Below are 72,089 nucleotides of genomic sequence, written 5' to 3' on the forward strand. Positions count from 1 at the left end.
GGTTTCTGTACTGCAGGAGTTGTGTTTGCAGAGGGTGGTGTAATTTATTTGTACAATATGGAATGACTCTGCCCAGTGTTAACTGTAACCTTAGTAACAGGTTCCATTGTGTAGTGGTTATGTTACTGGACTAGTAATCCAGTGGCTCTGGGCCAATGTTCCCCCTAAGATTTTTTGGGTATGTGGCCACTTTAAGGGGCCACGTAGCCCATTCACAGTAGCGCAAAATCTTACATTGAAAAAGCCGGTCCTGGGCTGCGCAGCTGCACAGCTTAGAGGGAACGTTGCTCTGGGCTAATAATTGCAGTAACCATCTTTCAGATGTGACGTTAAACTGAGGCAATGCCTGTCAGGTGGACATAAAAGATCCTTTGTCCCTTTGACCCACTGCAAGCTTATCTTCAATCAAATAATAGAAACCCCTCATGTGAAACTCAGGACTTCCAGTCCAGAACCCACCACAATGATAAAAAATAACATCAGAGCATTGAACAGATTTATAATTGAAACCGTCATCCCAATTCCCTGTCAGGTGTTTCAAGGTTACTTAAGCTTCATGCTGCATTACCTCATCATCATAGGCAGTCCCTCGGAATCGAGGAGGACTTGCTTCCACTCCCAAAGTGAGTTCTTTGATGGCTGAACAGTCCGATACAAGAGCCACAGATCCTGTTACAGGTGGGACAGACATTCGTTGGGGGAAGGGGTCGGTAGAGCTGGTTTGCCGCACACTCCTTCCGCTGCCTGCGCCTGACCTCTTCATGCTCCTTGCGTCGAGTCTCTAAGAGCCCAACGTCCTCCCGGATGGACTTTTTCCACCTCGGGCGGTCTGCGACCAGGGTCTCCTAGGTGTCAGTGGTGATGTCGCACTTTACCAGGGAGGCTTTGAGGGCGTCCTTATAACTTTTTCACTGTCCTCCTTTGGCCCGTTTACCATGAAGGAGCTCCGCATAAAGCATTTGCTTAGGGAGTCTCGTGTCTGGCATGCATACTATGTGGCCTGCCCAGCGAAGCTGATCGAGTGTGGTCAGTGCTTCAATACTGGGGATGTTAGCCTGGTCGAGGACACAGATGTTGGTGCGCCTGTCCTCCCAGGAGATTTGCAGGATCTTGCGGAGACATCGTTGGTGATATATCTCCAGCGACTTGAGGTGCCTTCTGTACATGCCTCAGACCCATACAGGAGGGCGGGTATTACTACAGCCCTGTAAACCATGAGTTTGGTGGTAAATTTGAGGGCCCGGTCTTCAAACACTCTTTTCCGCAGGCGGCCGAAGGCTGCGCTGGCGCACTGGAGGCGATGCTGAATCTCTGCATCAATGTCTGCCTTTGTTGATAAGAGGCTCCCGAGATATGGGAAATGGTCCACGTTGTCCAGGGCCGCACCGTGGATCTTGATGATTGGAGAGCAGTGCTGTGCGGCGGTGACAGGCTGGTGAAGGACCTTTGTCTTACGGATGTTAAGCGTACGGCCCATGCTTTCATATGCCTCAGTAAATACATTGACTATATCCTGGAGTTCAGTCTCTGAATGTGCACAGACGCAGGCATCGTCCGCATACTGCAGCTCAACGACAGAGGTTGGGATGATCTTGGATCTGGCCTGGAGGCGGCGTAGGTTAAACAGCTTCCCACTGGTTCTGTAGTTTAATTCCACTCCAACGGGGAGCTTGTTGATTGTGAGGTGGAGCATCGCGGCGAGGAAGATTGAGAAGAGGGTAGGAGCGATAACGCAGCCCTGTTTGACCCTGGTCTGGAAGTGGATTGGGACTGTAATGGATCCGTTGGTAAGGATCACGGCCTGCATGTCATCGTGAAAGAGGCGAAGGATGTTGACAAACTTTTGAGGGCATCCGAAACGGAGGAGGACGCTCCATAAACCCTCACAGTTGACTGTGTCAAAGGCTTTTGTAAGATCAAAAAAGGCCATATATAAGGGCTGGCGCTGCACCCTGCATTTCTCCTGCAACTGGCGCGTTGCAAAGATCATGTCTGTTGTGCCCTGTAGGGGACGAAATCCGCATTGTGATTCCGGGAGGAGCTCCTCGGCCGCAGGGAGAAGACAATGGAGGAGAACTCGAGTGACAACTTTCCCAGTGGCTGAAAGTAGGGAGATTCCCCTGTAGTTGTCGCAGTCGGACTTGTCCCCCCTAAACTCCTTGTGTGAGTCACACTTCTGTAATTCACTTTGCTCAGATGGTACTTTATATGGAACCAGGGCCAGGGAGGAGGCAGAATTTCTTTGCTCTGCTATTTTTAGCAAATGTGCAAACATATTCTTTGTCCACAGTACAGGGCTCCTGAAGAGTCAAATGTATTTGGTGCAGCTTTAAAGATATATTTTTTAAACTATGCATCATATCAAATTTTGTCTGATAATGCGCCTGTGGAGTACATTACAACAGTGACTACATTTCAAAAGTACTTCATTGGCTGTCAAGCACCTTAGAACGTCCTGAGGTTGTGAAACGGCTATACGGGGGAAGGGTTGGGGTGGCGGGGGGAGGGGTTGCGGGGACTGAATTACAGCGGCACGTCTGGTCTAATTAGTCCTCCGGCCTCTAAACACACTTCACCTGAAAAGTATACTTGATATTTGACCTCACTTGTGCAATGCGACAGAAGATTGACTAGTAAATATTCACATTTGTTCATTCTGGTCAACACTGATACCATTTCTGACAATTTTGTACAAAATTTACAAGATTGGTGTTTGGTTGCTGTCATTTTCAAGTATGCAAACTTTCATCATAGTGTTTTACATAAATTAATTCTGAAAACAGAAATCCTAAACTTAGCCATAAAGCAAGCCACTATGGCCAGGATTTTAACTCCCCATCGCCCACAGAGAATGGTGGGGGGGATTAGGCCAAGTGGATTTACCGGCTTAAGGCCGCTCCATACCCGTCTGGCACCATATCATCGTCGCCGACTTTACTGTTGGCCTAACCTCCCACTACAGGCAGGCAGGGGCCTACTTTATAGTTAAACGTCGCGGCCGATGATATCATCGGTCACATTAATGTGATTTTAATGTGAAGTCAATGTGAGTGCCACACAGCACAGAACCCAGCAGCTAAAACATGCCAGCCGGTCAGTGGAAGCCACGGTAACTTTTTTAAATGACTTTTGTGAGAACTTCTTGTGGGCCAGGAGGAGCAGAAAATCCCCATCCCCCCACCACCACCAGGCCCTTCTAGGAGATCTTGGGCCTCGTCAGCCCTGGCCTTGGAGCTCTCCAGCATGCTTGTACTGGCTGCCAAAGCCCTTGCCCAGCACTAACTTTATGCCGAAGACCATTCCTTAGGATCCCCAGCTTCCTAAGGCTCCTGAGCCAATTTCCTGCTCTCGCCCGCTGGCCCTGACATCAGTCCTGCTGGGTTTGGGCGGGAGACAGTGCAAATAGAACTTGAGTTATCTGGCCCCATGGGACTAATCTGTAAGGTTTGTGGGCCAGATATTGCCCATGTTGCTTGTTACAAATTCATGTGTTCTTTCTCGGGCTCACTCCAGAACTAGTCTGAGCACCTTACTTTCATGGGAGTTGACTCACAGCCCTGTATCTACTCATCGCATAACCAGAAGCAGAACAATGGTACCCTGCTACTGATATGGACTGGATCATTGTGTCTTTCCCACAAATGCTGCTTCAATCTCTTCAAAGGAGGACTGAGGTACCACTAGGTGAGGTGAGGCTTGATATAAATCATTAAGCTGTTTTATTTCACACTAAGGTGAACATACATAGGAACAGGAGTAGGCTATTCAGCCCCTCGAGTCTGCTCCACCATTCAATGAGATCATGGCTGATCTGTGATCTAACTCCATGTATCTGCCTTTGGCTCATATTCATTGTCCTGTTACAATTGTACAGGGCCTTGGTGAGACCACACCTGGAGTACTGTGAACAGTTTTGGTCTCCTTATCTAAGGAAGGATATACTTGTCTTGGAGGCGGTGCAACAAAGGTTCACAAGATTGATTCCTGGGATGAGAGGGCTGTATTATGATGAGAGATTGTGTAGAATGGGCCTATATACTCTGAATTTTAGAAGTTTGAGAGGTGATCTCATTGAAATGTGCAAGATTCTGAAGGGGATTGACAGGGTAGATGCTGAGAGGTTGTTTCCCCCTGGCTGGTGTGTCTAGATCTAGGGTGGCACAGTCTCAGGATAAGGGGTAGGTCATTTAAGACAGAGATGAGGAATTTCTTCACTCAGAGGGTTGTGAATTTTTGGAATTCTCTGCCCCAGAGGGCTGTGGATGCTGAGTCTCTGAATATATTCAAGGCTGAGATAGATAGATTTTTTGAGTCTAGGGGAATAAAGGGATATGGGGATCCAGTGGGAAAATGGAGTTGAGGTTGATGATCAGCCATGATCTTATTGAATGGCGAAGCAGGCTCGAGGGGTCGCAGGGCCTATTCCTACTTCTATTTCTTATGTCTTATGCCTAATACCTTTGGTTAACAAAAAGCTATCAATCAAAATTTAAAATTAACAATTGACCTCGCATCAGTTGCCGTTTGCAGAAGAGAGTTCAAATTTCTACCACCCTTTGTGAAGTGCTTCCTAATTTCACTCCTGAAAGGTCTGACTCTAATTTTTAGACTATGCCTCTAGTCCGAGAATCCCCAACCAGGGAGTATAGTTTCTTTCTATTTACCCAATCTGTTCCTATTAAGATCTTGAAAACCGATCAGATCACCCCTTAACCTTCTAAATTCTAGGGAATACAACCCTAATTTGTGTAATCTCTCCTCGTAATTTAACCCTTGAAGTCTGGGTATCATGCTGCACTCCCTCCAAGGCCAATATATTCTTCCTAAGGTGTGCTCACTGTACTCCAGGTCTGGTCTAACCAGGCTTTTGTATAGCTGCAGCATAACTTCTACCCCCTTGTATTCTAGTCCTTTAGATATAAAGGCCTGCATCCCATACAGAACGACAGTTATGATCAAATTCACATCGTTCATTCAGTCCAGCTTAAGTTTACATAATGATAGACAATGAGGAACATGCCTGACTCACGCACCCATATCAGTAGGTCATTTTACTTGACTAAAACAAGAAAAAGAAAGAACTTGCATTTACCTATCGCCTTTCACATCTTCAGGACTTCCCAAAACACTATCGAGTCAATGAAATACATTTTAAGTGTAGTCACTACAGTAATGTAGGAAAACATGGCAGCTAATTTGTGTACAGCAAGAGTGCTCTCACTGAGCCACAGCTGGCACCAGAAGTCTTCTACTTGTTACTCCAGCAGTTCTCTTTAGCAAACCCTGACTGCTCACACTGTTTCACCTGCTTTCTGTCCTTCAGAAAAATTGGGGGTTACTTCTTTAACCTCTCCCCTGGAGGCTGGCCAGATGAACTGCTAACCATCCCACCAATGTGTGAGTTTTTGTTAAAAGCCCCAAGATTAAGATAATGACCCCCTACAGTTTCTAATACAAAAGCCAAATACTGCGGATGCTGGAAATCTGAAATAAAAACGGAAAATGCTGGAAAGACTCAGCAGGTCAGGCCAGCATCTGTGGAGAAACAGAGTTACCGTTTCAGTTTGATGACCTTTTGTCAGAACTGGAAAAAGTTAGAGATGTAACAGGTTTTTAAGCAATTGTAGAGGCAGGGAAAGGGGGAGAGGAGGCAAGAACAAAAGGGAAGGTCTGTGCTAGGATAGAAGGCAGAAGAGATTAAGAGAAAGAAGGGATAATGGTGCAAGGCAAATGGAGATGATAGTGGAGCAAGTTAAGAAACAAAAGGTGAGTGTAGATAGGATGGAAATGGCAGAATCATCAATAGCTGCCATGGGAAAGAGAGAAAAACATTGTTTCTAATTGTCCTGGTTAATTGTGACAATGTCTGACTTTGTTACACATTTAGGACCATTTCAATTTCACCAATCGTTCAGTTGCACAACCAAATTTCTAAAAGTGGATCATTTCTATTTCCACAGAACATGCATATGAAGGTGAGGAGGCACCCCGAGTATCAATGAAGGTAATGATTTAAAACCACTACTATATTAAGCATAACAATATAATTTGCCTTGGAACAGCGCAATAATTAGAGGGATGAAAGTGATCCCATTCAGACCAACTTCGTTTGTTCTACAATATTAGATTTAGTCAAATGTTTACTACATGTTGAATAAGTCTTTTGTGATGAATTCAGTAAAGACAAAACCAAATTGATGTGCTTATAAAAAATTATATTGGGTCACTTTGGAAGTCACTACACCTGGCATTGAGCCTCGCCTGATGGGGCAGAACCTTGCTAATGTACCCCTCATATTCAGCATTTCTATGACATTCCCATATCCATTATATTAACAAATCAGTGGCCTCGCCATTGAGATATCGCAAATTCAAAACCCAGTCGTACTGTGTAGTAGCCAAACTCCTGATGTGAACGAAGTGCTCAAACTATTATCTTGGTACAATTGCCAGCCTGACTCAGTTGACAACACTCTTTCCTGTGGGTCAGAAGGTTGCTGTATCAAGCCCCATGCTGAGACTTGAGTGTGTAACCTAATGCTGACACTTCAGTGCAGTGTTGAGGGGATGCTGCATTGTCAGCGGTACTGTCATTTGGATGCAATGTTGAACCAAGGTCAGCTTGTTCAAGTAGATATAATCGATCATATGGCAGTATTTGGAGAAAACCAATGGAGTTCTTTAAAAAGGATCAGGGTTCAGTTTTGTTCAGAAGCCAATCACTCACAAAGCTTTCACTGGTCTTTACACAGCTCAGCCCTCCAAGTGATAAGGGTACCGATTCTCCTGTTTATTGCCAATTACCTATGCCAGGCTCCCTATCAGATCTTGGAGTCAGCAGAAGTTGCCAGCCCTAACAAGTACATCTTCCTTTATAATTTGGATAGTATTTGCGTTAAATACCATTCCCCTTTAAGTTCTAAATGCCTTGTTTATATTACAGAACCACTTATGGAAAACCAATTCTAGAATACCCTAGACAGCTGGTGTTAAATCACCAACCTCAGGTTCCACAGCGGCAGTCAAATGAAAGGTTGCAATTTGCAATTGCGAATCTGTCTGCTGTACTGACCCCGAGGATGAAATGTGCAGTCGCCCAGGAACGTCAGTAGCTGTTTGACTCTGCTGATGCCGTTCTGTTTCCTGCCACCACATGGCTAAGGCCATAACTTGAAGATTGGAAAAGCAATATCACATCCGATGCCAGTCATGCATGCTTGCCCGATGGGCATGTGTGCTTCATGTCAAAAAGGGCTTATTCCTGCCAGAAGCATCCCATCGGTGATGTAAGCTCACCCTGTCTGCCTGCAAGTGCCAATAATTGGTCTTAAGTGCATGCACTTTGTTCTTTGCTTTGTGACTGGGGGAAAAAAATAAATAGGTTGGAATGTTACCATCTGGGAATGCCTCAGTGCAGTTATCATGGCTTCCCCAGAGTCTGTAGACTGGGGAGGAAATAGTAAATAAACAAAAAATAGATTTGGGTCTGAACTGGGGGTGGGGAAAAGGGAAGAGTATTTGTTCCATAGCCTTGCTTTTAAGACAGAAGTAGGCCAGCTGTTGTGAAGTGTGGGTGAGTTATAAAAGGCTTTGGCCTCATTGCTTTAGGGGTGGTTTGGAGTTAATTTGTCATTATGAGATCATAAGTAAGCAATGCAAATTCCATTTATTTTGTACTCCATTGCTGAGCTTGGATGACTACATTGGGTCTTGGTGCGATTGCATTATAATAAATTTGACAACTGACTCCACTCTTAGATTGAATCCATGATGAGATGGAAATCTAATGTTGCATAATGTTTAGCCAGAACTTTAGAGAAAGAGTATATAATTATATAATTTGTGCACAGGGATGAACTAAAGCACACCACTTTAATTTTCTATGAAGGGTCCTTGTTGGAATGATAAATTGGAGAGGTTGAAATCACTTCATGTCTTTCCCAGACTCTCAAAGGGGCACTTTTTACATTGAATTTTTTTTTTGACATCTGTTATTTGGGGATAAGAAGAACCAGAAGGTTCACCAAGCTGTGGCACCCAAGTGAAGCACATCTCCGTCATCTGTTGTGTGTTGGCAAACAAATAAAGAATATTTATCTGTTTTTTCATATAGACGGTGCCCTTTTAAAAACCCAAGCCCGTTTCATTCAGGGTAATTAGTCAAGATCAGATGGTTGATTAATGCCTTGCTCCAATCAATTTTATGCCAATCAGATTGTTCCATTTGCACACAATCACAGTCTCAACACCTACCAGGCTGAGATTCTGCTTCCCCAGTTCAGACCTCGTTGTACTCTTTACTGATATAACTTCCATTGGATAAATGGCACTGTGTTAGTCTGAACCTGTTTTCTGTATATCTAACACAGCTGGCAAGGGAAAGTAACCGATCGCCTGTGGCCAAGGTAAAGAATGCACTTAATTCAAGATTCCGTCTGAACACCACGTGTCCTCTGCTCCAGTCGCCGTGTACATCAGTGTTGTCAGGTATTTGTTTTCCCATATGTTTGCTTTGTGCTCCTTGGTCTGAGTTGATGGAAAAATACTACGGTGTTTTTCTTGCTACCTATTTCCCAGTATTTCTATCTAGGTTTTTTAATTACTCAATTGGGGTGACACTAAGTTGTCCCAGTGTCACCAAACATTTCTGTCTAAAGAGTGGAATTTATTTCTGCCCTTTACTTGTTGGTCAGGTGTTGGTTGATTTGGGGCTTACTGCCAAATGCAGAGACTCCATTCCTTAATGAAGTGCAAAAGCTTGGCCTGATTCCATGTATTTACTGAAACGTAGAAATTTACAGTGCAGGAGGCGGCCATTTCGGCCTATCGTGTCTGCGCCGGCCGACAAAGAACCACACAGCCCTCAGTCAGCAGCCCTGAAGGTTACATATAAATCTATGAACAATGGCGGAAAGGTAAAGAGCACCCAGCCCAAACAGTCTGCCTCACACAACTGTGACACCCCTTGCACTGAAACATTACTATACTCCACCCCAACCGGAGCCGTGTGATTTCATGGGAGAGGCAAAAGCCAGATTAAAAACCCAGGCCAACTGGGGTGGGGGGGAAAATCTGGGAAAATTCCTCTCCAACCTGTCCAGGAGATCACCCTGGCTGTTGATTCCCTGCAGTACTTGCCATCATACTTGCCATTGAAACCAACTCACTTTACCCAATAGCACATTGATGGGCCCAGATTTTCATGGGCTGTAAGGTGGAGTACAGTTAACTCTGGGTGACCCCTGCATCTTCTGGCTGCCCTCCTGTAATATGAAAAGTAACTGATGCAAGAGGTAGAAAAGTTACAGCAGGAAATAGTGCTGGAATTGGGCTTTTTCTTTGGGAAAATGTGACATTCTATAAATAATGAGATTTGACCATTTTACACCCGTTCTATGTAGGACAATTAAATTTGGGTTAAATGAGAATCGGCTAACTCTGCATAGACTAGGGACTGAACATAGTGCTTCTTCCAGTTCTATGTGAGTTGGCCACGCACTGCCGTTGAGGGAGAACTGAGGTGGTGCTCAAAAACAAACATCATTGTATTTTAAGATGCATCTCTTGATACTATTTTTAAAATGCCCTCCGTGCATTACCATTTTCACTGAACTGTTACTTCAAATTCCGGTTCACTCATGACCCAGATAATGAAGTAGGGAACTTTGATTCACGAGTCACACTAAGATTGAAAACAAGTCAATGTGACTCATAGTTGCCTTCTGGTGATTTCTGATCTCTTGCTAGCTCTAGCTGCATTGTCACAGATATTTTAATTGTTCATTTAGTCGGGCGGGACGAGGGTGTTCAAACTGCAACCCTGACCAAGTCCAATTAACTCAGTCCTTGCTTGTTGTGTTCGGTTTGAGTTTTGAGATGTTTGGAAAGGGCTGTTCTTGGTACTGTTGCGTCATTGATGAATAAATCCTCACTTGGCTGAGCAACAGCTGTTGGTATTAGCAACATGAGATATGTGTGATTTAATGAGATTGTGGTTTAAATGTTGTACATGGCCCAGTTAAGGCCTCCAATGCACCTATGTGGCCCATGAAGACAAAAAGCTTGGACACCCTTGTTTTGGGGTTTAATCATTAAAATCGGCTGCCTGTGTCTTTGGTGACAAAACAGAATCTTGTTTGAACTGTTTGATAATATATGAACTGTATTCATAATGGTTTTTGTTCCTCCATAAATCATTGAACTTAACCCAATCCATCATTATTAACCTGCTGATGGGGAAGGATTAGGAAATGTCCAGAATTCCAGATCTATCTCCATCTGGCGTTTACTGACGAAATCTTTTATCAAATTTAAATATATTAAACTGTCAAGTTAGCCTTTGCAGATATATCTATCTCAAATCAGGGCAGGTCCTTGAACAGAAATTAGTGTTTTGATATTCATCACCCGCTGAGATCTCTTAAAGCCCCCCCCCCCCCCTGGTAATTTAAGCAGGGTGAAGTCCGAGCACCTTCATCCTGAACACATTGTGCAATATCAGGGGCAGCCCTCTAAACATCATGATGTCAGTGTTGTTGCAGGCGCAACACTTTCCCTGAGACAGCATTTTGCCTGATTTCTCAGACTGCTGGGTGCACCAAGCTATCAGTGCTATCATTTTGGGTCTAGCCCAGGGAATGTTGAGGGGTCAGTCTACCCAGATTGGATAGCAAATCACTTTTATAGCATTGCTGACCTCTTTAAAAGACTCTCTTGCTCCTGCCAAGGGTCCAGAGAAGAAACTTGGTCATTTATACTGGTAGTGCAGCAGTTGTGTTACTGGACTGTTAAGCCAGAATTTGGATAAAGTTGAATGTTCCAATCCCACCATGGTACTTTGAGAATTTGAATTTTGATTTTATTAAAAAAAAAATTGTTTTTTTTTTAAGTGCAATATCTAAAATAAAAAATTGACATCAGTAAAAGTCACGATGAAGCTGTTGCATTGTTGTTTTTAAAAAAAAAAAAAAAAATAAAATTTCCAACTTGTTCAATTAATTTAATTTCAGGAAGGAAATCTGGTGGCCTTGTCCAGATTGGTCTGTGATTCCAGGCCCACGCCAATGTGTCTGACTTACTTGTCCTCTGAACTGGTCTATTGGGCCATTTCAGTTGTCTCAAAATACTACTCAGGGTAACTAGGGTTGGGCAATAAATACCAGCCTTGCCAGCAACACCACATCTTGAGAATTAATAAGATTTTTTTCTTAAATTGAAAGAATCATAAGTAAAATGTGTTTTTATTTATGTACTGTTCACTCACTTCTACCCACAGTTCCTCTAATTTTGGCCTGGATTTAATTTTTAAATTAATTTCTAGAAAGCTAAGAAGTTTTGTCATACTCCAGGCTTTTAGTTGTGACTTGGTGCCTGAGTCCCAATGAAGCCCATAAGAACATAAGAAATAAGAGTAGGCCATACAGCCCCTTGAGCCTGCTCTGCTATTCAATAAGATCATGGCTGATCTTCTGCATCAACTCCACTTTCCCACCCTATCCCCATATCCCTTAGTGGCCAAAAATCTATTGATCTCTGTCTTGAATATACTCATCAACTAAGCATTCACAGCCCTCTGGGGTAGAGAATTCCAAAGATTCACAACCCTCTGTGAAGAAATTCCTTCTCCCCTTAGTTCTAAATGGCCGACCCTTTATCCTGACACTATGAACCCAAGTTCAAGATTCTCCAGCCAGTGGAAACAGCCTCTGTATCGACCCTGTCGAGCCCTCCAAGAATTTTATATGTTTCAATGAGATCACCTCTCATTCTTCTAAATTCCAGAGCGCACAGGCCCATTCTACTCAATCTCTCCTCACAAGATGGTCCTTTCATCCCAGGAATCAAACTAGTGAACCTTTATTGCACCATTGCACCCCCTCTGAGGCAAGTATATCCTTCCTTGGGTAAGGAGACCAAAACGTTACACAGTACTTGGGTATGGTCTCACCAAAGCCCTGTATAATTATAGCAAGACTTCCTTACTCTTTTACAGCCCCCCGCCCCACCCCCGCAATAAAGGCTAACCTACTATTTGCCTTTCTAATTACTATCCCGAAAATGGCCCATTTATTCCTACTCTGTTTATTGTCTGTTAAGAAATCCTCAATTTCTGCTAATATATTACTCCCAATCCCATGAGCCCTAATATCATGCAACAACCTTCTTGTCTGGCACCTTATCGATTAATCCCATTAATTTCTCCAGTACTTTTATGAACAATTATTTAAGTGCCTCACACTCATTAGACCATTGGTTCTCCACAATTTCTAGTATGTTCTTTGTCTTTTACTGTGACGACAGATACAAAATATTTAATGTCTCTGCCATATCCTATTCCACAATATAAATTCTCCTGTCTTTGCTGCTAAGGGACCCATTTTTACTTTCACTAATCTCTCCCATTTTTACATGGTTGTAAAAGCTCTTGCAATCTGTTTTTATATTTCTTGCTAGTTTATATTCCTTCTATTTTCTCTATCAATTTCTTGGTCATCCTTTGCTGATTTGTAAAACCCTCCTAATCCCCAGGCTTATTGGCAACATTGTAAGCCTCTTTTTAAAAAAAAAAAAAAAAAAATCTAATTGAAGAAAGTCTTGCATTTATATAGCGCCTTTCACGATCACTGGACATCTCAAAGCATATAGCCAATGACGTACTTTTGAAGTATAGTCACTGTTGTAATACTATCCTTAACTTCTAGTTAGCCATGGCTGTACCACTTTTCAAGTGAAGCTTTTATTCCTCAAGCAAATATATATTTGTTGAGAATGATAAATTATTTATTTAAATGTTTGCCATTTTATATCTATTGTCCTATCTTTTAATCTAATTTCCCAATCTGCCTGGCCCTCCTACTTCTGTAATTGGTGTTTAAATTTCACACCTTAGTTTCAGAATTGACCATATCACTCCAACTATGATCACTCTTTCCCAGAGATTCCTTTACTATAATATTGTTAATTAACCCTGTCTCATTACGTAATACTATCTCTAAAATAGCCTGTTCCCTAGTTGGCTCCTCAATATATTCTGGAAAACTATCATGAATGCATTCCATAAGCTCGCCCTCCAAGTTACTTTTGCCAACTTGTTTTTCCAGTCTCTCTGAAGATTAAAGTCCCCCATGGTTATTGCATTGCCCTTGTTACATGCTGCGCTAATTTCCTGATTTATACTCTGTCCAACACTATAATTACTGTTGGAGGGCCTATAAACTACTCCCACCAGTGTTTTCTGCCCCTTGTTATTTCTTAGCTCCACCCATATTGATTCCACATTCTGATTTTTCTGGGCTAAGATCCTTTCTGACTACTGTCCTTTATTTCTTTGTTTATTATCAGGGCTACCTCCTTCCTTTTCCATTTTGCGTATCTCTTTTTTCTAAAAGTTAAATACCCTGGAGCATTTAGTTCCTAAACCTGGTCACTACAACCATGTCTCAGTAATAGCTACTAGATCAAACCCCTTTATCTCTGTCATTAATTCATCTATCTTGTTACAAATGCTTCATACATTCAGATATAGTGCCTTTTAATTTTAACTTTTTAAACTATTTTTCCCTGATGTAGCCTTAGTCGCTACTGCCGGTTAAACTTTCTATCCCTTCCTGACATCTGCATGATTTTACGCAAATCACTGTTCTGCTCTACAGCTTTGACTTTTCTCTTTTTTTTAAAAGATTTATAAATTTACCCTTTCCTGAACCCTCCTCCCCCTTTATTAGTTTAAAGCCTTATCTACCGCCCTATTATTCAATTTGCTAGGACACTGGTCCCAGCCTGGTTTAAGTGGAGTCTGTCCCAACTGAACCGCTCCCTCTTTTCCCCAGTACTGGTACCAGAATGTAGTTGGATTGTGAAAGTGTTTTCTGTACTGATGAGTAACTGACAAAACATCCCTCAATGCCTAAAGGGAGCAGGAGATGACCAAAGCCACAATGAAAGAGGTAGGTTTTGAGGAGGCATTTAATGATGGTGAGAGGTTTGGCATGGTGCAGGATATTGAGATCAGTGGTGGTGAAGGGACTGAAGGTACACAGTAGTTCTGACTCTGAATAACTGAGGGTACAAACTCAGGCCTTCTTGCAGTTGTACCTTTTTTGTAAGGTCATGAAGGAATTTGTAAATATGGATGAGGATTTTGAAATGACTGAGCAGGGAGCCAGTGGAGGATAGTAAGTATTGAGGTGATAAGTGAGTATGGGATAGAATGTGGGCAGTGAGGGCTGAGTGAGTAGCGTGAAGCCACCAGCATTTTTTCTATTTGCTATATTTGAATCCCCAGCTTGGTTTTATTCAAGGACTGTCGTCATCAGGTCTGGCATAGCTCTCCGTATGGTTTACCCCTTCAGCAATAGACTCCTACTTGGTGAGCGTCTGCATCCTTTCTGCAGGATTGGCATTCCCTGTCGCTGGGTGCTAATCTGAAACCTCCAGCCTTTAACAAACTGTTGAATGCTGCTGGAGATCAGATCTCCTCCATAATGTTGACCCTTGTAATAACACATGGCGATCTTAAAAAAAAAAAGAATAGTTTACTATTGTACCATTCCTCATTATTTTTAATATCTAGTCACCTAAACCACCAGCAGAATTCAGCTGAACTTTGTGTCATTTTTTTTTGTGCTAGATGAATATTCCAGGCCAGCAGTGATGGGCCAGACTGCAGTGAGTTCAGGACGACACTCAAACAGTCCAGAAGCCATCAAAGAGATCCTGATCTCTGTGTTGGAAACATATGATGGCATCAAACCACCACCTACAACTAATACAAGGTTTTCTTCATTGACTGTGTTCCAAGATGCTGATCCAAAGAAGATTTGGGAAAGTCATAGCGATGATAATGAAGAACAGCAAGGCGTTGGGATTCCGATGACCACATCCAAGGATAGTTCATGCAGCAGCAGTTTATCATTGACTCTATTACCTGAGCAGTCCTCAAGTCACATTATATCCAACACCTTCAGTAAACTCTTCCTCTCTGTACAGTCTACAGCTGCCAAGTGCAGGAGCTTCACTGATGGGGTTCCACTTATAGTATCTAGGAGCAACAAGTCCTATTATCAACACTCCGAGTCTGATTCAAACATCCATTCAGGTAAAAGATGTGAGTGTGAATTATTACAAATTGGGGGTTGTAGCTAATGAAGAGGACTGCACCAAATCACAGGAAAACATGTACAGTGGTCAGATAAATGGCTAATGAAACTCAATGTTGTGAAAACAAAAACAAAATGCTGTGTGGATGCTGGAATCTGAAATAAAAACACAACGTTGGAAATCTCAGCAGGTCAGGCAGCATCTGTGGAGAGAAAAACAGTTAATGTTTCAGGTCGATGACCTTTTGTCAGAACGTTTTGACAAAGGGTCATCGACCTGAAACGTTAACTCTGTCTTTCTCTCCACAGATGCTGCCTGACCTGAGATTTCCAGCATTTTCTGTTTTCATATCGATGATGCACACTGGAAGAAAGGAATAGGACAGGGTGGGAAGAGGCATAAACCAGTTGGGTCGAATGGCCTTTGATGTAAAACAAAATCATGTGTAGTATTTAATTTTCCAGTGTCTTACTGCATTTTCTTGCTGTAAAAGCAGCATTGCACTGAGGTTTGTGTTCTGTGATATCCTTGATTGTAGGTGGTTATTCCTTTATTGCTTCCCTTTATATGGCCTCCAATGTAACACATTTTCTGAAATGCATTAAAGCATTCCTCATGGTACACGGCCGGCCTTTCCAGTTTACAATGTTGCAGGGACTTCAAATACCCACTCGACCTCCTTGTGGCATTTAATGTTCAATTGGCCACCAAATTTCTTCCGAAGATATGTTGAGGATTGTAAGTGTTAATTCTTTTAATAGAGCACGGTTTATAGCAATGACATTATTTACAAAGGTTGAACAGGTTAATGTAGCAATACATTTTAATAGTTAACAGGCTACTGGGACCAGCTCACCACTTCATTGGGTTGAACATCAATTTGCATTGGTTTTGCTATCGCCTTTGCAGCTCCTTTATGCTAGAACAGTAATAACTAGTGCTTGAATGCTAAAAGGTGGATTTCATCCACCTGATGTTACTGGTCTCCTACCGTTGGGTCATCCGGACACCAGGGGAACAGCAAGTTAATAGCCTACATTTTGCAAGACTTTTATTAAAAAAAAAAAAAAAAAAAAATTTAAAAAAAAATATATATATATTTTTATTAAGCCTGATGCCTTGCCTCCCAAGTGATGCTGAATGAAGCATCTTTCCTAGGTCTGCAGGTAACCTAAGACAAAACCACTTTTTGGGCGGGAGCTGTAGTGGGGAGTGGAAGAATTGTATCACTTGGAACTCTGCCCTAAGTTTTAAATCCCAACTATTGCAAGTGAAGAAGTGGGTGAGTACTGAGGCGTTTCACACTGATCAGCATTTGGACATGGGGAACTAGCAGTTTATGCATAGAGGCTATGAATTTACTAACTGTGTCAGCACCATGGGCCCTTATAAACTGTTATGTTTGGATATCATCTGAAATTGTGAATTATTGCAACTAATTTTATTAGAAATGGTACATTGCATTTTTAAGCTTCTTCTTCTTCTCCTCCTCCTCCTCCTCCTCCTCCTCCTCCTCCTCCTTCTCTTTCTCCCCCCCCCCCCATTTTGTAATTTAATATAAAAATGTCATTGTCTTTCCACAGAGAAAGCACAGTATTGCTTGAGTAACAGACCAGAAAACATTGTATATACAAGTTATCTCTCTAATCCCAGTTTCAGTGCAAGCAGAGCTCAGGAAAGGGTAAGATATTCTACAAAACTGTGGTTTCAATGAATTCCACTTTCATAAAGTTTATCTTTTTTTATTAGCTGTCTCCTTTTACCTTTCAAACCTTCCTCTTTGGTGAAATTGGGCTGGTTTTATGTGGGATTTCTGTGTGCAGATAATCTGACCATATACCACTCAGGTTTATACCCACTGTTGTGTTGGTGAAAGGAATACAAGTAATATGACATTATATAAAATGCTTTTTATTGAAAACAATAGAGTTCACAATTTATTGGTTTGTTAAATTGCAGGTTGTGGTACTGGTAGATGTGTAATATGTAAATTATGCATTTTATCAACACTGGGATCTGTGCTGGGAGTTACTTTTTAAAAATAAATGGTGACGAGGGATGGTGTATTGTGATTACAGGAGAACGTCGATGGGTTACCACAGTGGGCAAATAGCATTGCAAAGAAATGTAAAGAGTGTTTTTTTTTTTGGTGGAGAGCAAATGGTGAAGTATACTCCAAACACAGATGATTAGCTGGTGATCTCTGGGTACAGATAGCTTTTTAAAAAGGTGGATAGAAGAAACCATCATAAGAACATAAGAATTAGGAACAGGAGTAGGCCATCTAGCCCCTCGAGCCTGCTCCGCCATTCAACAAGATCATGGCTGATTCTGGCCGTGGACTCAGCTCCACTTACCCGCCCACTCCCCATAACCCTTAATTCCCTTATTGGTTAAAAATCTATCTATCTGTGACTTGAATAGAGGTGTAATTTCTCCCCATTCAAATAATATTCCCTTTTACTGTTTTTTCCAAGGTGGATGACCTCACATTTTCCGACATTGTATTCCATCTGCCAAACCTTAGCCCATTCGCTTAACCTATCTAAATCTCTTTGCCGCCTCTGTGTCCTCTACACAACCTGCTTCCCCACTAATCTTTGTCATCTGCAAATTTTGTTACACTACACTCTGTCCCCTCTTCCAGGTCATCTATGTATATTGTAAACAGTTGTGGTCCCAGCACCGATCCCTGTGGCACACCACTAACTACCGATTTCCAACCCGAAAAGGACCCATTTATCCCGACTCTCTCTGCTTTCTGTTAGCCAGCCAATTCTCTATCCATGCTAATACATTTCCTCTGACTCCGCGAACCTTTATCTTCTGCAGTAACCTTTTGTGTGGCACCTTATCGCATGCCTTTTGGAAATCTAAATACACCACATCCATCGGTACACCTCTATCCATTCAAATAGTTTCTGGGTTTTGCATAATTGGGGCATTCAATATAAAAGCAAGTGATTTTAATTTGAAGAAGACTTTGATTGGACTGCAGTTTGAGTATTGCATGCGGTTCTAAGCACCCCATTATAAAAAAGATATTCGAGTTAAGAAAAGGGAACATTGAAGATTCAGTAGAATTATACAAGGAGGATTGGGTAAAGTTCGGAAAGTGAGGTATTTTTCATGAACAGATTATTATAGGGGGTATTTACGAAAGGATATACTTGCTTTGGAGGCAGTTTAGAGAAGGTTCACTAGGTTGATTCTGGAGATGAAGGGGTTGACTTATGAGGAAAGGTCGAGTAGGTTGGGCCTCTACTCATTGGAATTCAGAAGAATGAGAGATGATTTTATCAAAACGTATAAGATTATGAGGGGACTTGACAAGGTGGCTGCAGAGAGGATGTTTCCACTGATGGGGGAGACTAGAACGCGAGGGCATGATCTTAGAATAAAGGGCGGCCCATTTAAAACTGAGATGAGGAGGAATTTCTTCTGAGGGTTGTAATCTGTGGCATTCGCTGCCTCATAGCTGTGGAAGCTGGAACATTGCATAAATTTAAGACCAAAATACCGTTTCTTAAACGATAAGGGGTTATGGGGAGTGGGCAGAGAAGTGGATCTGAGTCCATGATCGTATTAATGGCGGAGCAGGCTCGTGGGGGCGTGTGGCCTACTCCTCCTATTTCTTATGTTATGTTCTTATCTAATTGAGTTTTGAGATGGTAAATCAGTAATGAGGGGCATGGATACCGGATTACTGCTAAAGGAACAAAGGGGAAGTAGAATTATTTCAAAGGGGTACGAGAACATGGGAAAAAATGGCTAAGTGTACATTTGTCAGGAAAAACTGAACAAGCTAAGGTTTATTCTTTTAGAAAAGAGGGGACCTGATGGAGGACTCTTAAATTATGATGGGGTAGACCGAAAGAAGATGTTTCCATTTGTGAGGAGTCCAAAACACTGAGTCATAGAAGATGGTTTCTAAGGAATTCAATCAAAACTTCTTTTTAAGTAGTGAGAATGTGGAACTTGCTATCACATGGAGTAGTTGAGGCAAATAGCATAGATGCACTTAAGGGGAAACTAGATAAGCACACGAGAGAAAGGAATAGAAGGATCTGCTGACTGGGGCTGGGGTTTTTTTTATGGAGGGTGGGGTGTTGTACCACCATCAGATGAAAGGCTTGCACATGATTGGTTTCCCCAGTTCCATGCACTACCTTTGTGCCACTTGCTCAGGTTCCCGTAGGCGTTTTGTGGGGAGTGTTGGCTTGAATAAAATGCAAGATGTATTTTTTTTTTCTGCTACAAATGACCGGCAAGCCTGTAGGATCCAGTTTCCATTTTTTGGACCAAGCCAAGTAAGCAAGGGGCAGAGAGTGGGAGGAGGGGTAGGGGACGATGTGGTGAGGAGGAGGAATAGTAAGGCCAGTATGTCCCCAGGATCTGTGTCCAAAAAGGCAGCGATGAGGATGTAACTGGAATATCTGCCTGTTTGATCCGGGTTCTTGGCTGGATAAAATTTATACAAGGTGGTACAACATCTGCTCAGGGCAGGGCTTTCAACCTTCCTTTCTGTACTATTGCCAATCGAGGTTGTGGGTGCAGCAGTTAAAGGTTATAAATGGCTGTTTTAAGAGTTTACTGAAATAGTAATTGAAGTGGGGTTTTTTTTTATATCAAGGAAAAGGCTGCCAGCTTTTTCAAATTTTCTTGGGAAGCATCTCTGAACATAGCATTCAGTGTCTGCAAACTGCTGGATTTTATTGCTTTGGTAATACAAGGATAAACCTACCTTTGAACAGTTTTTTTTTCCCGAGTTCAGTGTCCTGTAGTTTGATACTGATGAGACTACTGGCTGCTGCTCTTCCTCTTCCAGGCCGAGGTGTTGTCAATCCCAGCCACCATTGCCACATATTTTAAATATGACCATTTGCTTCCTGTTTTCGTAGGAAAGCCCCCAAGGGCTGGTGCTGGTCTTCCTCTTGTGATGAGAACCAGCACCTCCTTAACATTGCAGGGTGGGATAATTTAATCTACCATCCCCTGACTTTTGCTGTAACAGGGAGTATCAGCAACTTCACATGGAGCCAAGTACAGAGTAGAAATGTGACTTGGGTTTAGTTCTGAGTTTGGGCACATTGTTGGGAGTGCAGTTGCATTTCTAACCATGCTGCACCTGAGCATTGAGTGCTCCATGCTGGCACATGGTCCCTGAAATGAAAAATTCTTCATTCCCCAGCACTAGCTTTCCAGTTACGTTGGCATTTGTTTTTTATGGAGGGAGAGGATGAAGGGCGTTTTGTATGTATAAAATAAGTATATACCCTGTACACTCAATGTACAGTTACATAAGACCACAATGTATCTTCACACTATATACACTGCCCGTACCACCAGAGGGTGCAACTGGTGGAGACCTAGGGGTCACCTGTACACTGCAGATAACCAGGTATAAAAGGGAGCTTGCCTTACTGTACCCTCATTCAGGAGCTACAATAAATGGACTAAGGTCACAACAGTTCAAGTGCAATGCCTTGCCTCGTGGAGTCACTACTAGAGTGCTTACAGACACAATAAAGGGCACTCCTGATTACGTTCATCATTTTAGGCTCAGCCTCTCATTGATTCTGTAACGTTGTTACACAATACCACAAATCCATACAAGGCACATTCTATGGACTAGGTCACTCCATGACCTGAACCTTTATTCACAGGACCAGGAAATGATGACCCTGCATGGGATCTCCCTTTATATACCTGGATGACCAGGTGAGGAATGTCTCCCACAAGTTCACCCCCTGTGGTCAAGATGTGCATTTCTTATGTACATACAGTATTGCAGCGTTACATAAACGTTACATGACATCACCTCCCCCTCAACATCTTATTGGGATCATAGGTTAAGTCTCTCGGGTGGTCTGCACTCTCTCGTGGAGCGCCGCAGTTGGGGCTCTGGTTGTTGAGCCTTGGTATGTGTGTCTGTCACCTGTGGTGATTCCGGGCTGACCGCAGGGACTGTGCATGCTGCTGAATGTTCTTGTTGCTCGTTCACTGGCAGTGATGTGAATACCGTCTCATGATCTTCCTCAGTGTCATGCTGAACCTTTTTTTAAACTTGGTCCAGATGCTTGCGGCATATCTGCCCATTGTTAAGTTTAACCACTATGAACCTATTCCCCTCTTTGGCTATTACAGTACCCTCAAGCCATTTGGGACCCCAAAGCATGGTTTCAAACAAATACGGGGTCATCAATTTCTATACATCTCCCCCTTGAATTTCGGTCATGGTACTCATTTTGGGACTGGCGCTTGCCCTCAACAATGAGGGACAGCCGTGTTTTGAGTGTTCGTTTCATGAGTAGCTCCGCTGGCGGGATCCCCATGAGTGAGTGCGGTCGGGACCTATAGGCCAGCAAGAGGCGCGATAGGCGGCATTGAAGGGAGGGTCCTTGAATCCGGAGCATGTCTTGTTTTATGATTTGGACCGCATGTTCCGCCTGGCCATTGGAGGCCGGCTTGAACAGTGCTGTCCTGACATGGTTAATGCCATTACCCGACATGAACTCCCGGAATTTGTAGCTTGTGAAACATGGCCCATTATCGTTAACAAGAATGTCCGGCAAGCCGTGGGTCGCAAAGACCGCACGCAGACTCTCCACGGTGGTGGATGTCGTGCACGAATTCAAAATGATGCACTCAATCCATTTCGAGTACTCATCAACAACAATGAGAAACATTTTTCCCATGAACGGCCCCGCGTAGTCTACGTGACCATACCCTGGTGGGCCAGGGCCACGGGCTGAGCGGGGCCTCCCTGGGGGTATTACCTAGCTGGGCACATGTTGTGCACCTACGAACACAGTGTTCCAGGTCTGAATCAATTCCTGGCCACCATACATGTGACCGGGCAATGGCCTTCATCAGCACGATGCCTGGGTGCTCGCTGTGGAGTTCCCTGATGAATGCTTCCCTGCCCCTCTGGGGCATGACTACCCAGCTGCCCCATAGTAGGCAGTCGGCTTGGATGGAGTGCTCATCCATCCGCCTGTGAAACGGTCTGACCACCTCCGGGCATGCTCTGTGTGCGGGCGCCCAATCCCCAGTCAGGACACATTTCTTAATCAAGGATAGGAGGGGATCTCTGTTGGTCCAGATTTTGATCTGGCGGGCTGTGATGGAGCCTGCGCTGTCAAAGGCATCGACAGCCATGACCATCTCAGCACTTTGCGCCGCTGCCCCCTCAGTGGTGGCCAGTGGAAGCCTGCTGAGTGCATCAGTGCAGTTTTTGGTGCCGGGCCGGCGCCGGATGGTGTAGTCATACGCAGCGAGCGTGAGAGTCCATCGCTGTATGCAGGCTGACGCATTGGCATTGACAGCCTTGCTGTCTGACAGCAGGGATGTTAACGGCTTGTGGTCAGTTTCTAATTCGAACCTCCTGCCAAAAAGGTACTGATGCATCTTTTTCACCCCATAGACACATGCGAGTGCTTCCTTCTCAACCATCCCATATCCCCGTTCAGCTTGAGAGAGCAACCTGGAGGCATAAGCCACAGGTTGTAGTTGGCCCTCAGCATTACCCTGCTGCAACACTCACCCAACCCCATAGGACGATGCATCACATGTCAGAAACAATTTCTTACAGGGTCAACAACTTATTTGAACAAAGTAGGTTCCGCAACCGATTTGAAAGCCAGTTCCTGACAGTCCCCCGAAAACCAATCGCAACCCTTACGCAGGAGCACGTGTTGCGGCTCCAACAATGTGCTTAAGTTCGGCAGAAAGTTCCCGAAATAGTTCAACAGTCCCAGAAATGAACGTAACTCCGATGTGTTGCAGAGCCTGGGTGTTCGTCAAATCGCCTCCATTTTGGATTCGGTAGGCCGAAACTCGACCTTTGGGAGCCAAAAACACACACTTGGACTTCGAGTTGCAGGCCTACCTGGTCCAGTCAATGTAGCACTTCCTCCAGGTTGTGGAGGTGTTCCTTGGTGTCATGACCGATGATGAGGATGTCATCCTGAAATACAATCGTTCCGGGAATGGATTTAAGCAGGCTTTCCATGCTTCTTTGAAAAATCGCGGCCGCTGACCGAATGCCAAACAAACACCTGTTGTAAACAAACAGTCCTTTCTGCGTGGTGATGGTGGTCAGTAGTTTAGATTCGTCGGCCAGTTCTTGGGTCATGTAGGCTGAAGTGAGGTCCAACTTGGTGAACAGCTTGCCGCCTGCCAGCATGGCAAAAAGGTCCTCCGCTCTCGGGAGCGGGTATTGGTCTTGTAGGGACACCCGGTTGATAGTGGCCTTGTAGTCGCCACAGATCCAGACTGAGCCATCCGCTTTTAGGACGGGAACGATGGGGCTCGCCCAGTCGCTGAATTCAATGGGCAAGATGATGCCCTCTCTCAGCAACCAGTCCAACTCGCGCTCAATTTTCAATTTTCTCCCGCATCACATACGGCACAGCTCTGGCTTTGTGGTGCACTGGTCTGGTGTCCAGGGTGATGCGTATCACTACTTTGGTACCTTTGAACGTCCCGATGCCAGGTTGAAATAGTGACTCAAATTGCTGTAGGACCTGTGAGCATGAACTTCGCTCCACAGGTGACATGGCGGCACCCCCCCCCCCCCCCCCCCCCCCAGTTCATCTCAGCTAGCCAGCTCCTCCCCAACAGTGCGGGACCATTGCCCGGGACAATCCAGAGTGGCAGCCAGTTCGCCGATCCATTGTGTGTGACCGCCAACATTGCACTGCCTAGCACTGGCATGATTTCTTTGGTGTACATCCGTAATTGCGTCTCAATGCATTCTAGTTTGGGTCAGCTGGCTTTGAATGGCCACAGCTTTTTGAATTGTTGAACACTCATGAGTGACTGGCTGGCCCCCGTGTCCAGCTCTATGCGTACAGGGATGCCATTTAATAGGACTTTCTTCATCATGGGTGGCGTTTTGGTATATGAGCTGTGAATGTTTGCCACATGAACCCGCTGAACTTCAGCGTCCATTGATTTGCCCCAAGCGTCATCCTGCCTCGCAGAACCCTCATCTGGTTCATCCACTTCATATATTAGCCTGGTTACAGGCTTTCTGCACATTCTGGCTAAATGGCCACTGAGGTTACAATTTCTGCAAACTAACTGTTGAAACCTGCAAGTCAAGGCAGCATGTCTGCCCCCACATCTCCATGAACTGAGAGTCCCATTGTTGTGAACAAAAGAGCTGTTACAAGGCATTCCTCGCTGATTGTCCCTTTGACTGCTCTTGAGCACCCTGTCAATGGCCCCATCCCGGGCCGCATTGTCCACTGCAGGGGTGTAAATGTCTGTTCAGCCTGCCATTGTCTCTGTTGGAGACTTACTCTTGGGTCTATTGCTGCCTGGGATGTGTCGAACTGCCCTTGCCTGCCTGCGGGGCACTGTGTCGCGTTTATGATATTGACTCCCTGATCCATCCTGGAGGCAGAATTGCGCATGTATATTATCTTGGTTTCCTCCTCCCCCGCCATAAAAGTCTGAGCTATCAACGCTGCCGCTTTCAAAGTCAAGTCCTTGGTCTTAATTAGCTTTCTGAAAATCCCAGCATGACCGATGCCCTCAATAAAGAAATCCCTTAGCATCTTCCCCCTGCAGGCATCTGTGAACGTGGAGGCTGGCCAAGCGCCGGAGGTCCGCAACGAAATCTGGTATGCTCTGTCCTTCCATGTGTATGCTGCTCGCCAGTTTGAGGTGCTCACCGATTAGTTTTCTGAGCTCTTCAAAGATTTTGTCGGCCGGCTTCTCAGGTGCTAGCAGGTCTTTCATGAGCACGTAAGTCTTCGGTCCACAGCTGGTCAGCAGACGAGCCCTTCGCTTGTCAGCCACTGCGTCTCCCAGCCAGTCCTTCGTGACAAAACTCTCAATGAAATCGTCCCAGTCCTCGCCAACACAGTAGCGTTCATCTGTGCTGCCGGTGGCCATTCTCATGGGTCATTGATTCCCGTTTCTCGTCGCCAATGTAACGTCCTTACACAATACCATAAATCCACACGAGACACATTCTATGGACGAGGTCACCCCATGACCTGAACCTTTATTCACAGGACCAAGAAGTGATGACCCTGCGTGGGACCTCCCTTTTTATATACCTGGATGACCAGGTGAGGAGTGTCTCCCACAAGTTCACCCCCTGTGGTCAAGGTGTGCATTTCTTACATATATACAGTATTGTAGTGTTACATACATGACCGATTCAATAAAGAAGTCACTTTCTGTTTACAGGAGAACACACACCTTGTTGTTGCAGATATGGTAATTGCTGCATTAGAGAATGTGAAATGCAGCATCTTGTATGAACAAGCAGAGCTGAGAGAAGATTGTCGCCTGACAATTATCCAGACCCCAGCAGATGATATGAGCACTTGTATTAAGAAGGAAGCACATTCTGACTCGGTGAACTCTGCGGACAGTGGTTATGGATGTAAGTCTGGAGCTGCCTTATGGTCGTTGCTTTGTGAACGTCATTCGAATAGAAACGGTTGGCTCTTGTTCGACTCCGTCCAATTTTTAAACATTGTAGAAACAAAAAAGGCAAATATTTGAGTCTCAAAAATTGATAAAGAAACTGAACATCACTTGGTTGTAGAATGCAATGACAAAGTCAGAGCAAAATCAACTCCTTGGGAACAGTGACTGGTGCATATCAAATCCTAGCACCTCCATTGCAGAATTAGATTTGAGACCTCTGGTAGAGCAAAGGCCTATTGTATCCTATAGAAATGGATCCTTCTGTAAGCTGGTGAATACTATGAATTTATTTAGCTACTTTTTGCTGGACAATCTCAGCAAAAACTGTGTTTATAAAAGACCCAGAGTAGAGTCCCAGCTCTTGGCCTATCTTGATAACTTTCAAAGTGGGAACGAGTCTTGTGGTCCCCTGCTGCACCCTTTTCAATGTTCCCCATCATATGAGGAGACCTAAACTGGACATGGTATCTTAATTGATGTCTGACTAAGGTCTTGTACAGGGTGCTCGCTTGCTCGTATTTTCTCTCTCTCGCGCGTGCGCGCGCCTTTTCCCCCCCTCCACCTCCATAAACTAGTTTATTATTTATTCTGAATCCTCACAGCTTTGAGTTTAATTAAAATCCTTTTAATGTGTGACTTTGTCAAAAGCCTTTTGGGACTCCCTTCATGTTAGGGGGCTTACTACAGTCCACTTGGGTTGTCACTCCTGCATGGTCACCCTTTTAAGGGTTTTATGCTCCTTCCACTGAAGTGTTGTTGAACAACTTCTCTCCATCTATCTCCTTTTAGTTGTTCCCTCACTTATTGAATTTAGCCTTTTTAAAATTATGTACCTGGTCTTGAATATTTCTGATTCCCAGATAATAAACTTTATCATTCTGAGGTGACTGTCCCCTAGGGGTGCTACAACTTGCGTTTACTAAATCATTTATGAAAGACCAGATGGAGATGAGCATTGCTTCTTGTGGCTTCCTTGACTCACTTAATCAAGAAGCTGTCAAGCATTACATGTTCTAACTTCAACTTGGGATATCCCAGTTTATATTGGGTTGCTGTGAAATCCCCTTAAAATAACTTTCCTGTTTTTGCATAACTTTTTTATTGCATTATTGAGAAAAATGTTCACTTTCCTATGTCGTCTCCGCTCTCTCTCCCCCACCCCTGTGATCGCTTTGACTTTATTTTAGTATTCGCGTCTACTCTGAATAGTTTGTATTGTAGCTTTCTACCTCCCAATGTTCCCTGATCTACATGGCTCCAATAATTTGTTGTATACGCTTTATCTAAACACACTATGCTCCCGAATTATGTATTAATTTCCATTTGCATGATTAACCATGCTCCTGAGATTCCCTCATGACGCAAGGTCTGGCATCTTTTATTTCTAATGCTTCCAGCACACACTCTTTAGATTTGCCTCCTCTCCCTATTCCTAGTTTCTGGTACATTATGTCTAGCTATTTTTGCCATACTGACCTGTTGACTGCATTCTCCCCTGCTACCTGTCTTGTCTGGGATCCTGTTTTCTCCTTGCCCCTTTTCTTTCTCTGTGCCACCCCCCCCCCCCACCCCCCACCCCCCACTCCCCACCACCTTCCCAAGGTCTGTACAGTTGAGAAAATTTTCTATTGTTGTCTGTGTTCCTCAGCAGTCTTTTTGTATCTACTTGGTTTAAGTCTAGCCTGCCTCTCCTGTACCAGTCTTTTTTTATTCTGAAAGGATTCCCAGTTATTTATGAAGGCAGCATTGTTCGGTCAGTAATTCGTTTATCTCCATTTCTGTAGTGTATATAAAAAGTGTCAATTGTAGGGGTAGTGTCAATCAGAATATAAACTGTAGAGTAGGATATGGCTTCAAACTAGTAAAGGGCAACTTTAGGACTGAGATCAAGAAGATCTTCATACAGCAAGTGACCAACACTTGGAATGGACATCAGGCAGAGTGGTAAGATTAAAAACCATGGGTACATTAAGAAATACTGCAATGGGTAATTTGTAGGATCTTAATGGATGAATTAAGATTAGCCAAATAGTTCTCCATTTTAGTGTCTGCTGTGGCTCAGTGGGTAGTGCTCTCGCCTCTGAGTCGTAAGGTTGTGGGCTCAAGTCCCACTCTAGAGAGTTGAGCGCATAAATCTAGGCTGACACTCCAGTGCAGTGCTGAGGGAGTGCTGCACTGTCGGAGGTGCCATCTTTCGGATGAGAAGTTAAACTGAGGCCCCGTCTGTGCGCTCAGGTGGACATGAAAGATCCCATGGCACTATTTTGAAGAAGAGCAGGGGAGTCATCCCCAGTGTCCAGGCCAATATTTATCCCTCAAATCAACAAACAGTTTATCTGGTCATCATCACATTGCTGTTTGTCTGAGCTTGCTGTGTGCAAATTAGCTGCCGCGTTTCCCACATTACGACAGTGACTACACTCCAAAAAATACTTAATTGGCTGTAAAGCACTTTGAAGCGTCCAGTGGTAGTGAAAGGCGCTATATAAATGCAAGTCTTTTTTTTTTCTTTATCTGTAATATCTTATCAGTTTCTGTAAATTCTCCAACCACCTTGACAGCAGAACATTGGCTCCTGAAGTAAAATAACCTTGTGGAGAATTTTGAGAAATGATATGTTATTGGTTGGGTTCTATTGGTCTGTGTTTTTTATTTTACAGGTGGTTCTGTTACCCAGTTGGATGGTTCTTCTGATGCTGGCTCCAAGTCCCTGTATGAAGACAAACAAAATGGTGATAATGCTGCTGTTGGTGCTGATGACGATGATGATTATGATGATTTTGTGATAATAGGTACAGGTGTCAGAATAGAACTAGGTTATAAATCCTTTACCTCAATTTAGTAAAATGGGGGAAGAGGTGTAATTATCAAATTATTATGGGGGGTGGGGGGGGGGGAAGGCGAAAGAGAGGAGCTGTATTTTCATTATCTCTGCATCCTGTTTTAGGAGAATGACTTGTGTGAGCTGCACTTTCAACTACTCTAATTCACTCTGGGGCTGGTCTCTGGAAGCAGTCTGAACTCTATTATATGAAAAGACACGTGGAACAAATGCATGGGACCAGCTTTGTATGCTGACAGCGTAAAAGCATTTACACTCTAAATGTGTAGCTAACTGTAGACTTGTGGGTCTCCCATCGGCTACACTGCATAATGTGAACCAGGTCAGGATTCTGAAACTAACCCTGTTGGATCTACAATGCTATAGGTCTGGCCTCTGATTATTTTATGGCGGGATACCCCTGAGCCTGCAGTTAGCTGACCACTTGTACTATAAAAGCGGCTTAAATATGACTGTCAGCCACCTCCATTTGTCCATAACAATTCAGTAATAGCAATTTGCCAGTGTCTTAAAGATCTGTTTTTACAAATTCGTCTGCACTAGATTTATCTTTTTGCGATCTCTGGAACATTTGTGTTACAAGTAGTGTTATATAAGACATGTACTGTGGATGGGACTGGATGCCAGGCTGTAACTGCTGATTGTGCTCCGAGGGTGAGTTTATTGTGGGAGATCACTGACTTTGGCACTCAGTCCTATAGTGGCATCAGAAATCAATAGAGTAAATCAGTAGACTGCATTTCAAATAAATTTGAGAGTTCCTAGTAAAATACCTCTTGTTTTCAATTCACATTTTGTGCTACAAACTAATGTCAGAGACCCACTCTGTGCATTTGGTTTTTAACAGGACAGTCCATGTTTTAGTATGTGGTGGTGGTTTCAATATTTAATCATTAGTCTCATGTAAGCTTTTGTTGAACAATGTATCCTTCCATGTGAAGAGGAAGGGAAAGAAATGTTGTCTTTTGACATTTACTCATTTCTTGGACTTTTGTTTAAATTACAGAATTTGATGACCTTGTCTTTAGTTCTGATGGTCCCTTGAAGTCAATAGAAAGGTAAAGGATTTCTCTCATTTTGTCACTTCCCTTTTCCTTCTCTGGCAAGTCCCACGTCCATTGTAATAAATGGGAACTGCTACCCTTTTAAACCAGCAGTTCTTGGACAGTGCGTTAATGAGGATTGTAAAATGTTACCTTCAGTTACACTTTAGACTGCACACAGATCCTTTTTTTTTCTCTTTCTCTCTCTTCCCTTCCCACCCCATAAGCTGTTGTGGCTATGTCAAATGACAATTTCAAAACTCAAATTGATATATTTGTGATAGCTAAGTTTATTGGTTCCATATTCCTCAATGTGGTTAAATGGAGGGGCTATGGAAGCAAGGTGGTCAAGACACAGATCTGCCATGATCTAATTGAATGGTGCAACAGGCTCACGGGCCTGAATGCCTTCCTCCTATTTCTTGGATGTATCCATGTACTGAGAGACTACTGGTAAAGGAGATTGTTCTCTTTTGGCAGTTGCTGACTCCTGCTGTGGTACAGTTTCACAGCACCAGAAACTGTCTGGTATCTTAACTTGAGTTGCTGTTCTCCATTTGTGGAGAATTGTTTTGAGTCAGAGTTGGTAGACAGGAAGTGTTGATTGGTGCATTTTCCAGAAATTTGCATTTGAACCAAAGAAAAGTCCAAAATTCTTAAAGGGGTTTTAAAAAAAAAAAAATGTTTCCAGGTCTCCTTGGGGAAAATAAATCTAGGGTACAAATGTTTTTAGATTAAAAGTTATAGAACCTCTGTTCTATTGCAGATCTCAAAAGGTTTCCTGTAAGAGAAGGGGGACCGGACAATATTTGACTTCAGTTTTACCGGCTAGTTGCTCCAGAACAATATTTCCATTCTCCTTCCCTGCAGTAGAGGGAGAACTGGCATTTGTAGAGCAGCTCATCACATTTCAGAAATGCCCCACAAAGAGCTTCACGTACATTTAGTTACTAGGTGAACAAAGCAGCTAACTTGCTTGGCAAGGCTCCATACTTGTCTTGCTTGCTTATTGCACAACCCTGTCTGTTTTTTCTAACAATCATCTTGTTTGCAATGCCATGGCAAATGGAATTTGTGCTTTAAAAACAATCTTTGTCTCAGGCACTGTTTATCTGCTGAATATTTGGCTCGCCGACTATTTAAATCATTCAGGACGACATGGTTGCCTTTGGAGACTGAAGTACATCATCTTGATGCAGTGGAGATGGTGCTGGATAAAGTACGTAGCTAATATGTTGCAATATTTTTCCTTTAACATTCCAATGTGCGTAATCTGAATGAGATTTCTGTTTTTAAAAACCAAGGGAAAAGCCCTTGCATTTATATAGTGCTTTTCATGCAGTCCCAATGCACTTTATGGCCATGAAGTACCTTGAAGTGTAATCACTGTTGTAATGTTGGAAATGCATCAACTAATTTGTGCACAGCAAGGTTCCCTAAATAGCAATGTGATCATGACCAGATAATCTGTTTGTGATGTTGGTTGAGGGATAAATATTGGCCAGAATGTTGGGAGTAAAACTGAGTCCTGGATCTTTTGCGTTGGCTGAGGGGGTACACGGAGCCTCGGTTTAATGTCTTGACCAAGCAATGACACCTCCGACACTGCAGAACTCACTATTGCACTTGAGTGTCAGAATAGATTACGTGCTCAAGTCTCTGCAGCGAGACTAGAACCCACGACCATCTGACTCGAGGCAAGACCACATGCATACACATAGCCTGTTTCCATCTGAATCCTTATTCAAATATTCCCCTCCGACCCCCCAACAGCCTTGTCCCATTCTGCCTGTGCAACCTGCTGTAGCCATGCCTCAGCCAGAATTCGTCTCTCTGGTTTTCTAACCTCTGGTCCTTTTCCCCACAGCCTACTCTCTAGAACCCCCTGCCTAAAACCTTGTCCCTTCTCTCCCTGCAATTAGAAGTCTCCTCAAAACCCATCTTTGAATTGCTTTTGATCATTATTCCTAACTCTTCTGCTTGGTGAATATTTCTCTTGTTAGGCCCTTGTTTTTGTTTTACCACATTAATGGCAATGTACACTTGCAAGTTTCTGCCACCAGCTACACCACCCCCTGTTTTGCAAATTAACTGGCCATGCACTCAACTGCATAGCAATAGAAGGCATGAGGGAATGTGACCCCTCAGAAAAAATGACAATGCTTCATGACTTCCATTGTTAAAATCTATGGCTAATTAGCTAGGAGCAATGGAACTCAGCCAGTCCCTTTCACGCTCTCCTGAAAGTTGCAGTATGTAAGTGAGTTGTCAGATTTGGAATTTGAGTCGAGGATCATTTGAAAAAAGACTTTCATTTCTATAGCACCTTTCACAACCTCAGGACATCACACAGCACTTTACAATCTATGAAGAACTTTTGAAGTGCATTCATAATGTAGGAATCACAGCAACCATTTTGCATACAGCAAAATCCCAGGAATGAGTTTTTTTTTTTAAATTGTTGGTTGAGGTGTAAATAATTGCCAGGAGAACTCTCCTCCCTCTTTGAGAAGCGCAATGGGATCTTTTATGTTGCCCTGAGGAGCCAGACAGGGCTTGTTTTAACATTTCATCTGAAAAGCCGACACCTCAGCACTCACTCAGTACTGTATTGGAGTGGCAACCTAGATAATGTGCTCAAGTCTCTGGAGTTGGACTTGAGCCCACAATCTTCTGACTCTGAAGCATGAGTGCTACCAACCGAGTCACGGTTGACCCTTTTGAGATTAACAAAAAGCAACAAACGCAGATACTGGAAATTGAAATGGAAAATGCTGGTGACACCCAGGTCAGTCAGCATCTGTGGTGAAAAGAGGTGTGGACCCTTGATCAGATTTTGTCTGATCTTCAGTGTATTTCCAGCATTCTGTGATAAACTTCCCAACTCCTCCTTGTGCAGTAGTAGGCTGTTTTAATTAGATTATTGCACAAATGAAGTGACCTAAACCATGTGATTGCTGTGTGCTGGAGTAGTACTTCAAAAGTACTTCATGGACTGTGCTTCGGTACTTCCTGGGTGTTATGTTTTCAATGGCCCAATAGATCCATTTTAAGCTAGTTCCACCATAGTCCATACTTTGCATTTTTTAAAACTTCTGTCCAACATTTGCTCTTTTCAAATTGTTCTTTTCACAATCCTATACTTCATGAAGTGAAGTAGCATATATTGCATGCAGTAGGTTGGCATACATTCTAGTATTGATTTCTGCTCAGATCTCCAACGGTGCTTGCTCCTTATTGCTATGTGGGGTTTGCCAAATCTAGCCAGCAGCCCATGGTGCAGATGGTGATGTATTTTCCATGCTGGGGCTGATTTTTGGTTTAAACTGATGGGGGACCTCAGAATTTGACATTGCTTGGCCCATTGTACCTGGCACTCTTGTAGTTCAGTAAAATAGGACAAGACCATGCAAGTGGCATTAATTTTATGGGCAAAATGAATTTTAAAATGGGGGTGAGAGCTAGGAAGCCTAAATAAGCTGAAACCAAGAGTGATAAATACTGAGCCCAGATTATTGCACAGGGAGAGAGGCTTTTTGTGCACTGCATGAGAGTTGATCTTGCCCCCAAGATACCACCCCTCCTCTTACAAACATAAAATGCTGAAAGTATGTAGCACATCTGTTGGTATGTGTAAAGAGAAAAAAGATGGATTAATGTTGTAGGTGTAGACCATTCTGAAGGGCTACTCTATTGCAAGGAAGATCCCATCTTTTTTACAGAGACATTGATCCATGTTAATGTAATGTTCTTTTTCCCCTCCAGTTTCTCCCTCTGAAGGACACATTGCCTGGTGCTGAAGAGTCAGTGGATCTGACAGCAGACTTCAAGCTAAACTCCCGATTGAGGGGAACTGCAGACTGGGCCCCACCTCGCTTTCAAATTCTGTTCTTCATCCATGCACCACAGAAGTATGTACAGTCGGGTATAGCTTTCAGCATGAGTAATGTGTGAAGTAAAGCAGTTGAGAGTTTTGTCAACTAGGTTAATAAACTTTTTGTAGAAAGAAATTTAACACCTTGCATTTGGTGCCAAATTTAGATTTTTTTTTTTAAATCTTGCAAATTCCATTTTTCAGTAACTGGGGTTAATTTAATTAAAGCTATTAAGTATTCCTGAAGACTGTGGTAATTATTCTTCCAGTAGCTGAAGAACTGCCAAGTGGGCTAAACAGCTTTCTGAAGCGTCACTAATATTAACTGCCGGATTTATCGTTTACTAGTATTTGGCACTAGTTTGCATAGATTGCTAATGAGCAATTTTGTTTGAGACTGAAACTGGAAATGTAAAGTAAGAGTGAAACTCAGTAGAATGATTCCAAGCATTATATCACCGTGCAAATTAGTCTCTCTATATATTATGACTCTGGATGTGGATGATGTTGGCAAGGCTGCATTTGTTGCCCATTCCTGCTTGCTATTTCACAGGGGATTGAATCAACAGCATATTGTGTTCTGGAATCCTGTACAGACCAGACCACAGAAGGAGCTCCAGGTTCCCTTAGCTGAACTACATTAGTGAAGCAGTAATAATTTTATGAATATCCAGCAGTTTTTATGGCAACTCTTGTGCTAGCCCACAAATTGTCATTTATTTAATTCACAACTTATCATGGGATTTGAACTCTCAACCTCCTAGGATTCTAATCCAGTGTCAGGACCAGTAGGCCACTGTATGGGATATCATGCCTTTTCTCTCCACACTTTTAATGCAGGGAAGCTGTTTTCAGTTAATAATGCACTGTGACAGTAACTCTAGAGTGGTGCTCTTGTCATGATCCTGCCCTCTCCATTAAATGAACTTTCCAGGCTCCTATTGTTAATGGCTTACTTTGGTCCAGCACCATGCGTCTTCCTTTCAAAACTGCCTTCATTGCCCAGCTCTTCAAAAAACCCATTGTCTCCAACTACAGCCCTCATCTCCAACCTGTTATGTCTGTAATGCACTTCTGAATTACTGACTCATGGAGTCAATGTGTTGTACTCCAACTGTAGTGACCTTGGTCCTTTATTCGTAACTCCAGAGTGAGGCACAAGCATGGTAGGCAGCCTTTATACTGGGCCCTGCACACCTATGCAGGTGACCCTCCGGTCTCTCACCATAGTGCCCTCTGGTGGACAGCCTCTGTCGCAGGAAACCCAGGTCTCCACCAGTTGCACCCTCTAGTGCTGCCAGCATAGTATATACAGTGTAAAACTTATTGATAGTACATCAGGTAACAAGTTTCCATCTTATGCAACTATACAGTGACTACAGAGTATATCTATAGACTGCATATATAACACAAACCTGTCTTGAATCCTTGAATATGGTGTTGCTCCCCAGTTCCATGATATGCATCTCCCTGTTTGAATCGCAAGTCTGGTTTCTGCTCTGTACACAGCATTGAGGCTGCCTTATTTAGTCACTAATCATTTTTGCTGTAACCATGCCAATTGTCTATTTTAAATTCTTGATCTCACCACAACATTCAACATGGTAGACCATGCCATCCTCCCCTCGTAACATTTCTCCATGGGACTTCCCTTGTGTGGTTCCACTCCCACCTGGAGGGTTATTCGTGAGCATTGCAGGACAGTTCATTGGTAGATTTTGAGGTTGCCTTTGAAAATGGGGAGATGTGGTAAAGTGAAGGGATGATTATTGAAGTGTTGGGGTGTGATGATTGGTGTTTACTTGTGGTGGAACAGAGGTGGGAGAGTCAGAAGTATTTAGTGGATGACGCTTGGGAGGCCATTGAAAATGACATTACAAAAGTTGAACGTAGAGGGGAAAGATGTGAATGAGGATTATGACAGTGATGGGGGCAAGGGTGGTTTTATTGTTGAGGTGGAAGTACTTGGTCATGACTGGGCTTGGAGTAAGGTGAAGCTTTGCTTGGTTTTTGAGCAGGATGTGGGGTTATGTACTCTGGTTCAGGCAGGGCAAGCAATAGAGGGGGTGGGGTGGTAGAAAGAAAGAATTGCTCATGTGACTGGTGTTGAAGTTCCAACCCCATCATATTGGGAGCTATGGGTCAAATTAATTTAATTCATAATGAAGTAAGAAACCTTCTCTCTCAACCTGTTGTTTTTTTAAAAAAATGACAAGTCAATTAGAATCCAATGTTTTGACCTTATTGCCAAGGATAAACATGTCTCTCAAATGAGGCATGAGTGAGTGACTTGCATCATAAAAAATGTAATTTTGCTGCAGGACTCCTGCCTCACTCCACTCCTGTTTCCATTATGCAAGTGACTGCGAACCAGTCCTTTTTAAGTGTGCATTGCTTGGGAACTGCGGCTGGTGCTGCAGGATGGTGGGAATATGCAGCTGTACTCTGACTCTCTAAACCACGCCAAATTATTTTGGATTGGGAGAGTCAGCTCCTCGTGTTATTGATGATGCATCCGTTTCTGCAAATCAGTAGACTTGTACACCCAGATGCAGCAGATATCGTCAAAGGGAAACCAAATTTAACAGCACAAGGCTGAGTCTTAAATGAATTCGGGCTCCCAGAATTTGAATTTGAAGTGCTGTAGTGTGTAATATGCTCTGGAAAAGATGCAAATTAGACACCCTCCACCTCCAGAGATGTTTCAAAATATCATGACTAAGACCTTGATGCCCAAGCCTTTGAATTCAGCTTCTCGAGGAAAGATTTGGTGATGGTAAATTGCCTGATGCAGCTCGTCTTTAAAGGACTGATGACGACCTATCTCAAAATGCAAGTGCCTGCGTGGACTTGCTGTATTTGAACTAACCTGGAACCTGTGTTCCACCTTTCCCTAATCTGTATATAATCGTTGGAATACTTTTTATTAAAAAAAAAATTGCTGCTGTTCCCAGGTAAGGAAAGTGATTTATTTAGATCAAAGCAAGAACCTAAAGTGATTTCTTGATCTCAAAGTAAATGCTTGATTTGATTTTGTTTGCAATTACAGGAGAGAAGCTGTTGTAGCTGCTCAGAATTCTATGTGTGCTGGTTGTGGAACGCCAATCGAATCCAGTAAGTAGCAGAAAGTGCATCTGATCATGTATGGCCCCTTTTGACTATACAGATCCTGAGTTCATTCAGTCACACAAATGTGAGACCAAATAACTTCTGTGCTGTTTATGATTTTATATTTACCTTGTGTGACTCTCTAGGTTTGTTGAGCTTTTCAATATGCAGGCCCAGCACACACACCATCATCATAGGCGGTTCCTCGTATCGAGGATGACTTGCTTCCACGCCAAAAAGGGATGAGTTCACAGGTGTTTCAATGAAGGACCTAATATTCCAGGTCCTGAACTACATGTTAAAGGGTGGAAGATGCCTTCGTGTGGATATTTTTAACATGTGGCTGTTGCACACCAGCCACCATGATATCTACTATAGTCTGCAAGGCTCAAATGGGGGAGGGGGTGTTATGTGGTCTCCTTGTTTCTCCTACCAAATGCACCAACTCAAATTTATCTATATTGAAATTAATTTGCCATTTACATGCCCATTCTACAATTTTGTTAATGTAGTCTTGTATTTTGTCACATCCTCTTTCGTATTAACTATATCCCCTAATTTGGTGTCATCTGCAAATTTTGATATATTTCCGATGTCCAAGTCAATTATGTAAATGGTGAACATCACTGGTCTTGGCACCAATCCCTGTGGAACACCATTTCTCACCTTCCGGCCAGTCTGAGTAACTACCTTTAACCCCTACTGTTTTGTAGCCAGTTTGCTATCCATTCCCCATACTCTACATGCTCTGATCCTAGTATGCTATACTTTGATCCATGTGCCTTGATACACTTGCCAAATAAAATGTCAAGCTCCATTTTGAAAAGTTCAATTAACTCGCTCCCTCAAAAGGTTGTGGATACTAAGTTCCAGATTTCCGCTACCCTTTGTGTGAGATGAAGTGCTTCCTGAATCCAGTTCTAAATGGCCTATCTCTAACTTGATTTTCCCCCATCGGAGGAAATAGTATCTCTGTATCTACCCTATCTAAATCATTTTGAATACCTCGTTCAATCATCCCTCCACCGTCTAAATTCAAAGGAATACAAGATGTTGATGCAACTTGTCCTCATAGTTTAACCCTTTAAGCCCTGGTATCATTCTGGTGAATCTGCTGCACCCCCTCTGTTCCACACTCCCTTTCTGAGGTGCAGTGCCCAGAACTGAACAAAGTTTTCCAGATGGAATCTGACCAAGGCTCTGTATAACTGAAAAAAGTGAGACTTGTATGCAAATAGTGCTTTTCATGATCACTGGATGCCCCAAAGTGCTTTACAGCCAATGAAGTACTTTTTGAAGTGTAGTCACTGTTGCAATGTAGGTAACGCGGCAGACAATTTGCACACAGCAAGCTCTCACAAATAGCAATGTGATAATGACTAGATAATCTGTTTTGGTGATATTGATTGAGGGATAAATATTGGCTGGGACACTAGAAGACCTTTGCTCTTCTAATTCGGCCCTCTTGAGCATCTCTGATTATAATCGCTCAAGCATTGGTGGCCGTGCCTTCTGTTGCCTCGGCCCTAAGTTCTGGAATTCCCTGCCTAAACCTCTCCACCTCTTTCCTCCTTTTTAAGACGCTCTTTAAAACCTACCGCTTTGACCAAGCTTTTAGTCACCTGCCCTAATTTCTCCTTGTGTAGCTCGGTCTCAAATTTTATGTCTCGTAATGCTCCTGTAAAGTGCCTTGGGACGTTTCATTACGTTAAAGGTACTGTAATAAATGCAAGTTGTTGTAATATTTTAGCATTCAACAAATATTTTGGAATGGAACACTTTGTCTGATTTTGATTTTATTTTTTCTGCAGGATACATCAAAAAGCTCCGTTACTGTGAGTACTTGGGGAAGTACTTCTGTGAGTGCTGCCATCACAATGAGGAATCCCCAATCCCTGGCCGAATCCTAATGAGGTGGGATTTCAGCAAACATCCCGTTTGCCATTTCTCCAAACAGCTGTTGGAGAGCATATGGCACGATCCACTATTCAACATATTCTACATCAACAAGTCTCTTTATAGCAAAGTAAAGGAACTGAGAAAGGCCCAGGTACATGTGTGGCTATTTATGTGGGGGTGGAATGATTAGAATCTGTGCATTTGATTTAGTTATTGATGCAAGTTAGAAATGAGTGCTAATAAAGGAAGGGGATCTTAGTTTATTTTTTATTCTTGGGATTATAGGCAAGGCTGGCATTTATTGTTCATCTCTAGTTGCCCTTGAAGGTGGTTAGTAAGCTGTTGTCATGAACTGCTACAGTCCATGTGGTGAAGATGCTTCCATAATGCTGTTGGGTAGGGAGTTCCAGAATTTTGACCCAGAAAAGGTGATGTATGTCCAAGTCAGGATGGTGTGTGGCTTGGACATGATGGTGTTCCCATGCACCTGCTGCCCTTGTCCTTCTAGATGTTGAAGGTGCTGCTGAATCTGTAGATAGCTATTCACATCAGTATGCAATAATAGATTTTTTTTTCTTCCTCCCCCCCCCCACACACAGGAACTTCAAGAGCAGTTGATTCACATCAAGAAACTTCTAAGAACCTGCAGATTGGCTGAAAGGTACCATTTTACCCCCTCCCCCATATAAAATATTACACCTAGATAGTTGGGTAATTACACCACTTGTCTAAATGACTGGTTAGATTGAATTGGACAAGTAGTAATCTGTCTGAAGTGATCTTAAAAATGGAAGTGTATAGGGTTCCTCCTAGTTTATTGGCTGTAACATACCTGTACAGGTTACTGGGCATGGTCATAAATAGCAGCTATTTCATTCCTGCAAGCTCATAACATGAGAAATAGGAGCAGGAGTAGCCATACAGCCCCTCCAGCCTGCTCTACCATTTATATACAGTTTTGGCTGATTCGATCATGGAACCTGGTCCACTTCCCTGTCTGCTTCCCATAACCCCTTATTCCCTTATCGGTTAAGAAAGTGTCTATCTCTGCCTTAAATGTATTCAATGTCCCAGCTTCCACAGCTGAGGCAGTGAACTCCACAGATTTACAACCCTCTGAAGAAATTTCTCCATCTCAGTTTTAAATGGGTGGTCCCTTATTCTAAGATTATGCCCCCGAGTTCTCGTCTCCCATCAGTGGAAACATTCTCTCTGCATCCACCTTGTCAAGTTCCCTCATAATCTTTTATGTTTTGATAAGATCACCTTTCAATCTTCTGAATGCCAATGAGAAGAGGCCCAACCTACTCTACCTTTCCTCATAGGTCAACCCCCTCACCTCCCGAATCAACCTAGTGAACCTTCTCTGAACTGCCTCCAAAGCAAGAATATAATTTTGTAAATATGGAAACCAAAACTGCATGCAGTATTCCAGGTGTGGCCTCGCCAATACCCTGTATAACTGTAGCAAGACTTCCCTGCTTTTATACTCCATCCCCTTTGCACTAAAGGCCAAGATTCCATGGCCTTCCTGATCACCTTGCTGTACCTGCATGCTAACCTTCTGTGTTTCATGCTCAAGTACCCCAGGTCCTGCTGTACTGCAGCACTTTGCAATCTTTCTCCATTTTAAATAATCACTTGCTCTTTGATTTTTTTTCTGCCAAAGTGCATGACCTCATCTGCCAAATTTTTGCCCACTAACTTAGCCTGTCTGTCCTTTTGCAAATGTTTTTGTCCTCCTCCCACATTGCTTTTCCTCCCATCTTTGTATCATCAGCAAACTTGGCTACGTTACACTCGGTCCCTTCCAAGTCATTAATATTGATTGTAAATAGTTGGGGTCCCAGCACTGATCCCTGTGGCACCCCACTAGTTACTGATTGCCAACCTGAGAATGATCTATTTCTCCCGACTGTTTTCTGTCAGTTAGCCAATCCTCTATCCATGCTAATATATTACCCCCAATCCCGTGAACTTTTATTTTGTGCAGTAACCTTTGATGTGGCACCTTGTCAAATGCCTTCTGCAAGTCCAAATAGACCACATCCACTGGTTCTCCTTTATCCACCCTGTCCGTTACATCCTCAAAGAATTCCAGCATCAATTGTTGTTTGCTGTACGCATGCTAGAAAATGTAAATTCACTTTCTTTTAAACAAGTGATTGTCAAATGCGCATGCGTATGTGCTGATGATGTATGCCTACTCGCACAGTAATAGATGAGCCCAATCTTGATTCTTTGGGTGGCCAGTGCACCGAATCCCTTTTTGTATGTTGATTTTCAAACTTGGAGGGGGCCCCCCTGCAAACACTGGCACACTTCAAGTACAAGTTTTGCTGTGAAAGGCTGTTACTGTTTTTTTTTATTATCCATCTAAAATTATTACGCAAAATAGGATTTTCATTGAGTTTCATGAAGGCGAGTCTGCTGACTGTTTTCAATCATACAGTAAGAACCCATGCTACCATGTTTCTGAACCTTCACAATACAAATTTTGGGATCCCACTGCAGTACTTTCAATCATGTTTTAAGTTGGATGAGTTTTGAGCTATTTGATTCTGAATTTTCCCAATTCACACTGGCTAGCTTAACCCTCATGTCTTAATTTTTCACTATTTCTCATCTCCCTTCCTCTCGAAGCTATCAACTCCTTGCTGAGTATAGTTTCACAGGAGCTTGCCACCCTCAACCAACAACCTAAGGCATTCATACTCTCTCTCTCACACTCTCTCTCTCTCTCTCTCGCGCTCTCTCTTTCCCCAGCACACCCTCCCCCAACAAAAAAGCTGTGGCTAGGTCAATTGAAAATTTCAAAATAGAGATTGAATTTTTTTTTAAAGTAAAGGTTGTAGAACCAAGGTGATGGATGGAGTTGAGCTTCAGATCAACCATGATCTCATTGAATTGGCAGAACAGATTTGAGGGGCTGAATAGCCTAATTCTGTTCCTATGTCTTTTCTCTTACCCGCCCCCCCCCACCCCCACCCTGCATAATGCCACTAAAAACTAAAGTCTGAACTGTTCACTGAGCAATGGTTTTCAAAGTGCAGTCAACCATGAATGCCAGTAATGCAAATTCAAGCAGAATATTTTCAAAAGGCTGTGATGAAAATAAATTGCCATTCTAAAATCACCTCATTTGTATAGTGGAGTGGTCTTTAGTGGGCAGTATTGCATAATTTATTTCCCAGACACACTGGGGCCAAAATTAGAGGAGCTTAACTAGGGGTAATGGCCTTTTTCCCCCAGGGGCAGTAGTGCCCCAGACAAAACTGTCCGAGCTTTTGGGGGCGTTTTGCTGGCAGCGCTGTGCCCTGTGGTTAGCGCACCGGGTCAGTGCGCAACAGATGTCATCGACGTGCGCACAGACCCCTATGCGGAATGCGGGGGAAATTACCCTGCAGGCTGCAAGGCTGGAGCGGGCCGATGTCCGCACCAGCTTTGTGGTGCGCTGACGTCCGCCCGGGTCGCTCCTTAAAAGGGAGGCTATGTGCTCCCCGGACTGTCATTTTATTGTGTCAGCTGACTCTTTGGTCAGCCTGACAATGGTGGCCCTCTCCTCAACAGGACCACCAGCATGCAGCCTGGCACTCCCTTTTGGATGCTGGGCTACTGGCCGGTGAGCGCATCCCTGGTAGCCCAGTGGCGGCCACCAAAGATCCTGCATAGTGCGCAGCGGCCCTCCCCTTTAACTAAGGGGAGGGGCATTGTAGCAAGTCGGCGCTACGCGGAGCTTCCACGTGGTGCTGAACTCTGCACCGGGCCCACTCCCTGGGAGAACCCCTCCTGAGGTGGAGCGCCTGGGATAGTGCTATGCCTCATTTGAGGGCTCAAAGCCCAATTGTGTGCCGGGGGCAGGACCTCCAGTCTGGGCGGTAAGAGTCATGGGCCTGGAAGGTTACTGCCCCCAAACATGGCGTGGGGCAGTTTCGGTCCCACTGAGCCTCTGTTTATCCTCTACCATTGTCAGAATGACTTGCTGTTGCTTGTTCTAATGAAGATGCTGCATTCGATATGTCCAATTCTAATTTTGGTCTGTCTGTTTAAATTTGGCAGTGCAATGATAGAATTCTGGCAGATACATGCCCATCTGACGGAGGAGCTACACCTTTACTCACTGAATGATCTGATGATGGTGAAACGAGGCCTGCTGGTTCCGGGCCTGAAAGATACTCTGAGAAATGTCCTTGCTCATGTGGAAAGTTGTGAGGTAAAGCCGGCTGAAGTCTAGGCGGATGAGCTATTTATAGTCTTGCTGTCAACCCCTTGGCTAGGTGATAGCACCCTGCCTCTGGAGTGGGGTTTGAACTCATGACCTTCTGACTCCCAAATCTGAACACCATCTAGGCTGACACTACAGTGCAGTACTGAAACGATCGTGCACAATTGGGGAGTACTGTCTTTCAGATGAGGGGTTAAATCAAAGCTCCTAGACAGACATCCTTTGGCACTATTTGAAGAAGAGCAGAGTAATTCTCTAGACAATATTCCTCCTTCAACCAACATAACTTTAAAAAAAAAAAACATTATCTGGTCACTTATCTCATTGCTGTTCGTGGGACCTTGCATTGCACAAATTGGTTGCTGTGCTTGACTACAAAACAGCGACTGCACTTCAAATGTAATTCATTGGCTGTGAAGTGCATTGGCATGTCCTGAGATCGTGGCAGGTGTTTTATAAATGCAAGTTCGTTCTTCTGTTCGGAAAGGAACTCAAACTTTTGCTAGGGAAATGAGTGCCACAATTTGGATTTGTATAGTGTTCCTCATGTAAAAGAACATTTCAGCACTTCATATTCACTTTGAAAATACTGAACTTTAGTTTCGAGTCCAAAATGGTAACTTAAGGTTCCCATCCGCAATCTCAAACCTTTTAAATGATGCAACATCATCACTATTCAGGAGTGATGCAGAATATGACTTGCCTTTATTACTCATTTTAATTGAAAATAGCAACTTTTCAAACTTGTGTAACATTCTTTTTGTGGAATAGAATACAGATCCAAATAAAGACTTGGGTAATTTGCTCATGCCTCCAGCGTTCATGGCTCTTGAGCAGAACCATTAAATGTATTTGTCATTCAATGATTCAAGTTCATGTGTCGATGGAATAGATTAGACATTGTTAACATGAAGATGCTGCTTGTTTTAAATGTTTCATTTTTTTTTTCCATAGTTGTGTATGGCCAAGGGCTTCATCTGTGAGTTTTGCAGGAGTAGAGATATTCTCTTTCCCTTTCAGACCGATCAATGCAAGCGATGTTGTGGTGAGTACAATTCTTTCAGGTGGCTGTTTTTCAGGGCATCTAGCATCAATATAAAACACTTAAACATTAGTAAGACAAAGGTCCTACACCAGCCTGTTCTCGCCGCACAGTACTGCTCCCCAAACATCAAGATCCACGGCATGGCCCTGGACAACGTGGACCACTTCCCCTATCTCGGGAGCCTCCTATCAACAAGAGCAGGCATTGATGATGAGATCCAACACTGCCTTCGGCCGCCTGAGGAAAAGAGTGTTTGAAGATCAGTCCCTCAAAACTGTCACCAAGCTCATGGTCTACAGGACCATAGTAATACCCACCCTCCTGTATGGTTCAGACATGGACCATGTACAGTACACACCAAGTCGCTGGAAAAATACCACCAGCGATGTCTGCGCAAGATCCTGCAAATCTCCTGGGAGGACAGATGCACAAACACTAGTGTCCTCGTCCAGGCCAACATCCCCAGCATTGAAGCACTGACCATACTTGATCAGCTCCACTGGGCAGGCCACATAGTTCGCATGCCAGACACGAGACTCCCAAAGCAAGTGCTCTACTCTGAACTCATCCATGGCAAACGAGCCAAAGATGGGCAGAGGAAACGTTACAAGGACACCCTCAAAGCCTCCCTGATAAAGTGCGACATCCCCACTGACACCTAAGAGTCCTTGGCCATAGACTGCCCTAAGTGGAGGAAGTGCATTCGGGAAGGCGCTGAGCTCCTTGAGTATCGTCGCCGAGAGCATGTAGAAATCAAGCGGAAGGAGCGTGCAGCAAACCAGGCTCCCTACCCACCTCTTCCCTCAACGACTATCTGTCCCACCTGTGACAGAAACTCTGATTTTCGTATTAGACTGTTCAGCCACCTAAGAACTCGTGCTAAGAGTGGAAGCAAGTCCTCCTCGATCCTGAGGGACTGCCGATGATGATGATGATAAAACACTGTATGCAGTGTCCAGATCCTGAGTAAAGTTTCATCGTATGTGTCTGATCCAATGTCCTAGGGGGAGTGTTTGCTAGTGCTGTTGGGGAGGAGTTAAACTAATTTGGCAGGGGGATGGGAACCAATGCAGGAAGACAGAGGGAAACAAAAAGGAGACAAAAGCAAAAGACAGAAAGGAGATGAGTAAAAGTGGAGGGCAGAGAAACCCAAAGCAAAAAACAAAAAGGGCCACTGAATATAAAGGGGCAGCAGGAGGGGTCAAAACTAAAAATCATGGTTTAAAAATTAGGATTAAAATACTCTACCTAAACGCATGCAGCATTCGAAATAAAGTAAATGTGTTGACGGCACAAATCATTACAAATGGGTATGATTTGGTGGCCATTACAGAAACATGGTTGCAAGGTGACCAAGACTGGGAATTAAACATACAGGGGTATCTGACGATTCGGAAAGATAGACAAGAAGGGAAAGGAGGTGGGGTAGCTCTATTAATAAAGGATGATATCAGGGCAGTTGTGAGACGATATTGGCTCGAATGAACAAAATATTGAATCATTGTGGGTGGAGATTAGAGATAGTAAGGGGAAAAAGTCACTGGTGGGCGTAGTTTATAGGCCCCCAAATAATAACTTCACAGTGGGGCAGCCAATAATCAAGGGAATAATGGAGGCATGTGAAAAAGGAACGGCAGTAGTCATGGGGGATTTTAACCTACATATCGATTGGTCAAATCAAATCGCACGGGATAGCCTGGAGGAGGAATTCATAGAATGCATATGGGATTGTTTCTTAGAACAGTATGTTACAGAACCTACAAGGGAGCAAGCTATCTTAGATCTGGTCCTGTGTAATGAGACAAGAAAAATAAACGATCTCCTAGTAAAAGATCCTCTTGGAATGAGTTATCATAGTATGGTTGAATTTGTAATACAGATTGAGGGTGAGAAAGTTGTGTCAAACGAGCGTACTATGCTTAAACAAAGGGGACTACAGTGGGATGAGGGCAGAGTTGGCTAAAGTAGACTGGAAACACAGACTAAACGGTGGCACAATTGAGGACCAGTGGAGGACTTTGAAGGAGCTCTTTCATAGTGCGCAACAAAAATATATTCCAGTGAAAAAGGGTGGTAAGAAAGGGATAACCAGCCGTGGATAACCAAGGAAATAATAGAGAGTATCAAATTAAAGACCAATGCGTATAAGGTGGCCAAGGTTAGTGGGAAACTAGAAGATTGGGAAAATTTTAAACAACAGCAAAGAATGACTAAAAAAAGCAATAAAGAAAGGAAAGATAGATTATGAAGGTAAACTTGCGCAAAACATCAAAACAGATAGTAAAAGCTTTTACACATATATAAAACGGAAAAGAGTGACTAAAGTAAATGTTGGTCCCTTAGAAGATGAGAAGGGGGATTTAATAATGGGAAATGTAGAAAGGGCTGAGACCTTAAACAATTATTTTGCTTCGGTCTTCACAGTGGAAGACACAAAAACCATGCCAAAAATTGCTGGTCACAGGAATGTGGGAAGGGAGGATCTTGAGACAATCACTATCACTAGGGGGGTAGTGCTGGACAGGCTAATGGGACTCAAGGTAGACAAGTCCCCTGGTCCTGATGAAATGCATCCCAGGGTATTAAAAGAGATGGCGGAAGTTATAGCAGATGCATTCGTTATAATCTACCAAAATTCTCTGGACTCTGGGGAGGTACCAGCGGATTGGAAAGCAGCTAATGTAACGCCTCTGTTTTTTTAAAAAAAAAGGGGGCAGACAAAAGGCAGCTAACTATAGGCCGGTTAGTTTAACATCTGTAGTGGGGAAAATGCTTGAAGCTATCATTAAGGAAGAAATAGTGGGACATCTAGATAGGAATAGTGCAATCAAGCAGATGCAGCATGGATTCATGAAGGGGAAATCATGTTTAACTCATTTGCTGGAATTCTTTGAGGATATAACGAGTATGGTGGATAGAGGTGTATCGATGGATGTGGTGTATTTAGATTTCCAAAAGGCATTTGATAAGGTGCCACACAAAAGGTTACTGCAGAAGATAGAGGTACGTGGAGTCAGAGGAAATGTATTAGCATGGATAGAGAATTGGCTGGCGAACAGAAAGCAGAGAGTCGGAATAAATGGGTCCTTTTTGGGTTGGAAATTGGTGGTTAGTGGTGTGTCACAGGGATCGGTGCTGGGACCACAACTTTTTACATTATAGATAGATGACCTGGAAGACGGGACAGAGTGCAGTGTAACAAAATTTGCAGATGACACAAAGATTAGTGGGAAAGCGGGTTGTGTAGAGGACACAGAGGTTGCAAAGAGATTTAGATAGGTTAAACGAATGGGCTAAGGTTTGGCAGATGGAATACAATGTCGGAAAATGTGAGGTCATCCACCTTGGGGGGGAAAAAAAAACAGTAAAAGGGAATATTATTTGAATGGGGAGAGATTACAACATGCTGTGGTGCAGAGCGACCTGGGGGTCCTTGTGCATGAATCCCAAAAAGTTAGATTGCAGGTGCAGCAGGTAATCAGGAAGGCGAATGGAATGTTGGCCTTCATTGCGAGAGGGATGGAGTACAAAAGCAGGGAGGTCCTGCTGCAACTGTATAGGGTATTAGTGAGGCCGCACCTGGAGTACTGCGTGCAGTTTGGTCACCTTACTTAAGGAAGGATATACTGGCTTTGGAGGGGGTACAGAGACGATTCACTAGGCTGATTCTGGAGATGAGGGGGTTACCTTATGATAGATTGAGTAGACTGGGTCTTTACTTGGAGTTCAGAAGGATGAGGGGTGATCTTATAGAAACATTTAAAATAATGAAAGGGATAGACAAGATAGAGGCAGAGAGGTTGTTTCCACTGGTAGGGGCGACTAGAACTAGGGGGCACAGCCTCAAAATACGGGGGAGCCAATTTAAAACAGAGTTGAGAAGGAATTTCTTCTCCCAGAGGGTTGTGAATCTCTGGAATTCTCTGCCCAAGGAAGCAGTTGAGGCTAGCTCATTGAATGTATTCAAGTCACAGATAGATTTTTAACCAATAAGGGAATTAAGGGTTACGGGGAGCGGGCGGGTAAGTGGAGCTGAGTCCACGGCCAGATCAGCCATGATCTTGAATGTCGGAGCAGGCTCGAGGGGCTAGATGGCCGCCTCCTGTTCCTAATTCTTATGTTCTTATGATCCATCTACAAGCATCCCTACCCCCTTCCCCAGTCATTGCATCTTGAATGATTCCAGATCTTTTGCCTCCCAACTGTTGGTCACTCTCCATGAAGACAAACCTACTTTTAATAGTTTAAACTTGGCCCCTTGTCCTACTCCCACTGTTTAAAAGTAGTAGTCTGGATTAACTTTTTCCTCACCATTTACTATCTTGTATAAGGTAACCTCAGAAGCCTCTTTCCCATCTCTTCAAATAATTTGCTGAACCTGCGGATCGGTCTCATGGCTCTTCTCTATACTGCCTCCAGTGCTTGAATGTCTTGTCTCTCATAACCAGAATTGGGCACAATATTCAAGGTGTAGTCTGACCAGAGCACTGTACAGTTTGATTGCCTTCATCTGACTTCAAGTTGGGAGTGAATTATTGATCTCAGTGCTTCCTTATTGATACAAGGCTCAGGTGATGCCAAAAACCAGCTCCCCATATATTGTGTGGAGGTTATCCTGACTCAAAGCCCTTTCTAACATGCCACTGAGCATCTTTCAATGCTGCTATACAACCTTTGTTCCTTTAACTCTTCACATCGCTGAAGAAGCTTTTCTCATTACTATCTCTTTTTCCATGAACCTTTCAGCTAATTTAAATAGTCTTGGTTTTCTTTAACTGTTCCTCCCAAAACCTTTCCAATTCTCTCTCCTCATCAAATCCATCTTTAAAACTAGCCTTTGCTTAAGCTTTTGGTTAACTCCTCCTTTGGCTTTGCATCCATTTTTTTTAAAGGCTCCTCTGTGAAGCACTTTGCCATAATTTCTACATAAAGATACTATAGATTTGCAAGATGCTGTTGCTGTAATGTACATATAATTTAGAGCAAACTGTAATTCTACTTTCTCTTCCCAATCCCCTCCATTTTAATGGATTATTACATTTTTGAGTCTCTTAAATATTTGTACTTTTAATTGACAGATGAACTAACTTCTTCTTTCACCAGTATGCAAAGCGTGCTTTCATAAAGAGTGTTACAAAACAGAATCGTGTCCAAAGTGTGCAAGGATTCATGCACGGAAGGAGCTGCTCCTGGCTTTCCAACAGCCAATAGGCTAAGCAACGCTGCAACAAGTTGGATGTCGAGGTGGAAATCCGATTTCAGTTTAAAAACCACAAATGTAATGCCAGTTTCCATTTTTTTTAAATTAACAAAGTGACGACGTCTGGAACGCCGCCAGTTTTTTTTGGAACTGTCTAGCAATGAAAGCAAAACTCAGGTGGTGTAGCTTCACATAGTGATACCATAGTAACCATTCTTATAACAGATTTTCAGTTCTAGGCGAAGGATACTTTGCTATCAACTGAAAATGTAAACTGGATCGCATTAGTATAAACCATGAAGATTTTTTCAAAGTCTGAGGAATTTATCCTTCTAACTTTTGTAAAGTTAGGACTTAAACGGCAAGGTTTTATTTTTTTACTATGTGCAGAAGCCTTAGGACCTACATTTAATAAAAAAATAAAAAAAAATTGAGTATTGTAATAGGAATGTATTTTATGCAGTGACATGAAGCAGATAAGTATTTAAATTCTAGTTTAGGTATTCTGCCCTGCTTTTGCACATGTCATGTTTTGTTTTGGTGGAGAAATTGTCAAAAATAGCACTGGAATGTTCGGCCATCATTGTCTTCCCCAACAGAGAACGTTTATATATTTAAAAAAAAAGTAAAGTATCACGAGCCAATTTCTCACTGCTTGGATGTCCTTAAAATTATTGTTTGTTGCAGGATGCTAAATGTGTTGGCATGGTGCCAACATGGCTGGCTTTTTTCCCTGCTGCATTAATATTTTCCTGTTATCTCCAGTATGGAGGTCCTGGGCCACCACTGGTAGATTGTCAGGGTTAAGAGGCACCAGCTAACACCATTTGCATCATTATAGCACTTCGATTCTTCTGCACTAACATTAAAAGGAATTGGGTATCATTTATATAGAGTCTCTTTATTTGTCAACTGTTGATAATCTAACTTGCTTATGTAAGTGAGGTGTAAGGCATGATGATTTTTTTTACATAATTTATTTTCTCATTATAATTTTGGAATATTTAATGAAAATGTTAGTTCAAACATACTCCTTCATCCTAAACAGGCCATGTACTCCAAAAGAGAGAGTGATCTAACTTTTGTGAAAATATTGGTTAAGAGACAGCTGTTGCTATTCTATTTTCAAGTTTGCACTCAACTGGACAAACTTGCCATTAGATGTGTTTTCTTTTCCTGTGTAGGCTATAGAAATATTGACCGAGTGAAGGAGCTGTAGTTCCAAACCCCTATACTTGCAAATGTGTGTAGGATTCTTCACTCTTGTTTACATAAAAAAAAAATGTAAATTCAAACTTTTAAAAACATTTAAAAATGTATTTTAAGGAAGCCCAATATGTAAATGAGTTATAAAATGCAGCATATTCAAAGACTTGTCCACTTTTATTAAAAAAAAATTCTTGCAGACACAACAGAGCTAATGGATTTGACAATTGCGTGGGCCTGACTGAAGCATTTGAGGCTTGTGTTTCTCACCGTTAAAGGGCAACGGTCTGTCTTTTTGTGAAGTTGTGTTTGGTACGCTTTCTTTTTGGTATTGGGAGGAGGAAGAGTTATGCAGCATGATGTGAGGCTGCGTTTCACATTGTTGTGGGGGGGGGGGGAGAAATACCACCTTTCTTGGAAGATGGTGATCCTTTTTTTAAAAGGGAATGTTAAAGTGGAGAAATTTCAATGTAAAACCTTTTGTCTCCATCTGCCAAGTTTTGTGTTTTTAAACAAAGTAACCTTGAAATTCTGTTGTCAATTTTAACTACAAACATTTATGAAATTGCTTTGTCCACCACTTTAATAGGCATATTGATCTGTCTAAAATGCGTTGATTCCTAATTTAAAATGGCAGAATAGAGGAATTTTATTTGACCGTATTAAATGTTTGTAAACTAATATTCCCACAGCATGATTTCAAGGGATTGTCTACTTTATGGTCATGTTTGGTACATCTGTTTAATACAAAAAAATTATCTAGTTTGCATGATCATTATATTTGTCATTGTGTTGTGTGACTCAATGACTCTTGTCTTTACCAGAGTCGATTGTGATGGCCCCACTGCCACAGATGGTGCTGTAAAAGCAAAATAATCTGAGTTGTGCTGCTTTATTTTTTCAATTTCTTGTGATGTAATCTATCTGTGTGTTCTACTTGGATTTCTCCCCATCCATTTGCAAAACTTGGTTATGCCCAGATAACACAATGCAATTACTGTGCTTCATTAAATACTTCAAACTTTTGAGAAGATCTGTTTAAATATTATCTGTAATTCTATATACATTTCCCTTAAAGACTTGCATCAGATTTTGATGCCGTGCATGACTACTTCAAAATGTGACCTGATTTTGCAACAAATTTTTTTCATGTATGAAACTCAACCATTTTCAGAAACTGATCTTCCCCATATTTAAATCCAAAGTAGTAGACAATTTGACACCAGCACATGTGGTGTCAGCAATCGACTAACTATTTTCTTAACTGAGGAAAGGGGAAGGCCAAAGTCGATCCATGGCGGTAGATTTTTTTAAAAATCACCAATGTAGATGAATAGCCAGTTTTATGTATTCTTTTTTCTTGTGAAGTGGAATATCTGAGTGACTCCTCCATAATTGATGCTTAGTCCAACCATCATTTCAGTCATTATATCATGTTATCAAATTGTTAATTTGATCACGTGACTTGCATAGATTTTCATAGATACAACAGCACTTTAAAATACTTAATTTGCTCAAGTCCAGAGACTGTGTGCAGGTACTTCCTACATCAGGTATCTTGCCACAAAAGGCTGCCTTGGATGTGATCTGGGCTGTGCCTGGCTGACTGTTCTAGTGAGTAAGGATTGGCATCTTTTTCAGTCTTGGGTGCTGTTTACAGTGCAAAATTGAAGCCCATAAACTTTTTTTTTCTCCCAATGGCATTCCTGCACTAGGAACAGCATTCAAAAGTTGGACAACTCGCTATAACAGCAGTTTTCTGTGAATGGATGAATCTGACTTTGGAGGATGAAGTTGCAGCATTTTTAATTTCATTGTACATTATATTTGGCTCTAATGTTGGTTGCACTTTGAGTGGCAGTGCTGCCAATGTATTTTACATGGTGTCATAAAGTTGATTTCATGTCTTTACATTTTCTGTCTTGCTTTCATGCACAATTTTTTTTTGTGGGGAAGTGAGCTGGAGGAGAAATAGCCATACATATCACCTTGGGAGTATATGACACCAATCTATATTCCCCCAACCTCAAACTGTAGAACTAAATGGGACAAGGCTATTCAGAGCTAATGTCCTGGTAGGGTTACATAACATAATTCCCATGATGATGCAGTGATAAATGTGCTATGTGATGGTGCTGAGCCAGGCAGACAAAAAAATTGTACCAAGGGAATATTGCCTCATTGCAATTGTCTTGGGAGGATATTAAGTAAAAGATCCCCTATGCCTTGGGTGGGGTTTAAATGCACTCTTTGTACAAAACTCAGCCAACCAGTTAAGTTCCAGGTTCCATTCATCGTTGATTTTCAGCTTGCTGCTGTTCTTGGCCAGAACAATAATAGGGTCACAATAAATGGGCCTAGACTCAGCATTCCAAGACATTATCCAGTGACCCTTACTAGAAATGTCTAGATTTAGATACAAGGTGAGGATACATTGGGAAGGGCTTGGCACTGTTGCACCCTATAATGGTTGAATAGCTGCCCAGAGTTGCACATTATGCTTGCACTGGCCAATTATATCACATCTGGGGCCTGCCAGCAAATGTAGAACTGTGACAATTTGAATCCCTACTGTCAGAAAGAGGAGATATTGATGCAGATTTGCCTCTTGCTGCTTGTAGCTCCGACTGATATATTTTAAACTTTTTTTTTAGTTCTTTTGGGTGGTGGGGGAAGGAATAAAGAGTATTTTCCATACTTCTCCCATTCCAAGATTAATGTTCTGTTTCACTTAAGCCACCTTTAGCAGAAGATATGTTGCAGTTTTTAAAATTGTAGTATGTTGTGAACAAGCCTCTTTGTTATAAATTGAGGCCCTAGTGTTTCAAATGTCTGTGGCTGCAGAAATTGACATGACTTTTGGGCACAACTATTTTGTGTACCATCTTTTTGCACTTGTATTTTCAAAAATCCATTTCTCAAATGCAGTGTTTGTTCTGTGTACGAGTGGCACAATAAAATATTTAGATTTCAAAATGTTCATATCAAGAGCCTCATCTGTTCGTCGGGGTGAGCCAATTCCTCCGGGAGGGGAGAGAGGAAAATGTCAATAACAGTACGACATTAACCCATTAGTAGAAAGACCTCCCACTCACTATCTCTGCTACAAACTCCATCATAATAGGTGTCATCACTGAAGTGCACTCATTCTCTCACTAAAGAGTTGTCGATCTCCTCTGATGCTACTGCTAGGAATGAATGGTTGACTTCTGATGCCAAATAGCAGAAACCCTCGTCAATGTGGAAAAGCATCAGCTATTGCATAAAGAAGTGTTTGGAATGCATTTGACTTTAAATATGATTAGGATCATAATCTGTCTGTTCACGAGATTGGCTGGATTTTAAAAGTTCAATGCCTATCTATGCTAGATCTGCAACTAAACAGTTAATGGTTCATGTCTTGTCTGAGTTTAAGTTTTTTAAGCCACCTGAATAAAAACAAGTTAAACCAATTACTTGGAGGGATGGCTGTACTTAATTTTAGAACTGTCGTCATCCTCCGGTCTGTTAGTTAGCTCACCTGTGAGGAATGATGAAATGTCAGTTAGACAAATCAATCTTTTGTGCAGCATCCGACATTGAAAGTGAGTGACCATACTCCAGTATATGTGGATGCATCATACAGTGGTACAAAATCCTCAATGTGCACTTACAAAATGGATATAGTTGTACAACATTGCATTTTACAAATGGCACCATGCCAGACCCCCCTATACTAATATTAAAATATTAGCAGGACATGTGGAGAAAACTAGTGCATTAGAAAGTGGCATGCTGACTGGTCTAGGGAAGAATAACACTATTCTGTATTTGACCTGGAACTGCTTCATGCAGCCAAAAAATGGAAAAAAATGCTCCAGCACTTGAATTCTTCACCTCGATCAACCCAATAAAAAGCCCTGAAATAACACCATGGAATAGGGGCATGCAAATATTTGACCTGTCCTGTACCTTCAGTGCCAGTAGCACTGAGGAGAATTTTGGATAAACCAGTTAAGTGCTCATATGCTAATGCCAACAATCTAATTTCTGGACCATATAAATGTACAAACTTGCCATCCTTCACAGCCAAGTCTTTCTTCCAAAATACCCACTGTAAACCACACTTAAACATTTTATTAGTGTGAGGTCATCCACTTTGGACCTAAAAGATAGATCATTGTATTTTCTAAATGGTGAGAGGCTAGGAACTATGGAAGAGTAGAAATGTTGGGGTCAATGTACAGAAATCATTAAAAGCTAGTGAACAGGGGCAAAATAATTTTCAAAGGCTAATGGAATGTTGGCCTTCATCTCAAGGGAACTGGAAGGGGTGGAAGTTATGCTACATTTGTATAAAGCTCTGGTTAAACCACATCTGGAGTACTGCATTCAGTCCAGGCTCTGCATCTCAGCAAGCATTGGAGAGGGTGCAGTGCCGATTCACCAGAATGATACCAGGGCTAAAAGGGTTTAATTGAGGACATGTTGCATAGACTAGGCTTGTATTTCCTGGAGTATAGGATTAAGGGGTAATCAAATTGAGATGGTTAAGAATATTAAGTTAGATAGAGAAATGATTTACTCTGGTGAGAGTCCAGAAAAAGGGGGCATAATAAAAGTAGAGCTATGCTGTGCAGGGGTGAGGACAGGAAGCACCACTTCACACACCAGGTAATGGCAATCTGGAACTCTTTCCCAAAAAAGCTGTTGAGGATGGACCAATTGAAAATATCAAAACTGAGATTGATGGGATTGTTTTTGAATGGCAGTAGTCTCCAGGGGCTGAATGGCCTACTCATTACGATGATACCCTTGCCTAACTCAAATCTATCAATCTCTCAAATTTCAATTGGCCCAGTATCCAGCCTTTTTTGAGGGGGTGGGGGGGGGGGGTGGAAACTTATCAAAAATTGCATTTTGATTTTCACTCTTAAAATAGCCGTACTCTAATTTTAATGATCAGATAATCATGTTGATTGAGGGATAAATATGGGCCAGGATAACGGCCCTGCTCTTCAAAATAGTTCCATGGGAACTTTTACATCCACCTGGGAGAGCAGACAGGGCCTCGGCTTAACACTCTCAGTACTGCATTGGACGGTCAGCCCGGACTTTGTGCCCAAATCCCTGAAGTGGGACTTAAACATACAACTCTCAAGCAAGGGTGCTACCAACTGAGGCATAGCTGACACTACTGGAACAGCCACATAAATGCTGCGTCCAATACAGCAGGTCAGAGGCTAGGTATTATGTGGCAAGTGGCTCACCTGAATCCCCAAAGCCTCTCCATCACTTATAAGGCACAAGTCAGCAGTGTGATGGAATACTCTCCAATTGCTGCAACAACATTCAAGAAGCTTGGCACCATCCAGAACAATTCTGTCCACTTGATTGGAAACCCATCCACCAACTTCAGTATCCACTCTCTCCACCACCAGCATTGCTGCAGTGTGTACTATCCACAGGATGCACTGCAGCAAGTTGATTTCTTTGGCAGTTCCTTCTAAACCCATGACCTCTGCCACCTAGAAGGACAAGGGCAGCAGGCGCATGGGAACATCAACTCCAGGTTGTCCTCTAAGTCACACACCATTCCAGCTTGGACTTATATCACCGTTTCTTTATCGTTGCTGGGTCAAAATCCTGGACTATCCTACCTAACAGCATTATGGGAGTATCTTTAGGTAGTGGTTAAAGAAGGTGGCCTACTAGGAATCATTAGAATGTTTACAGCATGGAAGGGGCAATAAATGTCAGCTTTGTTAGTGATGTTTTTTAAATGGTGTTTTCATTTTTTGCTTTCCTCCAGAAGCTATGCTGTTGTTGTCGTGTTCCTTTAAGAAGGTAAATCGACTTAAGACTCCTTCAGTATTGTATCAGTAACCCCTGAAATCCGATGTACCCAATGAGGAGACGTGCTTAAGAACATAAGAAATAGGAGCAGGAGTAGGCCATACGGTCCCTCGAGCCTGCTCCGCCATTTAATAAAATCATGGCTGATCTGATCATGGACTCAGCTCCACTTCCCTGCCCGCTCCCCATAACCCTTTATTCCCATATCGCCCAAAAATCTGTCTAACTCCGCCTTAAATATATTAAATGACCCAACCTCCACAGCTCTCTGGGGCAGAGAATTCCATAGATTTACAACCCTCTGAGAGAAGAAATTCCTCCTCATCTCAGTTTTAAAAGGGCAACCCCTTATTCTGAGTCTATGCCCCCTAATTTTAGTTTCCCTATGAGTGGAAATATCCTCTCTGCAACGACCTTGTCGAGGCCCGTCATTATCTTATATGTTTCAATAAGATCATCACTCAATGTGTATAGGCTCAACTTATATTCATAAGTCAACCCCCTCTTCTCCAGAATCAACCTAGTGAACCTTCTCTGAACAGCGTCCAATGCAAGTATATCCTTCCTTAAATACAGAAACCAATACTCTACGCAGTACTCTAGGTGTGGCTCACCAATAACCCTTTACAGTTGCAGCAGGACTACTCTGCTTTTATACTCTATCCCCCTTGCAATAAAGGTCAACATTCCATTTGCCTTCCTGATTACTTGCTGCACCTGCATACTATCTTTTTGTGTTATATGCACAAGGACCCCCAGGTCCCTCTGTATTGCAGCACTTTGCAATTTTTCTCCATTTAACTTTTAATTTGCTTTTCTATTTTTTCTGCAAAGTGGATAACCTCACATTTTCCCACATTATGCTCCATCTGCCAAATTTTTGGCCACTCACTTAGCCTGTCTATATCGCTTGGCAAATTTTTTGTGTGTCCTCCTCGCAATTTGCTTTCCCACCCATCTTTGTCTCATCAGCAAACATGGCCTCATTACACTCGGCCCCTTCATCCAAGTCATTAATATAGATTGTAAATAGTTGAGGACCCAGCACCGATCCCTGTGGCACCCCACTAGTTACTGTTTGCCAGCCGGAAATGACCCATTTATCCCGATTCTCTGTTTTCTGTTAGCCAATCTTCTATCCATGCTAATATATTAGCCCCAACCATGAACTTTTATCTTGTGCAGTAACCTTTTATGTGGCACCTTATCGAATGCCTTCGAGAAATCCAAATACATTACATCCACTGGTTTCCCTTTATCCACCCTGCTTGTTACATCTTCAAAGAAAACCATGCTGACATTTTTGATTGAATCATGCTTTTCCAAATATCCTGCTACTGCTTCCTTAATAATGGACTCAAGCATTTTCGCAACGACAGATGTTCGGCTAACTGGTCTATAGTTTCCTGCTTTTTGTCTGCCTCCTTTCTTAAATAGGGGCGTTACACTTGCAGTTTTCCAATCCGCTGGGACTGCCCTAGAATCCAGGGAATTTTGGTATTGTACAACCAATGCATCCACTATCTCTGCAGCCACTTCTTTTAAGACCTTAGGATGTAAGTCAGCAGGTCCCGCGGACTTGTCTGCCTTTAGTCCTATTATTTTACCGAGTACTACTTCTTTAATGATAGTGATTGTATTAAATTCCTCCCTCCCTATAGCCCCTTGATTATCCACTATTGGGTTGTTTTTAGTGTCTTCTACCGTTAAGACCGATACAAAATATTTGTTCAACATCTCTGCCATTTCCCTGTTCCCCATTATTAATTCCCCAGTCTCATCCTCTAGGGCACCAACATTTACTTTAGCCACTCTTTTCCTTTTTATGCACCTGTAGAAACTCTTACTATCTGTTTTTATATTTTGTACTAGTTTACTTTCATAATCCAACTTCCCTCTCTTTATTATTTTTTTAGTCGTTCTTTGCTGGCTTTTAAAAGTTTCCCAATCCTCTGGTCTCCCACTGGTCTTGGCCACATTGTATGCCCTTGTTTTCAATTTGATACCATCTCTTATTTCCCTTAAAGGGAATATGGGTTGCAGATAGGTCTACAACATGGTAGCCTTGTTTCTGTCACCCATGCTCTCATCAGGTATCTGTTCATGGTGGGATTGAGGAATCACTCATAATCTCTGCCTGGCGCCAGGATGACGCTTGCAGTGATGTTCACAGCTACCAGTATGCAGATGCAATTGCAGAATCAATTGATCTGCACCTTTTAACTTAGGCTCATGAGAACTTGTTCACTGAAATAAAATTATTTCTGACACAGCAACATAATTTAGCCTTTGTAATGTATTTAACTGGAATGGGTAATGTCTCACCTTCGATCAATTTGTCCATCTGAATCATTTTGCTCCTGTAATGTAATTTGTGCCAGAACAAATAATACATTATTTGTTGATCTTATAAATGTAAGAAAAGACTAGTACAGTACCTTGTGTGGATACTAACTTGACTTCAATTGGGCTTTAGTTATGTATATACAGAATGCTGGAATTAAAAGGTGCAACATTTCTAAGTAGACTTCTGCCCTTTAGTTATTTATATAATAGTTATTTATATAACTGACAGATGGCTATCTATTGGCTTAGCAATGATTCACACTTGTGATTAAGTCACAGATTATTTAACAGCAAAACTTCAGTTTCCACCATGCTGCTAATGCAAAAAATTAATACATAGGATGATGCTAAGCGCCCAAAATTCAACAACTTACTGTCCAATTACCACCCAGAAATACAAGTTTCGTCAAAAATCCACATTTACCGTCCAGATACCGCCTGGCGGTAAATTCATCAGTCATTACTGCCGTGTGGTATTCGATACTGTCCACCCATACATAACCACCCAAATACTGCCCAAAATGGAAGGTTCATCATTAAGATCTGTTAACACTGGACCTTCACACTGTCCTGAAAAAGCAGGTCTTACTGGATCTTAAGTAGATTTTAAGTGGGCGGTATGGACACAGAGCTGACAGGTATAATTGTTTCACAGAAGTTTGGCATGTTTGATATTACACAGATCTTTATAGTTCTCCACAGTGTGATGTCTTTTTAAATGGATTGGTTTTCTAGTATTTTCTAGTGTTAGTCAATAATGCAGTTTAAAAAGCAATATAACCACTGAGTCTGGAAATTGTGTGCGTGTTCACTAGAGTGATCTTATTTTATAAATGGTCTAATAAAGCCTTCTTTACTCATTTATTAATGAACTATAATAACAATTTTATTAATCTCTCCCCACCACAGCGATCTCTCTTTCCCCCCCTACAGTGATATTTCTCCCCCTTCTCCCAGCAATCTCTTTCTCCCCCTTCCTCTCCCCCCGCACCCCCCCCACAGCGATCTCTCTTCTCCCCCTCCCCCACAGCGATCTCTCTTCTCCCCCTCCCCCACAGCGATCTCTCTTCTCCCCCTCCCCCACAGCGATCTCTCTTCTCCCCCTCCCCCACAGCGATCTCTCTTCTCCCCCTCCCTCACAGCGATCTCTCTTCCACCCCCTCCCCCAGCGATCTCTCTTCTCCACCCATAGCGATATTTCTCCCCCTTCCTCTCCCCCCGCACCCCCCCACAGAGATCTCTTCTCCCCACCCCCCCATAGAGATCTCTCTCCCCGCCCCCCACAATGATCTCTTTCTCTCCCCCACCCTCCCCCTCCCCCACAGCGATCTCTCTTCTCCCCCTCCCCCACAGCGATCTCTCTTCCTCCCCCCATACCCCCCCACCAACAGCGATCTCTCTTCTCCCCCCGCCCCCCCTCCCCACAGCGATCTCTCGCTCCCCCCTCTCCCCCTCCCAACGATCTCTCTCCCCCACCACAATGATCTCTCTCTCTCCTACGGCCCCCCCCCCCACCCCCCCAGCGATCTCAGGTCGACAGTCTCTGGCCTCTCGTCATGCTTCTCGGGGGGCAGAGCTTGACAGCCGCGTGCATGTGCACAACTCGTGAGCCAATGATTTCCGACTTGGAAGGCCTCCACCGCCCGCTGCACTCCACTCCCGCCAAGAAAAGTGGGATGAATCTCCGCCCACTCGGCTCCAGCGGTACCGGGCGGTAAAAAAGCAAGCACCACCCGGGTACCACTGAAAAACGGGCGGAATTTAGCTTTTATCAATTTCGGCCCCATAATTTTCAGAAACTACATAGCTTCTATCCTATTTCTGCATGTACTTTATCAAATACAAACCATGAACAATATCACGAATGGCATTCTCTAAAGCCTGCAAGATTAAATTATAACTATTAAAAGAATGTATTAAAATATCTGCTGAGTTTTTAAAACATAGAATCGGTTCTGTACATCTCACAAAAATAGAGTTTACATCTACTGTAACAGGCTCTTGATTAACATGCATGAGTTTCATGTTTGAATTACATAATCTCATACCATCTGTCAACGTCCTGGTCCATTCAACATGTTTTATAAAAAGCTGCGCACTGCAGTTAATTTTGACCAGATACAGTATGGACTGACAATTCTGTGACTCATTCAATCCTTTCCATTAAGTTTTGCATGTCAATTTAGTTCATAAGTTAACCTAAATTAGTAAATATATTTCCATAAGATGTACTATTTATGTGTTTAATGTTGCAGTAATGTTTCAACACATTGTTGTCAAAAAGTTTAATATTTAACACTTCCCCTCCTGAAATGTGCTGGTTTGTGAATATTATTTGTTGATATGATTGGAATTTTGGTGACAAACTGAAAAAATAAATTTGGTATTGGGGTACAGAGTATTTGGAACACACAGAAACTTGGGTTTTAATATATGATCAATTGTTAAATTTCCTCCTCTAGTTCAACTTCCAGAAGAAACATATCAATGTTAAATCCAGTAACTGATTGGTGCCAGATCAGTCACATCAGGGCAATTGGTTGACAAGCAGGACAGGGGCGGACCAGGATAATGACTAAGGCAAAAGTTGGCTGAAGTGAGGTGATGAAAAATACAGGACATGAGGGAAAAATAGGGACTGTTAGGAGAAATCAGAGAATGTGAGAAAAACACGGGGAATGCGAGGGTAAAGCGATTTGGAACAGTGAAAGGAATTATGTTTTAATTAAACTGACTGAAATCCTTGTATTTTACAAAAGAAAAGGATTGAAATATTTTATTCAGCATTTGCTAATACCTGTACTCAACTAAGGTAAATATAATAACATTTGCAAAAAGTAATTAAGATGTCCCTCTTCTCTGAGGGTTGTGAATCTGTAGAATTCTCTACCCCAGAGAGCAGTGGAGGCTGGATTATTGAATATATTTAAGATGGAGATAGATGGATTTTTGAACGATAAGGGAGTCAAGGGTTATGGGGAGCAGGGAAGTGGAGTTGAGGCCAAGATCAGATCAGCCATGATCTTACTGAATGGCGGAGCAGGTTGGAGGGGCTAAGTGGCCTACTCCTGCTCCTATTATGTTCTCATGCATGTCAAACCTCCAGGAATACATCCAACTGGAACTGTGTCTCTGTAAAGCCACAAAGTCTAATTGTTAAGTAAATAAAGCTCAGAGCAAACAATGTTTAATTGTTGTGTGGTTAGGGAATTTTATAGATGCGCTCATCAGCTGCATCACAAAATCACACAACATCTTAAGATTGATTTGCATCTGGAATGAAGTGTGATCTAGAATGTGATGTTTGTACTTGCTGGATGTACCATTTCAATGTATTACCAGCATATCTCCCATAGCACTGCTGACCTTGAATCAGGTTATGCCTTTGCAAGGGACTATGGATGAAGGAGTGGCAAGAGTTTGTAGAGGGATGTGATCGGGGCCCAGGAGAGGTGAGGGCCCAGGAGCAGCACAGACCAGCCCACACTGCGATACGTGTGCGCGCTAGGTCCGTGCAGCAGAGCTGGTCTCCAGTCGTCTTGGGTAATACTTGCCACTGGACCAAGACCTAGCTCTGTCAAGCCCGTGTGGTGACTGGTGTGCAACGGCCACCATACATTAAAAAAGTCCACGCATAGGCATCTTCCACCCTTCAAGATGTAGTTCTGGACCTAGAGTATTAGGTCCTTCATTGAAACACCTGTGAGCTCATCCCTTTCTGGCGTGGGAGCAAGTCATCCTCGCTTCGAGGGACTGCCTATGATGATGAGGATGTAGGGAAGGGGAGCACATTTCCACTTAAAATTGGAAAGAGATACCCAAGACCTCTGACCATGGGCTGTGCCAAGTATTTTTTGATTGATTCCTGGAAAATAAATAATGTATTTCCTCTACACACTCCAGTTGGATAAATAGCACAACTGCATAAAGCTTTCTAGATAACAAAATCACTCTTTTTCAAATTTTCATTATAAGCAAAATAAAGCATACGTGCTATAATCACCTTTCTGTGTCTCTGAGCCAACCTCTCACTGAAGTAAAGAAATACTGATAAAGTTTTACAGGAAAACTATCTGAAAAAAATTCTAAAATTTACCTTCCAGCTTGTGTTCAATTCATTTGGAAAAACAAACCTCATAATCACCATTATAACCTGAGGGACCACACACTGAGTTTGGCACAAAGAAAAAGTGAACAAGGTTTGTTTTTGACTTCTCTATAAACAGAACTCAGCAGAGGAGGACAAAGGGTTTGATTAGGGCAGGGAAAAACGAGTACGAGAAGAAGCTTGCAGGGAACATTAAGGCGGATTGCAAAAGTTTCTATAGATATGTAAAGAGAAAAAGGTTAGTAAAGACAAACGTAGGGCCCCTGCAGTCAGAATCAGGGGAAGTCATAACGGGGAACAAAGAAATGGCAGACCAATTGAACAAGTACTTTGGTTCGGTATTCACTAAGGAGGACACAAACAACCTTCCGGATATAAAAGGGGTCAGAGGGTCTAGTAAGGAGGAGGAACTGAGGGAAATCCTTATTAGTCGGGAAATTGTGTTGGGGAAATTGATGGGATTGAAGGCCGATAAATCCCCAAGGCCTGATGAACTGCATCCCAGAGTACTTAAGGAGGTGGCCTTGGAAATAGCGGATGCATTGACAGTCATTTTCCAACATTCCATTGACTCTGGATCAGTTCCTATGGAGTGGAGGGTAGCCAATGTAACCCCACTTTTTAAAAAAGGAGGGAGAGAGAAAACAGGGAATTATAGACCGGTCAGCCTGACCTCCGTAGTGGGTAAAATAATGGAATCAATTATTAAGGATGTCATAGCAGCGCATTTGGAAAAAGGTGACATGATAGGTCCAAGTCAGCATGGATTTGTGAAAGGGAAATCATGCTTGACAAATCTTCTGGAATTTTTTGAGGATGTTTCCAGTCAAGTGGACAAGGGAGAACCAGTTGATGTGGTATATTTGGACTTTCAGAAGGCTTTTGACAAGGTCCCACACAAGAGATTAATGTGCAAAGTTAAAGCACATGGGATTGGGGGTAGTGTGCTGACGTGGATTGAGAACTGGTTGTCAGACAGGAAGCAAAGAGTAGGAGTAAATGGGCACTTTTCAGAATGGCAGGTAGTGACTAGTGGGGTACCGCAAGGTTCTGTGCTGGGGCCCCAGCTGTTTACATTGTACAATAATGATTTAAACGAGGGGATTAAATGTAGTATCTCCAAATTTGCGGATGACACTAAGTTGGGTGGCAGTGTGAGCTGCGAGGAGGATGCTATGAGGCTGCAGAGTGACTTGGATAGGTTAGGTGAGTGGGCAAATGCATGGCAGATGAAGTATAATGTGGATAAATGTGAGATTATCCACTTTGGTGGTAAAAACAGAGAGACAGACTATTATCTGAATGGTGACAGATTAGGACGAGACCTGGGTGTCATGGTACATCAGTCATTGAAGGTTGGCATGCAGGTACAGCAGGCGGTTAAGAAAGCAAATGGCATGTTGGCCTTCATAGCGAGGGGATTTGAGTACAGGGGCAGGGAGGTGTTGCTACAGTTGTACAGGGCCTTGGTGAGGCCACACCTGGAGTATTGTGTACAGTTTTGGTCTCCTAACTTGAGGAAGGATATTCTTGCTATTGAGGGAGTGCAGCGAAGATTCACCAGACTGATTCCTGGGATGGTGGGACTGACCTATCAAGAAAGACTGGATCAACTGGGCTTGTATTCACTGGAGTTCAGAAGAATGAGAGGGGACCTCATAGAAACGTTTAAAATTCTGACGGGTTTAGACAGGTTAGATGCAGGAAGAATGTTCCCAATGTTGGGGAAGTCCAGAACCAGGGGTCACAGTCTAAGGATAAGGGGTAAGCCATTTAGGACCGAGATGAGGAGAAACTTCTTCACCCAGAGAGTGGTGAACCTGTGGAATTCTCTACCACAGAAAGTAGTTGAGGCCAATTCACTAAATATATTCAAAAGGGAGTTAGATGAAGTCCTTGCTACTAGGGGGATCAAGGGGTATGGCGAGAAAGCAGGAATGGGGTACTGAAGTTGCATGTTCAGCCATGAACTCATTGAATGGCGGTGCAGGCTAGAAGGGCCGAATGGCCTACTCCTGCACTTATTTTCTATGTTTCTATGTCACCTTCTGTCTGTCTATTTGTTCTCTTCAACTGCCTCTCTGAAGTAACAAAATAAATAGTGTTTCCTCAAACTTTACCACAAAAAAACTCTTAAAATTCATGCTTGAGTTTATTGTGAAATAATTTGCTGGGAACTTCTCTGTACACTGTGACTGCCTGGAAATTGTAGGCACGGATACCATTAATTGCCTTCAGCTGGCAGCTTGATAGCTCTGGAAAGAATATCAACTCCAACCTTTAGGCTTTCAAGTGAGGCTCAGACCTCTGAGCAAAAATGATAATAAAGGACACAAAACAATTTCAGATGTAAGGTTAATAATGTGATGAAATATGTAACTTTTAATGTCTTATGTTAGAAACCTTCATTTAAGTGCAAAAGACAAAGCTGAAGCATTTGCAGCAATCTTCACCCAGAAGTGCGGATTGGATGATCCATCTCGGCCTCCTCCTGAGGTCCCCACCATCACAGAAGCCAGTCTTCAGCCAATTTGAATCACTCCACATGATATCAAGAAACGGCTGAGAGCAGTGGACACAGCAAAGGCTATTGCCCCAAAAACATCCTGACTGTAGTGCTGACGAGTTGTGCTCCAGAACTAGTCGCGCCTCTAGCCACCTAAAACACTGGCATCTGCCCGACAGAGTGGAAAATTGCCCAGATATGTTCTGTCCACAAAAAGTATGACAAATCCAATCCAGTCACTTACCACCCCATCAGTCCACTCTGAATCATCAGCAAAATGATGGAAGGTTCATCGACAGTGCTACCAAGCAGCACTTACTCACCAATAGTGTCAAAGGCCTTTGTAAGGTCAAAGAAGGCCATGTACAAGGGTTGGTGCTGTTCCCTGCGTTTCTCTTGCAGTTGTTGCGCTGTAAAGATCATGTCTGTTGTACCCCGTATTGGACAGAATCCGTACTGTGACTCCGGGAGGAGCTCCTCAGTCACAGGGAGAAGACAGTTGAAGAGGATTCTAGCGATGACCTTCCCAGTGGCTGATAACAGGGAGATTCCTCTGTAGTTGCCGCAGTCAGACTTGTCCCTTTTTTAAAGATGGTCATGATGACTGCATCTCTGAGGTCTCCCAGCATGCTCTCCTCCTTCCAGATGAGAGAGATGAGACACCTCAAATCGCTAGAGAAATACCACCAATGATGTCGCCGCAAGATTCTGCAAATCCCCTGGGAAGGCAGACGCACCAACGTTAGTGTTCTCGATCAGGCCAACGTCCCCAGCATCGAAGCACTGACCACAGTCGACCAGCTCCGTTGGGCAGGCCACATTGTTCGTATACCTGACATAAGACTCCCAAAGCAAGCGCTCTACTTGGAACTCCTACACGGCAAGTGAGCCCCAGGTGGGCAGAGGAAACGTTTCAAGGACATCCTCAAAGCCTCCTTGATAAAAATGCAACATCCTCACCGGCACCTGGGAGTCCCTAGCCAAAGACCGCCCTAAGTGGAGGAAGAGCATCTGGAGGGCGCTGAGCATCTCGAATCTCGTCGCCGAGAGCAAGCAGAAAGCAAGCGCAGGCAGTGGAAGGAACGTGCTGCAAACCAGACTCCCCACCCACCCTTTCCTTCAACCACTGTCTGTCCCACCTGTGAGAGACTGTAATTCCCATATTGGACTGTTCAGTCACCTAAGAGCTCACTTTTAGAGTGGAAGCAAGTATTCTTCAATTTCAAGGGACTGCCTAAGATGATGATGATAATGATGATGATGATGATGACTCACCAATAACCTGCTCACCAATGCTCAGTTTGGGATCCACCAGGACCACTCAGCTCTAGACCTTGTTACAGCCTTAGTCCAAACATGGGCAAAAGAGCTGAATTCCAGATGTGATGTGCAAGTGACTGCCCTTGACATCAAGACAGCATTTGACCAAATGTGCCATCAAAGAGCCCTAGTAAAATTGAAATCAATGGGAATTATGGGGACAACACTCCACTGGCTGGAGTGATACCTAGCACAAAGGAATATGGTTATGGTTGTTGAAACACAATCATCTCAGCCCCAGGACATCGCTACAGGCATTCTTCAGGGCAGTGTCCTAGGCCCAACCATCTTCAGCTGCTTCATCAATGACCTTCCCTCCATCATAAGGTAGCGATGTTGGCTGATGATTGCAGAGTGTTCAGTTCTATTCACAACTCCTCAGTTAATGAAATTGTCCGTGCCCACATGCAGCAAGACCGGGACATCATTCAGGCTTGGGCTGATAAGTAGCAAGTAACATTCATGTCAGGTAATGACCATCTCCAACAATAGAAAGTCTAACCATCTCCCCTTGACATTCAATGGCATTACCATCATCAAATACTCCACCATCAACATCCTAGGGATCACCATGGACCAGCCACACAAGAGCGGGTAAGAAGGTGGGTATTCTGCGGCGAGTGTCTCACCTCTTAACTCCCTAAAGCCTTTCCAACATCTACAAGGCACAAGTCAAGAGTGTGATGGAATACCTGTACTCTCCACTTGCCTTGATGAGTGCAGCTCCAACAACACTCACAAAGCTCAATACCATCCAGGACAAAGCAGCTCTCTTGATTGGTACCACCTTAAACATTTACTCCCTCCACCACAGTGTGTACCATCTACAAGATGCACTGCAGCAACTTGCCAAGGCTTCTTCAACAGCACCTCCCAAACCCGCAACCTCTACAACCTGGAAAGACAAGGGTACCATCATAGGCAGTCCCTCGTATTCGAGGAAGACTTGCTTCCACTCTAAAAATGACTCCTTAGGTGGCTGAACAATCCAATACGAGGATCACAGTTCCTGTCACAAGTGGGACAGATAGTTGTTGAGGGAAAGGGTGGGTGGGACAGGTTTGCCGCATGCTCTTTCCGCTGCCTGCACTTGATTTCTGCATGCTCTCGGCGATGAGACTCGAGGTGCTCAACGCCCTCCCGGATGCACTTCCTCCACTTAGGGTGGTCTTTGGCCAGGGACTCCCAGGTGTCAGTGAGGATGTTGCTCTTTATCAGAGAGGCTTTGCGGGTGTCCTTGTAATGTTTCCTCTGCCCACCTTTGGCTCATTTGCCATGAAGGAGTTCCAAGTAGAGCGCTTGCTTTAGGAGTCTCGTGTCTGGCATGTGAACAATGTGGCCTGCCCAGAGGAGCTGATCAAGTGTGGTCAGTGCTTCAATGCTGGGGATGTTGGCCTGGTCGAGGATGCTAACGTTGGTGCGTCTGTCCTCCCAGGGGATTTGTAGGATCTTGCGGAGACATCGTTGATGGTATTTCTCCAGCGACTTGAGGTGTCTACTGTATCTGGTCCATGTCTCTGAGCCATACAGGAGGGCGGGTATTACTACAGCCCTGCAGACCATGAGCTTGGTGGCAGGTTTGAGGGCCTGGTCTTCAAACAATCTTTTCCTCAGGCAGCCGAAGGCTGCACTGGCGCACTGGAGGCGGCGTTGAATCTCGTCGTCAATGTCTGCTCTTGTTGATAAGAGGCTCCCGAGGTATGGGAAATGGTTCACGTTGTCCAGGGCTGTGGATCTTGATGACTGGGGGGCAGTGCTGAGCGGCGTGGAGGACCTCTGTCTTACAGATGTTTAGCGTAAGGCCCATGCTTTCGTACGCCTCAGTGAACACGTTGACTATGACTTGGAGTTCAGCCTCTGTATGTGTGCAGACGCAGGTGTCGTCCGCATACTGTAGCTCGACCAGAGAGGTTGGGGTGGTCTTGGACCTGGCCTGGAGATGACGAAGGTTGAACATGTTCCCACTGGTTCTGTAATTTAGTTCCACTCCAGTGGGGAGCTTGTTGACTGTGAGGTGGAGCATGGCAGCGAGGAAGATTGAGAAGAGGGTGTGCATGGGGACACCACCATCTCCAAGTTACCCTCCAAGTCATACACCATCCTGACTTGGAAATATATTGCCGTTCCTTCAACGTCGCTAGGTCAAAATCTAAGGGTCACCACTACCGTCCCAAGGACAATTAGTGATGGGCAATAAATGCAGCTAAGCGACATGCAATAACTTTATGAATAGACAGCAACTCAAATCACTTTTAAACAGTGTTGCTGCATTTAAATAATTACATATATTATTGAATTAATTTCGTCACAAATGTGCACAAGAAATGCTTTAATGACTGCTTAAGGACAAACACCAAACAACATTTTCAATAGTTGAAATCATAAGCGCTTACCAGGGTTATCCTTTCATAAAGGTTGGCATATTAGATGAAGCATGCTATACAGCAACACTTGGTCCTCATTTACTTATTTTTTCAGTAGAACAAAGCTTAGTGACTTATAGATGTGTTCAGTGAGTCTTGGACATGAACCATTTATAGCAAGATGGTGAACAGGCATGATACAGGAATGGGAGGCTTTCAGTATTAAAGATCATCTTGTGTGGCTGGATCAGATGAAATCCTGGACCATACAGAGGCCCTTGGCAGCAGTCACACGTAGTGGCACTAACGCACAAAATAAAAAAATAAAACATTAGAATAAAATGAAATGCAAATGTAATTTGGTCAAAGATGTAAGTTTTGCATTCACTTGTGTATGGCACTGTCATGAAAAATGATGGGCAATTATTCTGCAGTTTTCTCTCTTCCTCTCAATAAATAACATTTTTCAAACACACTTTTTTTATGGAGGCAGCCTTCCTTTATTCACTAGAGTTAAGTACATAATTCTGCAGCCGTGCTGGACATATTACAGTGCATGCCATGTTTTATGTTAAGTGCATTCTTTCCATCAATCTTTTTGTCTTTATTCCTTTCTGCATTTTTGAAAGTCAGCTCGTTGGTAGAGAAACAAAGATGAACCGCATACTGGACTATTTAAATAGAAATTTGACTGCTTTTCTCCACAACTACACACTTCAATTTTCCACCTTTTATAAACTATTGTACAAATACAATTTTAATCAGTTCCAGTAACTGATCCCAAGGATAAAGCCCATGGAATAAAAGGGACAGTGGGAGCATGGATACAAAATTGGCTAAGTGACAGGAAACAGAGAGTAGTGGTGAACGGTTGCCTATCGGACTGGAGGAAGTTATACAGTGGTGTTCCCCAGGAGTCGGTTCTAGGATCACTGCTTTTCTTGATATATATTAATGGCTTGGACTTGGGAGTACAGGGCACACATGTGAAATTTGCAGATGATACAAAACTTGGAAGTATAGTGAACAGTGAGGATGATGGTGATAGACTCCAAGAGGACATAGGGTGAACACGTGGTAGATGAAATTTAACACAGAAGAGTGCGAAGTGATACAAGTGCGAAGTATACAAGTGATGCGAAGAACTAGGAAAGGCAATATAAACTTAAGGGTACAATCCTAACAGGGGTGCGTGAACAGAGAGACCTGGGGGTTTATGTGCACAAATCGTTGAAGGTTGAAAAAGCATACGACATCTTGGGCTTCATAAAATACAACAACTTGTATTTAAATAGCGCATTTAACGTAGTAAAACGTCCCAAGGCACTTCACAGAAGTATTATATGACAAAGACTCTGACACTGAGCCACATAAGCAGAAATCAGGGCAGATGACAAAAAGCTTGGTCAAAGAGGTAGGTTTTAAGGAGGGTCTTAAAGGAGGAAAGAGACAGAGAGGCGGAGAGGTTTAGGCAGGGAATTCCAGAGCTTAGGGTTTAGTCAACAGGAGGTATGGCCATCAATGGTTAAGCAATTGTAATCAGGGATGCTCAAGAAGGCATAATTAGAAGAGCGCTGATATCTCGGGGAGGGAGGGTTGTGGGGCTGGAAGAGATTACAAAGATAGGGAGGAGCGAGGCCATGGCGGGATTTTAAAGCAAGGATGAGAATTTTAAAATTGAGGTATTGCTTAAATGGGAGCCAATGTAAGTCAGCGAGCACAGGGGTGATAGGTGAATGGGATTTGGTGCAAGTTAGAACATGGGCAGCCGAGTTTTGGATGACAAGTTTACGTAGGGTAGAATGTGGGAGGCCTGCCAGGAGTGCGTTAGAATAGTGAAGTCGAGAGGTAAGAAAGACATGGATGAAGGTTTCAGCAGCGGATGAGCTGAGGCAAGGGCGGAGACAGGCGATGTTATGGAAGTGGAAATAGGCGGTCTTAGTTATGCCGCGGATATATGGTCGGAAGCTCATTTCAGGGTCAAATATGACACCAAGGTTGCGAATAGTGTGGTTCAGCCTCAGACAGATGTTAGGGAGAGGGATGGAGTCAGTGGCTAGGGAACAGAGTTTGTGGCGGGGAACAAAAACAATGGCTCCGGTGTCCCCAATATTTAATTGGAGAAAATATTTGCTCATCCAGAACTGGATGTCAGACAAGTAGTCTGACAATTTCGAGACCGTGGAGGGATCAAGATAAGTGTGGTGAGGTAGAGCCGAGTGTCGTCAGCGTACATGTGGAAACTGACACTGTGTTTTTGGATGACGTCACCAAGGGGCGGCATGGGGATGAGAAATAGGAGGGAGCCAAAGATAGATCCTTGGGGGACACTAGAGGTAACAATGCGGGAGCGGGGAGAGAAGCTATTGCAGATGATTTTCTGGTTACGATTAGATAAATAAGAATGGAACCAGGCAAGTGCAGTCCCACCCAGCTGGATGACGGTGGAGTGGTGTTGGAGAAGGACGGAGTGGTCAACCATGTCAAAGGTTGCAGACAGGTCGAGAAGGACGAGGAGAGATAGTTTACAAATAGAGGCTTAGAGTACAAAAGCAAGGAAGTTATGATGGACCTTTGAAAAACACTAGTTTGACCTCAACTGGAGTATTGTGTCCAATTCTGGGCATCACACTTTAAGAAGGATGTGAAGGCCTTAGAGAAGGTGTAGAAAAGATTTACAAGAATGGTTCTTGGGATGAGGGACTTCAGTTACGTGGATAGATTGGAGACACTGGGGTTGTTCTCCTTAGAGCAAAGAAGGTTGAGAGGAGATTTGATTGAGGTGTTCAAAATCATGAGTTGTAGATAAAAACTGTTCCCATTGGCGGAGAAGTCAAGAACCAGAGATTTAAGGTGATTGGCAGAAGAACCAAAAGTGACATGAGAAAAAATCTTTTTACGCAGTGAATGGTTATGGAATGCATTGCCTGAAAGGGTAGTAGAGGCAGATTTAATCATGGCTTTCAAAAGGGAATTGGATAAGTACCTAAAGAATAAAAATTTGCAGGGCTACGGGGGAATGGCAGGGCAGTGGGACGAGCTGAAGTGCTCTTGTAGAGAGCTGGCATGGGCTCGATGGACCGAATGGCCTACTTCTGTGCTGTAACCATTCTATGATTCTATTACAAAAGAGACTCATATAATATTCAGTTCAGTGAGAACAAAATATTATCGCATGCTGCTATTCGTTTTGGTGCTACTTATTATTTTTTGATGAACTTGTTGTTCATCAAGGCAAGGGATGTCTGCATTACAGACTGGAAATGTTCCCATGTTTTATATACAGATTCAGCATCAGCATCAAGCACCCAGGTCAGGAACAGCACAGATAACAGAATAACTTCCACTACACTGTCTCAACAATGGGGGAAAGCTCCATACTTGTGGGACAGATCTACGTATTGTCAACTGTAAAAGATTTACAAACAAGTAGGAATGCTGAAATCTAGGAATGAGCAAAAGCTGACCAATATCTTCAAAAGGCTGAGGCTTCTCCAAAACAGGGACAACTCAAACCTGGGGAAACCTAATGTTATATCACCTGCACAGGGGAAGATATGGTGGGATGGGGCTCAGGTGATACGCCGCCTGGCTAGGAGCAAAGCAAACCATTCTTCC

The 72,089-nt window shown here is 43.1% G+C and overlaps 2 protein-coding genes across 8 annotated transcripts in view; one reads left to right on the plus strand and one right to left on the minus strand.

The window, feature by feature from the left end:
* Positions 1-8,445: 8,445 nt before the first annotated feature.
* On the plus strand, positions 8,446-48,949 carry rubcnl (rubicon like autophagy enhancer). Of its 2 annotated transcripts, none has more exons than XM_070894082.1 (14): positions 8,446-8,487; positions 14,630-15,097; positions 16,683-16,780; positions 25,306-25,504; positions 28,212-28,343; positions 29,400-29,451; positions 30,538-30,655; positions 33,202-33,347; positions 36,360-36,424; positions 38,230-38,468; positions 38,917-38,978; positions 42,377-42,530; positions 43,497-43,587; positions 48,691-48,949. In XM_070894082.1, exons 2-14 carry the CDS (start codon positions 14,653-14,655, stop codon positions 48,801-48,803), a joined length of 1,914 nt encoding a protein of 637 aa, XP_070750183.1. In that variant the 5' UTR covers positions 8,446-8,487; positions 14,630-14,652; the 3' UTR covers positions 48,804-48,949. The 2 variants fall into 2 exon arrangements, with proteins under 2 accessions (XP_070750183.1, XP_070750184.1); XM_070894083.1 differs by having other exon boundaries at positions 28,212-28,283.
* Positions 48,950-68,447: 19,498 nt separating this feature from the next.
* The window catches only part of LOC139276301 (leucine-rich repeat-containing protein 63), a 357,062-nt gene continuing 353,420 nt past the window's right edge, over positions 68,448-72,089 (minus strand). For all 6 annotated transcript variants that reach the window (XM_070894090.1, XM_070894091.1, XM_070894088.1 and 3 more), the window contains one exon: positions 68,448-68,774. In XM_070894090.1, coding sequence (XP_070750191.1) covers positions 68,618-68,774 — 157 coding nt within the window. In that variant the 3' untranslated portion in view covers positions 68,448-68,617. The remainder of the gene's footprint in view (positions 68,775-72,089) is intronic.

This window comes from Pristiophorus japonicus, chromosome 11 (assembly GCF_044704955.1).
Source record: "Pristiophorus japonicus isolate sPriJap1 chromosome 11, sPriJap1.hap1, whole genome shotgun sequence".
Classification (NCBI taxonomy): domain Eukaryota; kingdom Metazoa; phylum Chordata; class Chondrichthyes; family Pristiophoridae; genus Pristiophorus; species Pristiophorus japonicus.

Excerpts from the sequence above, each read along its gene's own strand:
- rubcnl (XM_070894082.1), top strand. The coding sequence starts at position 14,653 with ATGGGCCAGACTGCAGTGAGTTCAGGACGACACTCAAACAGTCCAGAA. Across the intron at positions 25,505-28,211 it reads TGCGGACAGTGGTTATGGAT|GTGGTTCTGTTACCCAGTTG; the intron begins GTAAGTCTGGAG and ends TTTATTTTACAG. Across the intron at positions 38,469-38,916 it reads AGGAACTGAGAAAGGCCCAG|GAACTTCAAGAGCAGTTGAT; the intron begins GTACATGTGTGG and ends CCCCACACACAG.